Genomic DNA, 71311 nt, shown 5'->3' with positions numbered 1-71311 from the left:
CTTTTTTCCAAAATTCTCATTCTCAACGCTTATCTTATGTTGTTGTCCATTTTTATCCTCGCCTTTCGTTAGTTATCCTCACTTTCAAACCGCCGACCGGTTAGCTCAGTTGGTAGAGCGACGGACTACAGTGCGGGAGGTCTCGGGTTCGAGTCCCAGACCGGACCAACACTCAGGGTCTTAAAATAACTGAGGAGAATATGCTGCCTTTGCAATAACATCTGCAAATGGTTAGATATTCTAGTCTTCTCGGATAAGGACGATAAACCGTAGGCCCCGTCTCCTGCATCTTCAGTGTTATGGTCAGCAGGGGACGTAAAAGAACCCACACGCTTATCGTAAAGAGTAGGGCATGGAGTTCCCGGTGTTGTGGTCTGGTCTTTGCCCGTTGTACTGTGCTTACTGTGAAATGCTCGGAGATATTAGCTGTATAAGCTACTCTTCAAATCCGAGGGTAAAAAACAAAGTGAAGTGATGATGATTACTAGTCGAGTACTTTTCAACAGAACCAAACCATCATTGCTCTTACTATCAACCAAAAAACTAAACAGTATTGAAGTATCATGAGTCGGATATTTAGTAGAATGTTTATTAAATTTCCTTGTATCACGCCGTGTTGTTTAAATTGCAGAATTGAGAGAGATGAGACGGCGTTCCCAGGCTGTACAACGAAGCATGCCACGTCCCTCAGATGCGAATGCCAGTGTTCTAAGGCCAGCCAATGTTGAACCACCGCTCACAGGACTGCAACAGGTAGACAGGCCGACAGACAGACAGACAGACAGGCAGGCAGGCAGACAGACAGACAGACAGACAGACAGACAGACAGACAGACAGACAGAAAAACTGACAAACAGACAGACATTTATAAAGAGAACATTAACACGGCAATGCTGATTAAATGAACTGAAGTTTAGCTGCCCGATATGCCCGATATTTTAAGTCGTAATTTCTAAGTTTGTTATGTCTGGAACTTAACTTGTTTTATCTAAATCGGTTGTCTTCAGAGGTTCTTTAGATGTGTGTCGTACCGCATAGCCTCTCTTTGTCCTTACATGCGTTCGTTGGTTCCTTCGTTCGCTCGTTCGTTGGTTCCTTCGTTCGCTCGTTCGTTCGTTCGTTCGTTCGTGGGGCGGCGGCGTGCGTGCGTGCGTGCGTGCGTGCGTGCGTGCGTGCGTGCGTGGTGCGTGCGTGCGTACGTTCTTTCGTGCGTGTGTGTGCGTTCAATGAAAAAAGTCCGCTATCGGCAAACAAACTTACGAACAAACGAGGACACAATGTTGCAGACACAAATGTTTCCCTGTTAACCCCCCCCCCCTCCCCCCCGCAGCATTTGTTGCGGACACAAGATTTGTGTCCGAGGCAAGGAAATGTTTCTGACTTCTTTCAGAAACATTTTGTGTCCGCAACAAATGTTTCCCTGTTTGCTCGCCCAAAAAAAGCATCATCGGCAACAATGTGTCCGCGACAATGCGGCCTTGTTTGCCACCGGCTTTACATGTAAATTGCACTTTAGGCAAAAATAGAAATGTGTGTTGAATTATTACGAGGTTTAGTTATATTTTAATTGCTGGTTTAGGCGGAAGAACTTATCAAGCGGGAGATGGTTACCATGATCAGACATGACATTGTCAATCATCCGACAGCGCTGCAGATCGAAAACCTAACGCACAAGAAATCTAAAAGTGCCGCTCAGGCTGTGATCGCCGCAAATCAAGCAGCACTCGACAGCAATCCACTGGAATCGTTCACAGAGAAAGAGATCGCTAACGCAAAGGAAGCGCTAGCAGAAGAAATGGAATTCGTCAAGTCTAAAATGGCCCATGGTGATCTACCCATCGAAAGCTACACTAAAGTGTGGGAGGAATGCTATGCTCAGGTACTGTATACGATAAGGTACAGGTTGTGAATTTTGCATCTCACTCTGTGAATGAAACCCCAGAAGTGATTTCATGTTGTACTGTTTATTATGCTACACAAGGTGGTTCTATCTTTTAAGTATGCGGATGAAACCCTAGTGTGTGACCATTCAAATAAAAGCTATTGAAGAACACTTTCATGTGAAGTAGAAATGTGTACTGTTTATTATGCTGTACAAGGTTGTTCTAACTTTTAAGTCTGTGGATGAAACCCTAGTGTGTGACCATTCAAAAGAAAGCTATTGAACAACACTTTCATGTGGTACTGTTTATTATGCTGTACAAGGTTGTTCTAACTTTTAAGTCTGTGGATGAAACCCTAGTGTGTGACCATTCAAATGAAAGCTATTGAACAACACTTTCATGTGGTACTGTTTATTATGCTGTACAAGGTTGTTCTAACTCTTAAGTCTGTGGATGAAACCCTAGTGTTTGATCATTCAAATGGAAGCTACTGAGTATTGCTTTCATGTGGTACTGTTTATTATGCTGTACCAGGTTGTTCTTTAAGTCTGTGGATGAAACCCTAGTGTGTGACCCTAGTGTGAAAGCTACTGAGCAGTACGTATATGGTACTATATGTATATGGTACTATTTTTCTGTAGAAGGTTGTCATGACTTTGTAGTCAGTGGATGAAACCCTAGTGTGCGAACATTTGAATGACAGTTACTAAGAAGTAGTTTGATGTGTTGCTGTTTGTTATGCGTTTGCCCCGAAGAAGGGTTAAAGTACCGGTATTTAAATTAGAACAGCAGTTGATCTACCTCATTCACTCCAAGTCGTAACACGAATTCTTTCGTTTCTTGTAGGTTTTGTTTTTACCAACACAGCAGCGATATACCAGAGCAGCTTTAGCCAGCAAAAAAGACAAACTGGAGTCTTTGGAGAAAAGGCTTGAGGTGTGAACTTTCTTTGTCCTTCATAGTTGTAAATAGACTCCCTTTCAGTAAAGGACTTTGTATACGTTTTTTAGTTGAGAACTGACTGAGCCCGCGTTTTTCAGTCAGCTCAGTTGCTAAGCAACTTGACGTATCCTTATGACGTCATGATGACGACGAACTCACGGGCGCTTGTCTTTTGAAACATGAAGCTAATTGTCAATTTTTTTCTTTTTTCAAGATGAACCGAACGCACATGACCGAAGACGCAAAACGAGCGGCCAAAATCGAAAAGAAGCTGAAAGTACTTCTCGGTGGTTATCAGGTAGCAATGAATTGTTTATGAACTTCTTGTTTTAATTCATTTTATGTATTAGAACACTAACAGTGTTTTATCCCTTTCTTACCCCGAAATGTCTTTTTTCCGTACCAATGCTAATAGTGTCAAGTCCCATAGAGGTCTCCTTTTTGCGGCAGTTTGAATATCTGAATTACCAACCGATATCTTCGCTCCCAGTTACCCTTCCCATTTAAATGCGCAAACGTTTTTACTTTAATGGGGCAAATAGTAGGGCTGCAACGATACACCGGTGCACCGGTGAATCGCGATATTTTTTGTCAAGGAACGAGTATCGGTATTTCAACAAAATATTGCAGTATCGTGAAACAATAAAATATTCTTCATAAGCATTCAGAAATTACTGATTTTTAATGACTTTTTACCTAAGTCAAAGCTTTCAATAGCGATTTATTAAACTGAGGGACAAGGAAGTTCCATTCTACTTCACTTCTGATCACTTATTCTTTCAAGATGTGACAAGTAGTTGTCGACTGGCACAGCCTTGTGTGCCCACAAGCAAAAACATGCAGTTTATGAGAACTTTTCTTTGCAAATAAGTTTTTTACTGCTGATAAAGTGAAAAAAAAACTGAGTTACCCAACAGAATTTAGTAAAATTATGGCACTTGTCAGTTGTATGTAATGTTGTATCGTATCGTGTATCGTATCGTGGCGCTTGTATCGAGGTACATATCGTATTATGAGAAAATGTATCGTTGCAGCCCTAGCAAATAGATTGAAGGCATCCATTCTTTTTTTCCGGATGTCGGTTTTGTCAATCAAAGGTATTAACACTACGTTGCACATTATTGATATCTATCGATATATTCAGATGCCTTGTGTGAACTAAACACGGTTGCTTTTTTTCCCCTTCAGAGTCGAGCTGTTGGTTTGACGAAACAAATTAATGACCTTTACGAGCAAGTTGAACAGGCTCACACGGAGAAAGAAACATTCAGTTCCCTGAGAGAACATGAACTGAATGCCATTCCTAAGAGAGTTGAGGTATTGTGGTCGCATTCACTTTCTCAGTTTCTCGCAAGTGAACGTATTCTATTTATGAGTCCTAAAAATGCATAAAAACAAAACTACACGTAAGAAAACCTTTCGATTTCAGAATGAGAATTCCAAGGCTGTTACAATCATTGAAAACTGAGAAAACTCTGAAGTAGCTTTTAGTAGCTTTTACTTCGGTTAACTTCGGAAATCTTCGCAAGTCATCGAACCAACTTCGGAAATCTTCGGACGTTTTCGTGTACGGAAAACTACTCTTGTCCAATCAGAACCCAGTAATTTTGATAAGTTTACTAGAAGTGTGGATAATGCCCCCGTTTGCGATTAATCTTCTCAGAGCAGTCAATGGAGTTTAATTCGGAATTGCTATAGTTTTGCTTCACTACGCTCTATGATTGGTTTAAAAACTCGTGTCACCTTAAACCAATAGCGGCGTTGTTTATGTTTGCTGTGATCAGCCATCCTGATTGCCAAGGTGTGTGATTACTTTGGTTTTGGGTTTTTAAGGCACTCATTAAAAACTGCATCCTGTTTTGCTCAGACTTAGGGCCCTTTATACAATGCGTATTTTCTCATGGGAGGCAGCTTGGCCGAGCGGTTTAGGGCGCTGGTGTTGTAATCCGGAGGTCCAGGGTTCACAAACTTCACCCTGCCAGTAGCTGGATTTGTTTCTCGGTTGTCCCGAGTGAAAATCCTCGGTCACGCTTTGTATATAGCCCGGCCCTCCTGCCAGTTGGGATATTTAATCATGTTATGTTCATTTTGAATATTTGTTTCCTCTGACTCAGTGGCATTCCTGCAAACTAGCTATCTTGAAGCTAAGTGCATGACCACTATAAACAACATTTACATTTTTACATTTTTTAAATCCTGTTTTCCTGTCAGGCACTGAGAGAAGACGTACGAAGACAAACGGACCGTGAACATCAACTTCAGACGCGGTATTCACATCTCTTGTACGAGAGAGACGCGAATTACAATCAGATGCAGCATGGCCACTGATACTTCACCTCAAGTGTTGGCCTTCCTACATCTCCACTGCTCCAGCGACTTAACGGGCACTCGACATGCTGCTTGAGTGCAAACATTTTCTCGACTCAAAACATAATTATCGCATTGTTATTTTTATCGCATACTTATTTTTGCGGGAACTAAATGTCGCGAAAATGGAACGGGAATATTTCACGGGACTTGATTTTCGCGATTTGGCCAAAAAAAAAGGTTTCAAACCAAAAAAATACAGTAAAAAAAGCGTTAAGAATTAATTAATTAAAATCGCGAAAATTAATTCCCGCAAAAATAAGTAACAATGAGGTAGCGCACTCATCCTCTGTTATAAAATAGCCTATGCAAACGCGTGTTGTCATTGGCTTACAGGTGTGTTTCTGTTGCTCAGTGTTTTTAACCAGTAAAATGAGTTCATTGGACATTGGATCTCCCATAACATGCACGTAAAGTTACGCTTTGTATTTTGTACGTGTTATAAAAACGTGTTTGCAAAACTGCCATTTGCTAACCTTTGAGAATTGAGCTCTTCTGTGTAATTTAAACATTTACTTGCCTGCGGGTTTTTGTTCTTTTTGTTTGCCGAAAATTCGATCGAAAGAAGAAATTCAAGTATAAGGGAGCCAAGGCAACCACGACAGAAACACAGCACATTTCTTTTAAAGGAAAATAGTCTAAGGATTGTTTTAATTTAATGGATTTTCTCTTGTAGGTCAGTACTGTCTACAAGCTCAAATTTTTCACAAAACCCCGAATTTGGACATATGACTTTGTTGTTTTGCAGAGAAAGGTATAGCGCGCGTACAAAGCCATTGTTCTGCTCATAAAAAACGTTTGCTAAGTGACGATTTAGTAGCTGTTGTCGTGGTTGTTGAGGCTACCATTCAAACCATCATTCGGAGATTAACGCCCTTATGACGAGCCTGACGTACATGTGACGTCATGGCCGCGAGGATTGTTTACAATTAATCAGCAAGCTCGTTCCCAGGGTATTCTCGGCGGTCCTTTTCAAGATGGCGGCTTTTTTGGGAGGGGGTGGGGTGGGGGGTGTAGACCCTGTGGACGGGGTTGAATTATCAGTGCTTGCCAGATCAGATTTCACGTTTTATTGAAGGAAATAATTGCTGGTGCTATCGATCATCTCTTCCTATCTTTCTTTTGGTAACTAAATACAAAAATACGAGACCACATTTGTAGGAATAAAAAAAGTTGTTTATAAATCTTATGTGTTGCTGTATTAAAATATATTACAGAATTCCCTGACGTAACAAATACATTCGTATAAAGAACTGTCAAGAGCAAGGTCTCTTGTTTTACGAAGCGTTTTTACAATATCTTCAAAAATTATTACACATACCAGTTAAGCTTTGCAGATGTATAAAATAGCGAGGTTAATTTTTCATTTGTTCGAAGTTGGGTAATCAGGATGTTGGGTTCAGTTTTTTAACAGTGTTTTATAATATTTCATACTTCATAAATAAAAGAACAGTATCTAATAATTCGTACATTGCGAACGAATCTCGTAGGAAGTTTGCCAGTTTTCAGAAAGGGCCATCAATAGTTACACAGGGATTTTAAGACCGCGGACTGTGTAGATGAGGAAACACTAAAACAAACGGAAAAATAGATTTATTTGTGACGGAAGATGCGACAGAGCGTTTTGATTGGTTCCTAAAGCCCGTGAAAATTGCCCCAACCAATAAAAGCGAAGAAGGGCATTCGATCTTGCCACCAGTCAAAGGTTTTATGTTTTTAATTTTGTTAGAGTTCTGATATTTCTATTTCGCTCTGTATGGAAACTTTAATTTATTTACCCAATCCGCGGTCTGAATTCTCTGTGCTGTTTGTCGTAACAATATACATCCAACAGACATCGATGTGCTTCTAGAATATTGATAATATTTGCCTCATTAGCGATAAAGCGCAGGTCCTAGCTTAGTTCGTCTCGAGTTACGGGAATCTTAAAGTGGGCATGCTGTCTCGTTATGAGAAATTCGACTGTGTTTTTGTTACACTGGTCACGCAAGGCTACGCCTCCGAATCCGTCGAGGCCGTGTCGCGTCACGCAATGACACCCAGGGGACGTTCCTCTCCCAAAAGCTCCATTTGAGCTTTGAGGGAGAAGATACACGAAGCAAAATGTAATGGAGTTGACATTTACTCGTCCGACACTTTACATCCTTATATAATACAAAAAATAACAATATTCTTTAGTTTCATATTAAATGCGCATCTTTATAAACGGAGTTACATGTCATAGCTATGAAGACGAACTTATTTTTCCTCACAAATGAAACTTTTTTTCCAATTCTTTATGATCGTTTGCCAACATACAATTTCCCATCTCGGGTCGCCACTCAATACTAGAAGTATAAGCAGATAAGCTAAGAGAGTTTAATCAACAAAATTGCCATTTCATAACGTTTATCATTTTTAAAAGAAATAAGATGCTGAACTGTTGGACTAAAAAAGTTAATAAAAAAACATATTTGTTAAAAAATTCATATTATAAACCATATTTTCCAAAAAATGTTGTAATTTAGTTTTCAATCCACAGCGAGCTTCCGAACGCCTTCACAGTATTTCGTTAGTGTTTCCTTTATTTGTCATTTTAAACTATTACTTTGATAACCCGCATTCAGGATAGCCGCCATGGCTGTCTTCATATTGGTATAGATTGATCAACAGAAAGGCCGCTGGCGAGCAAATAAGAAATATTAGAGGAGAGAGTGGAAGGCAAGTCTACCATGATGTAACTTAACCACTGAAATTCTGAGATCTCTCCAGGCTCCGCGCGCTTACTTTTCACCTCTCCCCATTTCCCAGCCCGTGCGAAACACGAAAGAGAGAGGTAAAAGCGAAAAACAATTTAAAAACCGCCCATTCCACCTAAGTTCTTAGTGTGTATTATAGAAAGAGTAAAGAGGCTTCCTTTTCCAGCAGCATTTTAGAGCCCAAGAGAGACGTCAGGTACAATCAGTCAGCATTTTAGCAGACGGCTTTTATAATTAAAAAGTCAGGAATGATTGAAAGCCAAAGAATGACAACGGTCACATGACACAAACTCCGCCATGCTGGAGGGCAAGCTCTGCTCCGGGACATTCTGAAACAAAGGAAAGTCAAGCTTGACTGGTTGAAGACGTTTTGGATGTTCCAGGGCGTTGCTTGCTCTCCAGCAAGGTGTTATTTTGTACCGTATGATCGTTAGCTGCAAAGGCCCATTGCCTATTCTTTGGCTCACGAATATTATTTGGCACAAGTATTTTATTGCTAAAACAAGCCGACTTTGCGATTGTCCGCTCCCTGGTAGACAACCAGGCTAATTCGCATTATAATATGTAGACCATCATGGCGGCTAATATGTAAATATGACCTACAGCTTACAACAGGGGGACATGAGACCTTCTCTTGCGGGCTCATCTCATTAAGTCGATCTCGATGGGAAAGCCCTGTCAGAGCTTGGTTTGATTGGCACGCCATGGGAACGTGGTGCCTTTCTTGACGGCAAATCTGTTGGCGGACACGTTTTGTCGCATTGTGGGTGATGGCATTCGTTTTCAATGAGCGTCCTACAGTTGGCCGAGCCATCGCTAGAGGACTGGTACCAATCGTCTAGAGCATCGTTTAGGTTCTTGCCACCAACCATGACTTTCAGCCAATCACTGCAAATAAACAAAAGTAGGTAGGTAAAACTTTATTTATACACGGAATCAATTCATGTTACATGCTCTTTTATCGAGCCGTGCTAAATTAATCAACTAACTAATTCATAAAAGTCATTAAGACATAAGAAAATGGATACCAAATTGAGTGAAACATAAAAATAAACAAAAATAAAATAAACACTAAGATAGTTGATGGTACATTTTACGGCGAATAAAAATAAGATACGAACGGGCACTGCGAATTAATTGCGATCGATATCGGTTTTTCAAAATCTGTTAGGCTTAACAGTTTTCAAAGTTAATCATGTTTGTTTGTAACTTGTAACTATAATAATAATAATAATAATAATAATAATAATAATAATAATAATAATAATAATAATAATAATAATAATAATAATAATAACAATAATAATAATAAACTTGTAATTATAATGACCGGAAGACATATTTGTTAGAAGCTATAGTTTTGTCATTAAAATCCATAGAAATAATTTCTTCGCTAACATTTAGCTTCATAGAGACTTTGGCAAAACTTAATATTAAAAACAGACTAAATTCAGCCACGACACAGCCCCTTTAATAATCATTTATCATTTGTCTCGTCTGCAAGAGGCTAAGGAAGCGCGGTGGCTTAACGATTAGCGCGTTGGACTAGGATTTAAGTGGTCCAGGGGTTGAGCCAAGTTGGCCGAACCGAGTTTTTGTATAGTAGAAAAGCCCCGAAAAGCCTCGCAAAAATGAGTCCTGGAAAATCGTTTATACTGTGCAAAAGACATATGGAGATGATTTCGAGCCCTGTTCTTTTGTCTATGGGCCCAAAAACGGATAAGAAAGGGACTTGGTGCCTTATGTCTTGCGTGATCATGAAGTGCGTTTTTAACGCTCCAAAAAATTACTCTTCCTATTCAGCCTATAGTATCTCCCCACCGTGGGTATGAAATGGAAAAAGCAAGATCTTCTTTTACCTCTCAAATGGCCTGAAGTTTTTAAATAGATTTCTTCTGGTTCCCACCATAACACCTATTTCAATAATGACACTAATGTATGAAGGCAGAGAATTTAAGCATACTTACTCTCGCGTGAGGATAGTGTGAGAATAGCACGACGGGGCAAACACGGCACTGCAAAAGAGAATTCGAACAATTTATTGTTTACTCGTGAAACAATTCTTTATCCAAGAGCGAGTATAATCTAGCTTGCTGTTAGCCATTTAATTATATAAAAATAACCGAGAAAAGGCGAAAACACAGTGCCAGTGCCAACAACAAAACAAACAAAGAATTCACGTCACTGAAAAACTATGACGTCATCACTTTAAAAATAATGTGAATTTCAACAAATCCATACTGCCTCTAAATGCACTCTGCTCGTGCGTGGTGTTGATTAAAACGGAGAAAATATAAGCTGTTTTAGTTTTTAGGGGTTTTGTGTTCTGGTCACGTGACTTACCAAATATGGTCATGACTACCGAAAATGAAGGCAACCTCCAATAGAACAAACATGACCAAAAACTAAACCCTTAGAAGTATCATAACAATCATTTTGTAGTTTAGGGTCTCCCCTCTTAATACGCGTGAAAAAAAAAAAAAAAACATTGCGCGAAGTTTAAACGCGCAAAAATTAATACCATATTATATAGCAAAGAATAAAAATTTAAAATATTTTGAAACTGCAACTATCTACCCTTGAAAATATCTTCTCGTCTTGTTTTCGACTAGCACCCTCCCTCTGATTACTGTTTTCATCAACTTATAAATCCACCAAAACCTCTTTAGTACAGTCACCAAAGTTTTCGTTTGCAGGCTCCTTATTTCTACATTGAGCCAGACCTTTCAATATTTCCATTAGTTCCTTAGTCTTTGACGACTGATCCATAAAGCAATGACTAAATCGCAAAATTTAACACACTTCTGCTTTATTTTATCTTGCAATAAAATTTGAACTTGCGAAATTCGGCTCCCGAATTTGTAAGTACGCGCAAAAATTAGAAAGAATAAGGTAAACGAAAACTTACCAAGCTAAACCTTTAGTGCGATTGAATGACTGTTTCAGTTGTTCTCCAAGTGAGAAAGCAATGGAACTAATGTAATTGTTGTCGTTTTGCTTTTCGGGCATTTGAGACACGGCCCAGGCTATTTGAGCTTGGTCATACAACCACTGGAAAACGAACAACGGACCTGTTAAAATTAGAGATAAAAAACATCAAACGGGTTATTCCTTCAAGAACTAAGTGAGTGAGCGCAATTTATACGACTATAATATGCCTAAATCTTCTGTCCTATACTTACAAATAGTCAAGGAATTTAAACCTTTTTCTTCCAGACTCAGTCTTTGACGGAAGCCTAGTGTGTGGTAAGCAACAGTTTTGTAGTGATTCTAAATTTAAGTTCGTGGATGAACCAGAGTGTATGACCATTAAATTAAAAGCGACAGAGCAGTACTTTCACGTGGTTCTGTTAATTTATTATGCCTTTTGTGAATACGGTGTTTCCAACTCGTAAACCTTATTGTGTGACTATTCAAATGGAGGCTATTGACGGAGCAGAGTAGTACTTTCATGTGTACTGTTTTTTTTTTATGCTATACAAGGTGGTTTTAACTTTCAGGTCTGCAGATGAAACACTAGTGTGTGACCACTCAATAAAAAGCTATTGAGCAGTACTTTCCTTGCTTTAAAGGTCTTGGATGAAGAAGAGAAGAGCAGAGCTAAGAAAATCAACTTTCTACTGACTCTACAGAAACGTCGAGCTCAGATTATTTTGAGTATAGATCCAAACTGAGGAAACGCTACAGTCGAACCTAGACAAGCGGACTAATGGTACTGGAAAGACGATACATGTCTTACCTTCCGTTGATACAAAAATGGGGGCATTTACACTCTCTCCCAATTAGACTATATAGGAGTATCTAGAAGAGGTCAGGAAAGGAATTGTCTTCGGTATAATGCACTATAACCGTTGCAACTTACTGTGTTGCGGGGATTTACTGTCTGTGCGATACACGTTCTCTGCAAAGTAACACCTCCACTTTTCTGCAGGATTTCTTCTTGCACAATCATCCGGAACAACACCTCGCCAATATCTAAGATTGAGGAGAAAGCAAACTTGATGCTCTCAAACAAGACGAAATTAAAGGTTAACTAAAATGTCTTATAAAAAGGTTGGCCAGTTAATTCATTTATTGAAATCTTATCATCATCATCATCATCATCATCATCATCATCATCATCATCATCATCATCTTTTTTTTTAAAAATTTTGTACCCAGAAGAACACACTGAATAGCCACGAGGGAAACGGTAGAAGTTAACAAATCTGGATTATGGGAACCGCAGCCGTTAAGCCGGTCACCTGACGGGTCACGTGTCTACTTACGCCATTCCCTGCTTGATCATGTTAGTCTCCTGCGCTGGCTGACAGTTCATTTTGCCTCCGTGACACGCAGGAATGTCTAAGTACCATCCAGAGTCGGCCAGGCCTCGGACCTGAACTTTAAGGCCGGCCATATGAAGTCTTCGTGCCAGTCTGTCCAAGTTGAGGATAACGCCGATACCACCAGCACTGTGAAACGAAACAAATAGAGATTCATTCCTCGCTTCTCGTTAGTTCATTTATTCGTTCGTTCTCTTGCTCGTATGTTCTTTTCATCTTTGTGTTTTTTGTTTGTTTTTTGTTCCTTTTATGCCTTTTGTGCGTTTCATTTTGTGAGTCCGTTCGTCTGTTCGCCCGTTCGTTTGTTCGCAAGTTCGTCTGTTTGTCTGTTAGTCTGTTCTTCCTTTCGTTCGTTCGTTCTGTTCGTCTGTTTTTTCGTTTGTCTGTGTGTCCTTTCGTTCGACCGTTCGACCGTTCGTCCGTTCGTCCATCCGTTCCTCCGTTCCTCCGTTCCTCCGTCTGTCTGTCCGTCCGTCCGTTCGTCCGTCCATTCGTCTGTTTATCCGTTTGTCCGTTCTTTCATTCGTCTGTTCGTCCGTCCGAAGAGTAACTATAGGACTATTATTTATAAGGTCTGACAAACTTTGCAACAAGTTAATAACAACAAGATAAAAAAAGTGTTGATATACCTGCTTCCAGCTAGAAGTAAATGCTTTGCGTGGTAAAGGCCTTTAAACATCAGTTCTTTGATCACTTTTTCCAATATTCTTGTTCCAAGAAATGAGAACCGCTCTGTAAATCAAACACACAAATCCAATGGGTAACTCGAGAATTCGTTTAGGAAAAAAAAATACATGCATAAAAAAGTTAACTTGATTATTAAAAGGATGAAAAAACAATTGTCTTTATTCCGTATAAAGCCAAATGATTCCCGATACAGGAATGCAGTGGTTAAGGCACAACTTCTTTGGCAGCACGATAAAAAACATTGTGTGTTCTGACCAAATAACACTGACAAAAATATGCCAGCAGGACATTAAACACATTCAAACGTGTACGATACTTTTGCTAGAGGCTTTGACAGACAGCGGTAAGAAAGTATCATAAACCTATGTTGCGGCCTCAAGTACTGAAGCAAAACCCTTGTGAGACAGCACATTGGTACTACTTGACTGTTAAATATGTTAACTTTGATTTTACACGACGTCGACCGCTTAGCAAGAAAACAAAGATCTTGACTACATTTTTGATCGTGATTACAAAGACGACTGTGTTTCAGAGGTTCTGTGTTTCGGATGTGTGTGGAGAAGGCCCGGGGGGGGGGGGGGGGTACCTCCATAAATTTCGGATAGGGGTGTGCCGCGAAGGTTCTTAAACCCTGACCCTATTTAAGGATAAAGAAAGCGAAAATTGATACCCTTTTTAAGGCCCAAAACCGAAAAAGGACACCCTATTCCAGAGGAGGAGGAGCGTTCCGTGACGACCCAAATAACGGCTAACCGCGTGCGGCAAAACACAAATTTTTATAAAATCGCTTTAATAATACTTAAACGGATAGTACAGTTTTAAGATACCTTTTTTTTCGTTTAGCTGGGCGTTTACTTTAGCTGATAGTAGTTAGGTACCCTATCTAAGGATCACACCGGGAACACCATGCCAAAAGGAGCAAAAATGACACTATTTAAGGACCGAGAGCCTCAAAACCATACCCTATCCCGCGGCACACCCCTATATAGGCCATATATGGGAGTACCCCCTCCCCGGGGGGGGGAGAAGGCCTAGTGCAGATAGGCCCGTTTCTGCTCGAAAAGGGAGGGGGAGGGGGAGAGGTGGTGCAGTGGTGCAGGTAATTACTTTATTGCTCTAGTAAGAGGGCAGGGAGTTTCATCTAGATCTACCACTGCATCAAGAAAATATCGCGATTAACGATACATGTATAGGCAAATGATGTGACCTCACCTCCTGTTTCCCACCTGGATGCATTACCACTCCAAGCATCACTCGAGCAGTATGGTATGTACCTGATGACAAACAAGATTGATAAGCATATACATGTAATTAAATTCTCTTAAAGATTTGGATGCAAAATCAATTGTGTAGAATACGAATCAAACGACTGATCCGTTAAGTGCGATTTTTTTCATAAAGATATAAAACCAAATGTCCTCGACTAGTCTTCCCTGCTGAAAGATTTGTGTAGAACTAGCGAAAGAGACGTTTTGGGAGCTCGGGTGTCCTCGTTCTCTATCTTACATCAAATGGACTAAAAGTTAAACTTTTACCATCAAAATACGTGTTCTGTACCGTCAAATGTCAAAGCTAATTCTCAGCTCCCATCCATTACGACCATTTTCCTAGTGGAACTCCCGTTTTCCTAATTGCTTGGGTTGTCAGTTTTATAACCAACGGCCTGAAGCCTGAGGCGAGTAGCATATCTACAAAACTAAAGGCCTGGCTAAACTAGAAAACATTGTTGCGGACGCAAATATTTCCCAGTTTAACCACGCGGGAAACATTTGCTGCGGAAAGAAATTTTGCTTCACGGAAACAAAAAAATGTTTCTACCTCAAGCCAAAAACATTTTTGCTTCCCGGACACAAATTTTGCTCCCGAAACATATGTTGCCCAGTTTAGCCACCTCAGAAACAATGTTGATTAGCTTGTTTAACCACTCGGGCAGCAAAACATTTTCCTTGCGTCCCCGCTAATTTAGCCACCTAGGAAACATGACAAGGAACAATGTTTCTGCAACAATGTTTCCTAGTTTAGCCAAGCCTTAACAGTTGTTTGGAATTCTTACACGTGATTTGCATTCCACCAGCTCGGGTTTTCACTGGGATCAGTCGAAAGTATTCCGTTACCTGTTAGAGGATTAAACACAGAATATTAAAAAGCTGTACGTGATGGCAAGAACAGTTTAGTACTAAACAGTGAAAAAGTAATGCATCAGTTAAATGGACTGTGTCACGGCTAAGTTAAGTTTATTTTATTACGTTTTGCCAAATACTCGCTGTGAAACTTAATGTTTGCAAAGAAATTACTTCTATGGATCTAAATGACGATACCATAGCGTCATTGCAAGCAAATGTGTCTCCCGGGCGTTAAGTTACAAGCAAACAAGATTAACTTTAAAAACTGTTCAGCCCGACAATATTTCAAAATTCCATATCGCAGTCCGTTTCAATCTTTGTCGCTTTGGCCATCCGTACCTTCTTTTGTATTTGGTGTGTATTATTGAAATGTTCCTTCACTGTTTTAAGAGGTTCCTTTTATATTTCAACGAATTTGATGGTCATTTCTCATGCCTAAAGTTTGCGAAAATCCGTGATACAGTCCCTTTATTACAAGCAGTGCAATTAGCTTTTTGTGCAAAAAAGTGAGTAAATGCCCAGGACGAGGTGGGGGACAATCAAGCTGTTCAGATTCCCTTTATTACATGGTACATGATACTTATTCACGGAAATGCATGTCTGCTGTGGACTTCAACTGAGAAGGAGCAAAACCAAACAGGCAAAGGAGAACAGTGTGAGAAAACTTGAAAAATGTTGAACATTGTCTGTGCGCACTGTCCACTTTTGTTTCCCTTGAGCGCGAGCAAAAAGCGTTGAACGAGAGTAAAAAAACAGTAGAAAATTAAAAGTGATGCAACTTGCCCTCCACCTACCGTGTATGTTTTTCGCAGACTCCCTTTCGGAAAAGCAGCTAACGACTAGCGATTTTAAATTGGGGAGACATGGACCTAACGGTTGGTGCCGGATCGGGAAGCATGGGTTCGAGCCTTGAAATTAAAGCCTCTCCCCACCCAGGAGCAAGAACATGCGTACCTTAATTGCGGGGGGAGGGGGTGGTGCACAGAGGCGGCGGAGCGTATATAGGGACGTTGTCCCAAAAATACTCAATATCTTATCTGAGTATTTCCGTTCTAGAAAATTTGTGTTTTCTGAGGAGTTTCAAGACCAAAAACTTCCGAAGATTCTCCGGTTGTCCAAGGAAGTTTCGAAGATGTTTGAACTAATTTTTCGCTGCGTTCGCGATATTTTCGGCACCAAAACGGGGGGGGGGGGGGGGAGGGGGAGGGGCTGACCCCCCAAATTTTTGTTTCGGAAGGCTGCAGCCCCCCTCCCCTGTCGCCCCTGCTCCGCCGCCTATGGTGCATGAATGCCATTCCTTACCCAGGAGGACAAGCAACAGCCCTACTCGCTTCATGACTCAGAACCGGAGGTACGAAAGAGCCCTGATTAACTGCTTGGCTTTGTCGATACTCACTGTATTATTAAAAATGTACTAGAATTACGACGGAATCCGCCAGGACTTCGAGTATTAATTGGACAAAAATATGTACCGAAATTATTTACATCTTATTACAAACGTCTGTGTTTCTGTTCCAAATATCTTATCAAAACAAATCATTTCTAACAACGCCAAACGTTGAAAACAAATTTCGAAGTTCCACTGCCGGAATTCCACTGAATCGCTGAAAAGACGATGTTACGAAAAAGCTTCACGTGAGATTTTAGTTAACATGATTCTTGTGAACTTTGAAATTCATTTGTATTCGTTCATTTTCTCATACTCTGATAAGAAATTGTTGTTGGTGTTATCATGTATAATTACTTGCATCTTTAGCTTATAAAAAGGGTAGAAAATAACGCAATAGGATTTAAATTATTTTGATACTCGATTGGTGACGAACCTGTAAAACTAGCTTTTTAGCTAAGTGTTCTGACCACGCTAAATAAATTAAAGTTTTATTTTTTTTGTCCAACTAAAATTAATATTACTCGATTTCCTGATGGCTTCCCTCTTAAACTCTTAAATTATTTAGATCTTTTCTCACCTTCTTTCGTTTTGCTCCAATGACGAGATGACATCAACTCCTTCATATTTTTATACCTTTCATCACAAGATGCGGCGCTATCACAAAACTCACCGCCTGATCAAAAGAGAAGTAAAATAAGTAGCATGGATTAAAAAGCTGATGATTTAAAACTCTGTATTTAACAACCCACGCCTTGAGAGGCGCGGTGGCCTAATGGTTAGTGGACTGGACTCCGGATCGAACGGTCCAGTTTGAAGCCCTGGCCGGGGCACTACGTTGTGTTATTGGGCAAGACACTTTACTCTCATAGTACCTCTCTTCAACCAGGTGTATAAATGGGTACCGGCGAATTTAATACTGGGGGATAACCCTACGATGGACTAGCATCCCATTCAGGGGGGAGTAGAAATATTGCTAGCCGCTTAATGTTACCGAAACCGGGATAAGCTCCGGCAGTATGGGCCGCATGGCTCGAGGCTTTCCCTTATTTAACAAAGGCCATGCCACTTTGGTTGGGGTAGGTAATCACATCGGCTTTGCTTTTACAAATATTTATACAATTAAAAGGGTAAACATTTTAAAATAGCCAGACGAAAACAAAAACAAAGGCGTAGCTCATTCAACGAGTGAAATAAATGTTCCATGTCATGGGCATGTTAAAATGGTAGTCATAAATTTAAAAAAAAAACGTATAACATTCTTTTTGAAGAAAAAAGTAGCGCTACAATTTCTTTCGTGTTTTTCGCTTTTTACTGCTCGAAGTCATAAGTAAGCGAATGTTTTGTGATTTCTCTTCCGTGAAACAAAATTTAAAGGTAATTCAATGAACAATTATTCCCAGGCGAACTTTTCAAGCCAGAATATTCTTCCTAAGTTACTCAGAAAATTAAAGGATATTCTTTGCATACCAGCAAAACAGAAACGTTGACAACGGAAGCCCTAGACGAAATGGAAACATGCCTTAAATGCGATAGCTTTTCACTTAATAGACAGGTATTAATAGACCCTACAATTTCACTTTTTTAAAAGAGCTAACTGTGTATAAAAGCTGGTAAACAGAAATAAAATATTTCTTTCTTTGATATTGAAGAGCATGTTAACTCAGTAGGGAAGACGTGAAACTTTTCACGAGCATTTAAGGGCCGTTACAATAGGTCAAGTAATTTTAATAAACGATTTTCTTACTTGCAAAGTGTGTGTGTGTGTGTTTTTTTAAATTAAATTAAGGGATTACAAACTGACAAACACAATAAGGAAAAACTCCGAGGTAGCCCATAAGATTGCAGAGAATTAAAAATAATTTCTACCTAACCGACAAAAAGGGGGTTTAAGCCTGTCAAATTGTTTGTTTTTCTGCAGTTAATCGGAAAGGATTACAAACTGACAAAAAACAACAAAGAATAATTTTGAGCGAACCCTAGAAATTAACTTTTTAATGATTACAAATGGATTAAAGAAAGCTAAAAATCATATCTACCGAGCCGACAAAAAATGGGATTTGGCTGCTCAGTCAAAATTATTTCATCATGACGAGCTTAGCCCTCAAAAAAAATTCTGTCCAGGAGGTCTTTTAATCTTGTACATAACTTGTCACCGCATGCCAGGAAATGTGAAATGAAACCGGTCCTAGTTATATGTACGTGATCTGTTTCTTGTGTCACGCAGTTTCTGCTTTCGCGGTTTTGAAACGTGCCGGTGGATCTTCTTTAAGAATATTATTTGCTAAATTGTCGATATCGGCATCGTTTGCGACCTTAAATCGATGATAAATGTTTCATAAGTTTTCCGGGCAACACGGTCAACTTTGAGTCGGCGTTTATGTGTTTTTGTATCAGTTATACGACATTGGATATCCGACGGACAGCCGAAAGCATAAGTGGACTGTGGTAAGTTACAAATGTAAAAGCGAGTCAACGAAAATAATATCGGTAAAAGCGAGATCAACAGTAATTTTCCCGCGGAAACAAGTTGAATGTATGAAGATTGGGGCTTTCAAGGAGTCGATTGTTGCAGGCTTCACGACATGAATTGAGTAGCATTGTTACCAATTTTAAAAGTGTTTTTATCGCATTTTTGTGACATGTTCCTCGCTACATTGCAAAACTCGTATGGGTGAATGCGAAACAGGAAAGCCATGCAAGATTGTGCAAGGGTTTCGTCTAATAAACGAAAAGAGATTCGGCATTTTCGTCTAATGGTTACAGTTGCCGGGTTAATTTATTCTGGCGGGAAATACGAGGTAACGCAATTCGCAAGCAGCGCGGCTCGCCGCCGTTCATCCAAGATAGAAGCAAGACAAACACCGCAGCACAATGGTAAGTTGTATTTTTTTATTTGTGGAATATAAACTTGAGCTTGGGTTTTCAGTTTCACTACGGTCGCTTATGTCAAGCGCTGTAATAATAATCAGCTTGCGGTGCTTAAACCTGGCTAATCGCGCGCTGACTTATTTCGCTCTACTAACCTCGCGCTAATTTTTTCTGTCTTACTTGGGTGGTGAGTTCTTTACTGAGCTCTTGTTATCTGTGGGCAGAATATTAACCTCGCGCTAAATTATTCTGCCTTACTTGGGTAGTGAGCTGAGTTCTTTACTGAGCTCTTGTTATCTGTGGGCAGAATATAACCTCGCGCTAAATTATTCTGTCTTACTGGGGTAGTGAGCTGAGTTCTTTACTGAGCTCTTGTTATCTGTGGGCAGAATATAACCTCGCGCTAATTAAATTATTCTGTCTTACTGGGGTAGTGAGCTGAGTTCTTTACTGAGCTCTTGTTATCTGTGGGCAGAATATAACCTCGCGCTAAATTATTCTGTCTTACTGGGGTAGTGAGCTAAGTTCTTTACTGAGCTCTTGTTATCTGTGGGCAGAATATTAACCTCGCGCTAAATTATTCTGTCTTACTGGGGTAGTGAGTTCTTTACTGAGCTCTTGTTATCTGTGGGCAGAATATAACCTCGCGCTAAATTATTCTGTCTTACTGGGGTAGTGAGCTGAGTTCTTTACTGAGCTCTTGTTATCTGTGGGCAGAATATTAACCTCGCGCTAAATTTTTCTTTCTTGCTTCGTTGGTTAGTTCAATATTTATCTTGCGTTTTTTTTTCAATCCGCGATTGAAATTTTATTGAGCTGTTTTAAGACATGAACATCAAAACCCAAATCCGGCTAAAATATTTGCTTTTTCTTTCTCCACAGAGAAGCCGCGGCTGTTATGACTGACACCTCACTGTACATTGCGGCAGTTTAACGTGCGAACTACGATCTTATGTTACCGATCTTAATCCCCTTAATGGAGAAATATTCTCCACTAAGGGGATTAAGATCTAATTTGCATAATTTTTTTTCGAGGACTAAGCTCGTCAGTCAGAGTATTTTCAAGTTTGAAGCTTGGAAATATAGTAACTGCAGGGCATAGGCATGAACAACCAAAATTTGGTAGCGTGACCTGTAAAGATCTGCTTGTAAGATTAAAGCTTTCTATTCAGTATGACTTAACGACATTTCTCCTTATTTTTTTTTCTGATAATTCTTCTGATCCTATAAGGCTCGTATTTGCCGCCTAACTTGCTAATCCGATTAGTTAATGACATCAAAGGCGAGAGGTTTTTCCGATCAACGCGATGATCCCTGCTTTGCAAGCTGCAGGTAGGTTTAAAAAAAATTGCTACTGTAGGAAGGAAGGTGATAAGAAATTACCACAAAAGACGAAATTCCAGCTTAGTTGGGTCCATCGAAATGTCAAGTGCCTCGTCGTGACCGAGAAAACGATATTCAATTTAAATTAACCTTTAAAGGGACCGTGTCACGGATTTAAGCCAAACTTAGGCATAGGACAGACGTCGTCTGGGCATAGGAAATGACCATCAGATTTGTTTAAAAATACAAAATAACCTCTTAAATCAGTGAAGGAACATTTCAATAACATAGCAAATACAAAAGAAGGCAAGGATGGCCAAAAGCGACGAAGATTGGAACGGATTGCGATATGAGTTTTTGAAATATGGTCCGGCGGAACAGTTTTCAAAGTTAATCTTGTCTTGTAACTTTAAATTATAACGCCCGGGAGACACATTTGACTGAAATGAAGCTATGTTTTTTTTCATTTAGAATCATAGAATTAATTTCTTTGCAAACATTTAGTTTCATAGCGATTATTTGACAAAATTTTATAACATAAAATTAAATTAGTCGTGAAATAGTCCCTTTAAATCACTTCAAGAGTCAAAGCGTAATTGGTTCTTAAACGCAGTCCGAGTGTGCGTGGATACACGTGACCATTCAAATTAAAATCTATTGAGTAATACTAAAATTAATGAAATACTTTTTGAGCTTGTGGATGACACCCTCGTGTGTGACCATTCAATTGAAAGCTATTGAGCAGTACTTTCAAGGGGCAGCTTTGCTTCTTTTGGAGTTTTTTAATTTCGGAAAAATAGAATTTTTAACTTGGGAAATCTTGGGGTTTTCTTGGGAAAAAGAACAGTGTGATTACTGTTCAAGTTTTTTGACAACTATGATTTAGGTCTATGGGAGTTTCTCTAATGAGTCTAAAACTCGGGCGACGGACTGATTGCTAAGTTAAGTAAAATAAATTCGTTAATACAAGTTAACTTACCTTCCAGATACACGATCCATCTTTTGCTGCCACGAGCTTTTCTCAGATAGTATCTAAAATAAAGTAGAGATGTTACGAAAAAGGAAATTATAAGCATGTAAGTATACAGTGTAAAAGTAATATATAAAAAACAGAAGGGTGAATGTGAAAATCAGTTTCAGTATTAAAATAACTAGATATTGTTTAGTCTTTTTGGGAACTGAATGCCATATTATGAACTCAACATTTGTTTGTTACTTCTTCACATTGATTCTGAAATCTCGTGTAAACTATTTTAAACGTAATTCTACGGGATAAGTTGACAAGGTTTTTTGTCCAGTTTTCTTTTCCAAGCAAAATTTTGTATATTGGACAATTCGCTAGAAATATCCGACATCCCGAGAAAAAAGTCCGCAGCTACGAGAACATCGCCCGCCAACAGAAAAACTCAATGACCTCGTCGCTATAGTCTCTGCCGAAAGAAAAAATAGCGGGATGATGCGTTTAACCGGCGTTTTATCAGAAAAACAAACGCGACCCACGGCGGCGATTTTTCTTTGTTTCTATTTGGTTGCAGACGTTGACATTACCCCTGACAAACAACGATATCAGCTTCTATTTGACCCACAGACAGTCACAAACAGAACTAGTTAAGTACAGATTTTAGAGACATCCTTTGTGTGGTTGCCGTGGTTGTTTCATTGGCCACGCTTGGATTCCTTTTTCAGTCTTAAAATTACAATATCACTGACGCTTACAAAAAGCAATTAACTACAACCATTCAAAGTAAGAATTAATAAAGCAAGAGCACGTTTGTACTACATGCAATTAACTCTTATATTTCAATCATTTTGTATTCAAAAGGTTTCATTTAAGGTCGGTGGTCTACTGACACTTCTGATCAGAAAAAGATGTTCGTCTTAAATATGTAAGTCTTAAATACGTCTTAAACCTTATTTTAAATATGTACATCTAGTGCAGATAGCAATTAAATGATAAACAAAGAGCAATGTTAAATAGCTTTGAAATTTCTTCCGGAAAACAAGTGCTTTGATCACGAGGAATCCGTAACTGGACTACAGTTCTCGCGACATATTTCGGATAGTGTCTGTCGGTAATTTAACTGAACATCTCTTCTTCTAAAGAACCAACCAGAATTATAATCCAAGAATTTGTCAAAAGACTGATAATGGTTCAGAGATATAGAAACTTGGAAAGTGAGGAACAATAACCTGGCTGAATTGCGCCAGCTGAATCTTATAACACTTCTTCTTATTTTTTGAAAGTTTAATTGAAGAACTGATGGTCGCAAGATCTAGAAATACAGCTTTAAACCTAGTTACCTAAATTTGTTGTATTGGCAACAAGAATGCATGTTGATTTTTGAAGTTGTTCACTCAAAAATTTTGAGTAATAAGTGTAGTGTTAAAGACATTTCACTAAACTCTGTTGGTTGGACTAGGGTGGGGTTACACTTTCTCAAGATTTACCTTGCATTTTCAATTAAACGAACAGGTTTAGCTGGCATAAAACCAAACAAACCACATACATGTGAAACGCTGGCTCCGAACGTCTGCTGAAATAAGTTCGGTTCCTTCAGATGTACACCTTATCGATACAAGCAGCCTTAAAGGAATCTTCCGGAAAATAGTTTGACTCTATTTGTTATCTTATATATGTGAAAACCTGATGCAGTTACAAAGTATTTAGAACTTTCTTCTGAGTTGCGCCCACATCTATCGATAGTCATCTGAATAAATTAACATCCCTAGCATTTGAGAAATACTTTTCCCTGTAAATTTTGCAAACGCTTGCCCTTGGCTTAATTTGGTACTATTGGCCTAGAAGCTGGGACCCGTTTCTTGGAAGCCCAGAACACTTTTCGGGCCCGTAAAGCCATTTTAAATTATCTGTATTTTAAAACCAGAGAAGTGTATAGGCTTGAAACTTTGTATGAAGGAAACCTCTGTTCATATTAAAAATATCATGGAATTAAACAGCTTTGTATTAATAAGGTTATAGATTTTGCTATGGCTTTTCGGGTGCGATTTCTTTTCGGGACCTTGGAGAAACGGGCCACTGTGTATGATTGTGTATGGGGCGTTCTAGTCAGGACTGCACCATGTGAAACAGTCACTTAGATTGCAAAGAACGAACTGCACTTTTTCACGGATAACACAGAGAGCGAAGTAATTAACTGTGCCGTCTTTGGCTTAAGTTCTTATTGTCGCCACTTTTCAATTCAAGGCTCACTTTTTCGGATCCTTTTTCAATGAATAAGTTAAGTGTCTGTCATCGTAAACTAGAAGATTTCCTCGAGCAGTACTTTTAACTTCTCCATATTTTCCTCCTCCGCAAAACTACACACGAACAATACTTATCTTAAGCATCCAAACGTTTGAGATTAACTGCGGTAGCCAGGGAGAACTAAAACTGCGGTTTTGATCTTCAAAGCACCGCATGCGGGAAAGTATATGACAAATCCGAATTAATTTTCCGTGTGAAGCTACCCGCGCGCCGCGCGTGGTCCTCATTAGGTATCTTTAAGCGCTCTACGATTCTCATATTGATAAATATACTGATAAGTATTTCAACAGCACAAGTGTCACCACACACGATAACAACAAGCGGTATTTGATCGCCGTATAGATCGCTTACCCTGCCGAGGTGCCGTCGTTGCATGTGACGTTCCTGTCTTGGAGATAGTGTCTGTTCATGCTGAACGCATCTCTAGAGAAACAACCTTTGGCAAGGTGGAGTAAATGGTTGAACTGAGCGGTAAGCTCCGCTACTGACTCCTTGAGATCGATGGAGCAGTCTACTACTGCAATAGATAAGAACGACAGGCAGAACGCCGCTGTAAAAACACGGAACTGCCGAAGAGAAAAAATAGAGAGAAATATTAGTTATTTGTTTTCTAAACATTGTTAACACCCGGTGTTACTTACAAATAGTTGGAGTGCCATGAGTTTTAAAACAAAGGTGGGTTTTGGCGCGGCCTGGCGAAGGTTTTACAATGATGAATGGCCGGTCAAGAAAAAAATGTTGCATCTATTTTAAAACTGCCCTTTCAATTCCTGGGGTTTTTCATGGAAAATTACTCTTACGTTAGCGCTTTTAATTATTGGTTGCCTGCCGTGTGCATAACGTGGCTTAAACCGCATTTTCGTCAAGTTAAAACTAATTAAAGGTTCGTCATAATTGAATAACTATTCACAATTGCCACAAATTGGTTTCTCGTAAATGCGATTAAACTTTCGAACTCGCGCAAACTGCCAGCTACGTCGCGAGAAAGGTCCAACAAAGATACTGCATTCTCATTAATATTTTGGCATTATTACTCACCATTTCTGACGCAAAAATACAATCCTTGTCCTTTTACACGCTCCGGAGGTATTCTTTCAGTAAAAGATTTTTACTGAGTTCCTGTGTTATAAAGTGCGCTCTGTTAACGCAATGACACAACTCTGTTACTAACGCAGAGTGGTGAGGAATTAGTGAAATTTCCGAGGGCAACGGGACACTGTATACGGCGACCCAGAAATAAACGAAAGTGTGTCGCACGAGTGGACTATATAGCGTTGAGCCTCCATACTGAAATGTGATTGGTCGCGGCGACTAAAAAGGGTACAGGGCTAATTGCTCAATTATTACACTCTATAGCCGTGAAAAACCGCCGAGTTAATTCGGGCCTCTTCAATTACATACCCGTGCACGTCATTGGATCAACCGCTAATTCTTTATGCAATGACAGCGATCTGATACAAATATTTACATAGAAATGCCCCATGGTCTTTTTGGTTTACTTTAATTGCCTGAATTAAATCGTAAATTGTAGCGCGTGCGTGAATGCTAAAGACGGAGGCACGCGTTTCCACCGCACGAGAAATTTTAATCACCGCACGACTGGAAGATAGTTTTTTTTTCCCTTTGAGAGGTAAAGCTCGCTGAAACCAATTAAGGGAGTGATACCGTTTCATGCGTTCCTTCCCACTTGGGACCCCTTTGGCGGTTGATCAAAAGGATGTTTTAATTGTAACCCGTAGGATCAAAGATAAAAAGTCAAAAACCGCAGCGGAAAGAATTGTTTACTTCTAGTGTAACCGTTTATAGAACGAGCGAACGAGTCCCTAAGAAATTCTCGAAACAGTTAATGGGCAAGCTCTTGTGCCACTTAAAGCAGTTTATTTAAACCCCCCTTGTGTAAATTCCGTTCGAATCCGCTTATTCTGCCGTCACGAAATGTACCGCGTTTAACACAAGACGTGTTTATTTGCACAGTGAGTAATGCGAGGATACAAGCGTGTTTATCGTTAGTTTATCACAAATGACAATAGCAGACAACGTGTTTTTAATTGTTTTGGAGCCAAGCGCTTTTAAATTAAATACATCGCGAGCTATATATCACAAGAGAGCACTCGACGAAGAGCACGATAAATAGACAAAGCTTTAAATACTCCAGAGGAGTCTCTCGTGTTCAATTTAGCTAAATAGCTAAGGTCTTAAAACGGATAAACCATTGTAAACGGCTAAAACAAGCAAAATGGGAACTCAAGTTGACTTCTGTCTAATGCTTCAGGAGAAAGCCGTCTGCTTAATAACTCTCCAGTCGATGTGTTCAAATATTATTCTTCCTTTTAGTTAAATATTAGAGGGGGAATATTTTGCTGCCCTGTGAGCTTTACGAAAAGGATAAATACACGAATACCGAGGAACGTGGCGTGACTGAGAAAGAAAAACATGTTCTCGCATAAGGGTCATTTTTTTACCAAAAAAATAGTTGGTATAAAAAACTCTAACCTTTAACCGAAGAAGGATGTCCGCTACTTTATAATGAGATATATACAAAAAAACATTTTGTCTAAATGTTGTGGAATTTGCAGAGCGGGAAAGAATTTCTCTCACAACATGCATCGGAGAATTGTTAAAATTCTTGAACGGGGCGAAGCTGAGAAAATTGTCCTTGAATGTGGGGTAACAAAAATAGATGGAGGTTTCTCGACTTTTCTTCACCAATCACACACTGTTAACGAATACAAATGATCCATAAATTGACGCAAATCCGGCAAATACTGCCTGCCAATCTAGAAAAATATTTTTCTATAAAAGGTACACTTTTACTGATGTTAAAATATATAATTCTATTTTTTCCTAAAATAAAATGCATTTGAGTACATGTTTGCCCATTGTGACAGAGGGATATACGCTTAGGTATATGCCTCAAATAGTTGTGGAAGTAGTACTTACTCAGCTAAGAATTTTTCTGATCCCAGCTGACATTATCTCGGATAACAATGTTTTCATCACGGTCTCTTTCAAAGCAAATGAATGAATAAAGTAAAGGTAATTTTTGTTGTTTGAACGGATTATCTCTTTTGGGGTGACCCAAGTGCTGATTGATCGACTACATGGAGCGCAGTGAACTTTGATGTTGTAGTTGGGCCATCCCAATAAAATGTTTCATTTCCCATCGCCCCGTCTCTTGTGATGGTGGGTCGGTCGGTCGGGCAAAAAAAAGAATAAGAACTTTGAGGGGCTTGGGTTCCTTTGAAGCCGGATTTGCAACGATTTTGTTTCGCGATTTCGTTGAGAATGTTGGAACATCGTTATGTCCTGCGCCCTCTTTCCATGTTAATAAGACAAGGACATCAATCCAATGTTGTTTAAGATCTGTCTGTAATGTCTTGCTCTTGGTCTGGATTTTTTTCACAAAATGGGTCAGTCGGGCGATGGGAAAGAAACATTTTATTGGGATGGCCTTAACAAAAAAATGAGATCAAATCGTGCGCAAGAGCAATAAATGGTTTTAATAATTGATTTCTTGATCTATATCCGTATTGAATGCATTGTATACTGTTCTCTTAATATACCAGTATTTTTTACCCGTGTTATCATGTACGACTCTGATATTTGACAGCCAGTTTTTTTTACAGATTGGCACCTTGAAGTTTCCGGCCTTTGTTCCTCAATTGTGATTCTGACAAACTCCAAGAAAATAGGGTTGCTGAGCTGAAGTTTGTTCCAGCGTCCATCTCGAGTCGTTTCGTAAAATTCCAGAGTGTTCAATTTTGAAGGACCCAGTTGTCGGAAAAACAGCTTCACATGAAACGCCCTTCTGATGACTAATAAACGATGAACTTGTAAGAAAAAAACGTTTACTTGAAAATAAACTCACACGATTCAAGAGAAAGATTTCTTCTCGAAAAATCTTGCATAAAATTCTCATAAAATTACCATATGAAACATCTCTGGTATTTTGTTCCGAGAATAGCGATGTCGCAGGCCAAACAAACCTATTTATGTGTTAATTGACGTCTATTTTTCCTAGTTTATAAACATAATAAAATATGACTGTAATAACAGCGAAGTTCACTTAAATAGCGATGATCAAAAAAGTGGGCTTATCTCTGTGTTGTTAAATATTGTTCTTTCCCCTGATGACCTCCTAATTTCCTATCTACTTAAAATTCAACATATTCTACTCTAAGGAACTTTGGAATTAACAGAATCGATTTACGTAGATACACTAACGGATGGGACTTAGTTTTTTTCTTTTCAGGAAATTACCTGTTAATAAAAAGAAGGAGAAAAAAATTTCAACTACAGCAGCTTCTAGCTGCTTCAATCTTTACAAACCACAGGAAGCCCACGCACAACTGTCAGCAATAATTTACGTATACGGTACCTCAAAATCCAACAGTTTTTATGAGTATTCACCCTGCGAGCGAAGCTTCTTTTAACTTTCCTACAGAAAGGTTTTGCTAGCAAATTGAACGTGTTTTGAGTCAGAGAGCAGGCAGACCAACAAGCAAAATTACGAGCCCTGTTTTATAATATACAGCTACGTTATGTTTTAATTTATTTGCATTCCTCTCGTTGCGTCTACTTTCTACAATCTAACCGCAGGCATTAATCCCTTATTTCCTGCCCTCGGCGTAGTAAAGTCATCCTGCACCGCAATTAGAACCCGGAAAATACTTTGTGGCCGTCAAAATACACATAAAATTTCAGGCTGCCAATGTCATGTATTTGCCGTGTACAAGCTTTTGACATATGTTATGTTACGGAGGGATTACTTCTTTCCGCTGGTCGCAAAAAGAAAAACAGCAAAGTGTTATTTTTAGCAGCCACGGTCTTCCGCAAATAAAACCGCCCTCTGCCGGTGGAAATATCGATCACGAACATACAAACGCTGCAAATTGACCAAATTGGCCACAAAACTCGTTAATAAAAGTATTTTTAAAATTTCTAAATTGTCTAAATTGTACCAATTTGTTGACGCTAAAACTACCGTACAACTATAGCTATGAAGCACCCGGTGTTTTCGGGAAAACCACCCCACTTACATGTCTGTTAAGGGTAAAGCCTAATTTAACATTTTTACTGGGATAAGCCTTCCCGAAAATATAGCCTCCCACAAATAACCGCAACACAGGTTTGCTCCTAAAGAAAGATATGCCTTCTTCCGATTATATGGGCCCCCTTTTTTACAACTTTTTGCAATTTTTATTTTTTTGATCCTCATTAAAGGACTCTAGGGTTTGTTCAGTGCCTCAAATCGTTTAATTGTTTAGAGATTTTGCTGTAATGTTCATAATAGTTAGTCCCCTATGGCCTCTACCAAGAGTGCATCTACTAACTAAGTATGTGCTCATTAAGACTGTAGAACTTGTTTTGTTTTGTAGTGTTATGCTTAGAGGGTTTTACCATGCTGTATTCCTGAAAGCACCTAAAATGTTTCACAGGCATCGTCCCTTTTCAACAGTAACGTTAAACGGAAACATTTTTTGAATCGCAAAATTCCTTCCAATAATCCCCCCCTCCCCCTTCCGCGATAGTAAGCCCACGCTACTACAAAGTTAAGATCTGACAGTTTCATCTACTCTAGCCTGCGTTGCAGACAAACAGAACCCCGGTATCTAGCTATTTTTAGAAAAAAATTCGGAAAATTGAATCTATCGGACTATTTTACTAATAAAAGTAATTGCTTTGAGCTCTGTAGCGAATAGATTATATCGTAAACATTAGTTAAGGTTCTTTTTAAAAGTATTTTCAAAGTATTGTGGGCTTATCCTTTTTAAAGTATTTTTGGCTTTTAGTTCTTTAACGTATTGTAGGTTTATTTCCAGTGAGCCCAAATAAAATTTAACGAGGTTTCTTGTGACGTGTTCACTGATTTAACCACACAAGAAAAGTTTGTCACCCTTGTCCCTTAAGTAAAGGAGGTCTGTCTGTTCACATATGCAGCCGGACGGACACAGCTAACGTATCAACTGCCGGAAAAAATAAGTTTTTGAAATGAGATTTGGGATAGTCCAAAGTTGTGGTTGACCACAAAAGGATCTTGATCGTTGTGTGTTGCGATAAAGGTCTTGCAATTGCATGGGTAGATTTCGCGGCCTTTTGGCAAAGTATTTCCAAACCCTTTTGTCCAATATTTGTCTAATGATTAAAATCTGTAACAACGGTTGTCTCCCGTTCTGACTTACATAGGTCAATACAGGTTTTAAAGGACTACAGTAAAAACCCGCGTGTAAGAACCTAGGGATTTAAGAACCTTCTGGCAGATATTTGCTTTTTTAATACCCCAAAATATAAGAACCTGTTTAGCCAAACAAATTTTAACATGTTCTTATATTTGGAGTTTAACTATTTAATTTATATATTATTTTTTTTTACCAAAAACCAAAAAGATACTGCAGTACTGTATCATTGATTAATTAAGGTTGTTGGACTTTTGGCAACATGGGTACATTAATAAATATTTATAATGAAGAACAGACCGGATTTTATCCTTTTTTGTGATAATCAACAACAATGTCTACTCTGTAGAAATTAAGAACCTAATTAAGAACCTACTTAGCCTCAACTGCCAATAAGTACCCCATAATACAAGAACTTGTTTTGCCAAACTCTGAAAAAAGTAGGTTCTTACACGCGGGTTTTTACTGTATGTCATGCTCGTCTTGATTCGACGCACAGAATTTTCTTCCAATAGAAGGAAACGTCAAAAAGACAGTTTTCTAAGGCAGGACTGAAAAACAACAAAGAGATCGTAAGAAATCAAAAAGTATCAACAGTAGGAACTCAATGCTAGGTTTATTAAGAGGATTTTTAAGCCGTGGCGCGTTTAAAATCAATAAAAACCCTAAACGTTTTAAATAACTTGAACATTTAACTCGACCATTTGATTAACTTGAACACAAGCTGTTGCAGGATAATCTGTTTATGCTCGTCCACTTTTTTTAGAGCTTCACAGATTTGGCATGCTAACCCTTCCACTTTGTTCGTTATTTACAGCAAGTCAAATCAGTGTCGCTAACGAAGCTAAGTTCTAGCGCGAACTATGGAACTCTCGATGCAATATTTTTAAACAATTTCGTAGCCGTTTTACCAGAAGAGATCAAATCATCAAGTGATAATAAAACGTGACCGTGGTTACTCTAACGTTTCATAGCAAACGAAGCCAAATGACAAATCTTTGTTAAATTGCATAACTGTGGATTATCAGTTTCTAGGTATCTACGACCAGAACTTCGTAACAACAAAGAACGAATAAAACTTCCTACTTTCTAGGTTAGCCAATGTGTGTGAAATTGGATTAACTATGAAGTTAAAGTAAGGCCGTCCGCACGAGTGAATAAGCGCACGTTTTTTAGTTAGTGTTTTGTTCTCTTTTCTATTTTATCAATAAAGCGAACAATTTGCGAGCCTCAGAGTACGACGGAGTTTACACTCACAATCAACATTTTTAGCATGGTATTATAGCGGGCAGTGAAGGTTAGAATAAAAGCTGAAGAGATGGGCCATCTTTTCGTGACCGAAATGTGTCACTCTTCCTACTCTTTTCCTTCAGGTAAAATTGGTTTTCCGTTAATTACGAGTTTGTAAGCCATTGCTGGGGTGTATGAAGGCTCGGGGTGTAGCATTGTGGAACGACAAGAGCTGTCATAAACAGACAACCAACATCAAAGCGTCGATAGCATCTTTAATATTTCCCGCCTAATGATAACTCTACCACTGGTAGACTATCAGTCTAATTAAACTAAACGATTCTAAAGGACTCCGTGGGTGGCTCCACTTATATTAAGACCGCAATTTACTTTGCCTGGCTAAAAAAAATAAATAAAAAGCCTTTACCATGCCAAGTAAGGGTCAAGGGTAAGGAAAAAGGCCTTAAACCTAGTAGCCATCAATGCTTAATGACGGATTATGCGGCGCTGCTAGGAAAGATTACTTACAACGGTCATTTTTACGTAGGCTTAGATCAAGATCCCTACGAGTAGAAGCACTTAAAAGCATACGATGTTAGAATTCATGACACGGAACGGGATTAGGGTGTGACCTGTCTGGCTCTTTGGATAGTCTTTTTTTCTTTGTAGAATGCTTATACCTGTAAAACTAAACAAGATTTTGCCAAGGTTGCAGAAATAGATACATTTTAGGGGTAATCTAAAATGTGAAGCCGTTCCTGTCTTCTCTCCAAGTGATCAAAGCGGAAAAGCGCCAAACAATCGCTACCTTTTTTGCTTCAACCGCACGCAAATCTCGATCAACGAATTTACGCAAATAAATTGAAGGTCATTAACAGCCTTTTTAAGTTATGAAAAGTGCTTAAAATCCCTTCTAGTTGTATCTCAATAAATACTAGCTAGCAAGCAGTTCACAGGATGGCAACGAGCGTTGTCAGCTTTTTTTATTATTATAATTCGAACTTCACAGCCCTCAGGAAGTAATAACGAGATTGCCTTCACACAGTATATTGAAAAATTCTAATACAGCTGTAGAGATAACAAGCATACACATGTCACGTCCTAGACTTGCCACAGGTCGACCTCACGAGTTTATTTGAAAGACTAGTCACGTCTCAGTAAAAATGAAAAAAAAAAAAAATGAAAATACCCAAGTACAAGGTACGATAAAAATTATTCGCAGGGAAGCCAGGATTGTCAAACTTGAAGTTATTTGGGAGGATGATGGCATGGCTTTCATTCGTAATCCCCAAAATTAAACACGACTGCGCGCTGTTGCATGGGTAACGCCAAACCAAAACTAAAACTTTACTAAAACAGCTTGATAAAGGGATCCACGAAGAGAGGGAAGAAAGAGCGTTTCCATATAAGAGAAAGGAAGAAGAAGAAGATGATATAGTCATATTGTTCTTTGTCTACCTTAAAGTTTCTGTTATAAGCTACTTGGTCTATAAAAAAAGGGCCAAAATAATTGATTTAAAAAATAAATTTCTATAAAAAGATCTGACATTGTATGGAATTGTCATAAATGATTGAAATAAAGCTTAACTGATTATTTAGTAAAGCTATTCTGCTTAAGAAGCGTTAATCTTCGTGCGAAATTTCATGTCTACAGGATTCCTGTAGGTCCTCACTTTAGTAATACCTGACAGTTGACGTTACATCCCCGTCCACCTATAAACTCGGTATTGCGCAAGCTGTGTAAAATTCTTTCTCGTCTTAGCCAACAAGTCGATGAGAATAATAATAAAAGCACTATTGGGGATTATAGAGATATGTTTATTACGATATTTTAAGTTCCAATCTTTGGACTTGAAACTTTACATACGCGCTTAAAGGGACTGTGTCACGGCTGAGTTAAGTTTATTTTATTAAGTTTTGCCAAATACTAGCTATGAAACTTAAATGTTTGCAAGGAAATTACTTCTATGTATCTAAATGACAAAACCATAGCTTCATTGCAACCAAATTTGTCTCCCAGGCGTTATAATTTAAAGTTACAGGCAAACAAGATTAACTTTGAAAACTGTTCAGCCCAACAATATTTCAAAAATCCATATTGCAATCGGTTTTAATCATCGTCGCTATTGGCCATCTGTACCTTCTTTTGCATTTGGTGTGTTATTAAAATGTTCCTTCGCTGTTTTAAGAGGTTATTTTTATATTTCAACGAAATTGATGGCCATCTCCTGTGCCTAAATTAAGCTAAAATCCGTGAAACAGTCCCTTTAACTCATGATCAATGAATGAGCGGTATCTCTTCAGGTTTTGCCGCAACAAAGTGTTCTACATTCTAGGACGTGTTCACAAATTTACCGCACAAGAAAAGTCTGGTACTCTAGTCGGCACTTTAGTAAAGGAGTTTTGTCTGTACACGCACATAGCCGGACAGCTAGCGTATCATCTATCGGAAAAAAGAAGTTTGGGAAACGAGAGATTTGGGATAGTCCAAAGTTGTGGTTGACCGCAAAAGGATCTTGATCGTTGTGTATTGCGATAAACGTCCTGCAATTGCGTGGGCAGATTGAGTGGCATTGTGGCAAAGTTCTTCTAACCTCTTTTGTTCAATATTTGTCTAATTCTGATTAAAATCTGTGACAGCGGTTTTCTCCCGTTCTGACCTACATACACCAGGATAATCAATACAAATGTATATGCTCGTCTACTTATTTTTAGAGGTTACAGATTCGGCATGCTAACTCAAAACCCTTCCAACTTTGTTCCTAATTTACAGCGATTCAAATCAGTGCCCCTGGTGACCCTAGGATAAGCAAATACGAACTATGGAATTCACGATGAGATATTTTCAAACAAAACTACAATAACTGATCATAGCCTTTCACCAGAAGAGATCAAATAATCGAGCAACTAGCAACAACTAAACGCGAGCGTGGTTACACAAACGCTTCATTTTTTTTTTTGTATTTTAATTAGTTTATTAGTTTCCAAAAATACATACAATGTTTAAGTTACAACACTATTACAAACGCTACAAAATAATATAATAAAATAAAATACAATATTTTAATTACCACACTATAAACTACTTTAAATCACTAAATTATAACAGACACTACAAATACTACAAAATTAATCGGAGTTGACACAGAGTCCTCAGCTCATTTATCAGTTTTAAATGTTATTCTACAATGCTATTATTAATTTGCGGCTAACGGTGCAGGATTGCATACTAATTTATTTATTATCCATTTCTTATTGTGAGCTGACAACTTATTGTTTGATTTGGATATCATTGCCTCTATTTGGTAAATCAATGTTATCTTTGAGTTTATAAGGTTTATACTCTTTTGAAGGTAGAGATTTACTTTGTCTACAAGAATATAGATATTGTTTGGCGACTAATAAAATGTGGTTAACAAATAACTCATCCTCGCACTTTAGAATGCCAAACATTATATCTTTGTTAGAGAGCTGTTTAATCTCTACGTCAAGATTTTCAAGCCATTTGATAACCTCAGCCCAGAAATTCTTTGAGTAATGGCAAGACACAAAAAAATGCTCTAGAGACTCGTCGATTTCACCGCAAAGGGAGCAGGCTTGATATTGTACGACGTTAATTTTGTAACGCTTCATGGCAAAGCCAAATAACAAATCTCGTCCTTCTTGGATTGGATTCGTAATTGGATTACTATGAATCATTATTTATCAATTATCTATGTACTACGACCAGAACTTCATAACAACAAAGAACATAAAACAATTTCTCGGTTAGCCGATGTGATGCAAAATTGGATTAACTATGAAGCCCGTGGGGGGGGGGGGGTACTCAGAAAAGTTTTATACGGGGAGGCTCCGCCCCAAGTTCTAACCCCTTACCCTTTTATATACCATTTTTGACAGAAATTGTACCCCTTTCGTATACCTTTAACTGAAAAAAGGTACCCCTTTCATATACCTAAGAGACATGGCGTGGACTTAAGATAGGACGTTTCTTGTCATTTTTATGTAGCGCTTAATAAATTAAAATAATACAGCCATAAATTGCGTCTGTTCGAAATATTTTAATTAAAGGCCCTTTTTTAAAATAGCCAAATGACAGATTTCCATACCCTTTCATATACTTAAGCTCGTGAAATCCCTACCCTTTTATATACCTGAAGCCTGAAAAAGGTACCCCTTTCGGGCGGAGCCTCCCCGTATAGGCCATTATAGGGAGTACCCCCCGGGCTATGAAGTTAAAGTAAGGCCATCCGCGCTATTGAATTGGCGCATGTTTCCTAGTTTTTAGTCCTCTTTTACTACTTATCAACACAGCGAAAGAAAGCTCCAGTGTGTGAGTTAACACAGGCGATCAACATTTCTGCAGGGTATTACAGCGGGCTGCTCAGGTCAGCATCAAAGCTGAAGAGTTTTCCACCTTTACGTGACAGAATTATACCGGTCTTTTCCTTCAGGTAAAATTGGCTTTCCGTAATTTTTGTGCAGTGGGGTGAAGGATTGTGGTGGCGAGAACTGCGTTAAGACACCGGACAAAGAGGTGTCTCAAACAGACCACTTAAAAGACATCAAAGCCATCTCGTCAGCGTAATATTGCGCAATGATAACACACGTACTAGAAGACAGTTAGTCTACACTGAACGATTCGATCTAAACATGTTCCAACTCTCGGTGGGTGGTCTCACAAAAGACCGCAAGTTACTTTGCGTGAAGATTAAGAAAAAAAAAAGAAAACACAACAAAGAGAACAAAAACTTTCAGGAAACCTTTTCCAGGGTTAAGAGTCAAGAGTACGGAAAAAGGCGCTAAAAATGCTTAATGGCGGATTATTCTGCTTTGCTAGGAAATATTATTTAGTGTGGTTAATTACTTAAATACAGACTGAGATCAAGAGGTCTACAAGACGGTACACTTGTGAGCGTACGGACGATGTTAGTTAGAATTCACGACATGACACGGAATGGGATTAGGGCGTGTCCTGTCTGGCTCTTTGGATAATCTGTTTTTCTTTGTAGAACGCTTATACCTGTATAACAAGACACGATCTTGCCAAGGTTGCAGAAATAGATACATTTTAGGGGATTATCTAGAATGCAAAACGCGGTCCCTGCCTTCTCTCAAATTCAAGGGACAAAGCCGAGAAGCGCTAAAGAATCCCTACCTTTTTCGCTTTTCTACAACCACGCAAATTGTGATTGACGAATTCTACGCATCTAAATCGACAATTATAGATACAGGCTTTGAAAAACGCTAGAAAACTCCACTGTTTGTTTTTTCATAATTACTTCACGACAAACAATGCATAAGGTGTCACCAAGTGGTGTCTTTTACTTTTATTTTTTCGTTCTTCACAGACCTCAGGAAGTTATAACGAGATTGCCTTCAAGGCCCGGTATATTGTAAAGGAACTTCTAGTGCAGCTTAAGATAAGGAGCATACACAAGTCACGTCCCAGAAAAAAAATACATTTAAATATCCGAATAAGCGTACAGGATACGATATAAATCCTTGGTTAAGAAGCCAAGATTCCGACAAGGTTAATCTTCGTGCGACGATTCACGTCTGCAGAAAATTGCTCTTACTTCTTGTTTTAGCTAGTTGTGTTTCTTTTGTAACAAGTGCTCAATCCCCCTTAAAGTCGGTATAATATTTGCATAATTCATGTGAAATTCTCCCTCGTCTCAGCTCGGTCTCAGCAAAAATGTCGCAAGAATAATACTGAACTAGATAATAAAAAAACACAATTGAAGATTATAGACACATGTTTGTTACGATATTTTAGGCTCCAACCTTTGGACTAAGCTAGTAACAACTGAATGAGCCTTAAGCTCTCACGGCATGTCTGCAGGTTTTGTTATGTTGCAATCCTCGTACTTATTATAGATACAGTACTCCCACTTCCACCTCAATGTTGAAAAAAATCAAAATGGCATCAGTAGTTGGTTGCTACCGCGATACAAAAATATTTCTTTGGCAACATTGAGACAGGTAGAGGGCATGCATGATTGAACAGCTGAAATTGAACTTCCGCTCAAGCGTTCTAACAAACTATGATATGGATTGTAGCAATTTAGCGTTGCTCGCGCGGGCAGATTCGACGCGAGCGAGCGGAGCCCTATACCTAGGAAATATTGGTAAACACCAATCAAACTGAAAAATTTTGGTTCTGACGTAAGCGCACGCCCTCCCTGCCTCCCTTCCCCGGCCGCATAGGCTCTAGGGGAAGGGGAGAGGAGTCCCAAGACAAAATTTGTTGCGTGGTGAAAACGCGAGGAAAAGCCAGCGAGACAGAATTTTCTTCCGAAATATTCTTTGCATAATCTCCCGTAAAGTGTTCTGTATTCCGTAGAATTTTGACAAGCGAAAAAGGTTTATGGGAAGATCCGAAATAATGGCGTTTTGAAAGCCCGCGGTCTCATCAATTTTTTAACTTACAGAATTTTCGAGCTCATATTCTAATTGTTAAATAGTACTAACTTTCATTATATCCTCAATTGCGAGTTCTAACCAACATTAGCCGATGCCCCCTCTACACACTTGGGCTTCTACATGGCCCAAATCGGTGAACGGACTGATTCCACGATTTTAATTTCGACAAACGTTGCTAAGTAACACTGAAGTCGGTCACAGGTGTTCGTATAATCTCGGTAAGAGTCGTGAGGTCTTCGGGTGCTGCTTACATGTACTCTTATATATCCCGAAGATCTTTGACATCAGCACAGATGGTGTCTCTTGTAGACACGTTGTAAGGAATACCTGTATGGCGGAATAATTTGCGAAAACGCTAAACCCACACTACACAAATCAGCAATTCTCCCTGATTTCTTGTAGACATGTTGTAAGAAATACCTGTATGGTGAAATAATTTGCGAAACGGCTAAGCTCACACTAAACGAATAAGCAATTCTCCATGATCTCACGTATTACCATTTATATGCCATAGAAAATACAGCCAATCATAATACAGAAAAGCCGTTGTATATTCGACGGTATTCAACCCAACCTTCCCATCGTGCGCTGCGATCTTACTCTCGATGAAATTTAGTAAGGGAATTTTCTATGGCATGGTATAAAATAGTTACACAACACTTTCTCGTGGTATACTATGGAATATCCCACTTGTCACTTGTATTTTCTTGTATACACACTCGCCTAAAGGCTCGTGTGTATACCGAGAAAATACAAGTGACTCGTGGGATATTCCATAGTATACCACTCGAAAGCGTTGCATAACTAGTATATACACTACGAATAGAAAGGGTACAAGAGGGGGCTCTCTGCGCGCATTTTACAATAAGGAGAAAGTTAAGTATAAAAAAAATGATTAAGATAAGATAACTTTATTCAAACACTGTTTAAAATCGTTCCGCAAACAGTATAAAAATAAACAGCATGAAGATCTATCCTCCTGAGTAAACTAACTAATAATTACAGAATTACATTTAATTAAGCTGCTTTTCAAGAATGCCGTGTACAGAACGTATTCGAAGTTGTCGTGACGCAGTCTACGTTTAAAATCTTGTAAAGTCCCCACAGATCGTAGATCATGGAATAGGCTGTTCTACAACTCAGCTCCTCTTTTTAAGAGAAGCTTTTCTTTAAATAACTGGCACGAGGCTGTGCAATAGCATGGCACGACAGGACTACCGAGGTTAGCGAAAAGACGTTTACAAGACATACACAGACATACTTCATCTTCATTATTTATTGCCGAGCTTAAAATTTACCATCTTTATTATTACTTATTAGAAACTTGATGATTTACTATTATTTACAACAAACTTGATGATTTCGACATTGCTGATCCTAGCAGTATACAGGACGCGTGTCACTTATCACCCTAGTAAATGGCCCAGCTCACCATGAGTCTCTCGTAGCTCAGTTGGTTAGAGCGCCCAACCGGAATCTGGGAGGCCATGGGTTTGATTCCCGCCGGGGACTCAGATTTTTTCTTTGTCCCATGCTCGTGTCAAGTTGAACAATTCATCTTCACTACATATTTATGTTAATGTTTAAGGTTAGTAACTCATTTGCACCTAACCATATATGCAACCTAAGAATTACCACTTATACGCAGTGACGATTTTCCCATTCCTAGTTTAAATTATGTTACATACGATAAACACAGTGTATGATACTTTGGTCCCTAAACAATGAACTACGCCGAAAACCTGAACATACAGCCCTTTAAAAAGGCTACACGTAAGGTAAGTGTTATGGACATGATAAACGAAACATGCAAATGCAACGCACGCTTGTCGAAATTTTTAATTTTATCTTCACATATAGCCCATTTTGTTATCATGTATCTCATGCTTGAATCAATTCTTTTTCTATTTTACAACTTTTTTTATCTTACTGTTTATACATTTTTGGCACATCAAAAAAGTTCATGCAGAGGCGGATCCAGGATTTTCAAGGGGAGGGGGGGGGGGGGGCTGTTTACAAATAGTTTGTTTACTATTTTATTTTAGCCCCAGGCTTTTTATGGGGGAGTGGATGGTATCAAATAGTTTAACTTTGTCTGAGCTAACAATATCAACAATGTTTACACCGTGTTTATTTAAATTTTTCTTGTGGATCAAGTGGGTTGGCTAGGCATCCAGTCCCCCCCCCCCCCACCCCTGGATCCGCCCTGTCATGTTTGTATATGTGTGCTCCTCGCCTTACAAACAGAAGGCTGATTCTCTCACAGAGAGACAGGAAAATCTTATAATCCACCTATTGCAAATCCTCTCCGATCGTACACGTCACTATCCAAAACCTTTAGCATGAACTCTGCAACATCCGCGCGTTTCATCATAAACTTGGTACCAGTGTTACATTGTCCTTCCTCGACTTTATAGTTTCCTGTCCGTTCACCTACAAAGAAGAGTCGGTCCCCTGGTGAATATAAGTCCCAGTTATTTGACCCGACACTCGATAAGCAATGTTCGGCCTTGTTTGGCAATTGCAACAAGTTAACTATTCCACGCGTTGTTTCAAATTTTGGAACATGTCGTACGAGGGGATTCGACTTAGAAGCAAACTTTTGCTCAACATCTTTTAACACCAGTCCAAAAGCCCCCCCAAACTCAGCGCCGGGCGCGTGCGCTCAACGACACACCGCGCGAGCAAGCTTTTAAACTGCGAGAAAGGTCAAACGGTTTCTCTTGCTCACAGTGTCCCTTTGTATTATAAGTGGTAATTAGAAATTTCTGTCAACTAAGGATCTAATAGACCCCATCCCGGAAAAATTTTTTTAATTTACCTCTAAAAATTTAAACGCGGGCGCACAAAAGAAAAAAACAGAGCTCCCTTTTAGGCTTGGCTAAATTTATTTAATATATAATTTGTCTCTTTCGTTTATACATTGTAGTGTTCCATTCTAACTGCACGGAAGTATTTTGCTTTTGTCACAAAACAATCTTTTACGCAGCGATTTCTTGTTAAGTTAAACTTGATTTTCTGTTCGATCGGGCCAAACAGACAAAACGAACCGATCGTTTGATGGCATCCCCAAAAGTGAAGTCACGCCATCGCTTAATTTATTAAAAATAAAAAAAAAAAAAAATAAATAAAAAAAAAAAAGGGAAAAAAAAAAAAAAGAAATGCTACTGACATTTTATTTTTCTGGACATCAAGTTTTTCCAAAACAGAGCCAAGGAAACAGCTAAATGAGGAAACACAAATCTTGATCAAGATTTCTATTGTGGCCAGTCATTACAAGCACTAACTAAAAAAATGCTTGCTAATAAGTGCTCTATAGCCTTTAGCAATTTTCTTATTATTCTTAGTCATGTATTAGAAATGCAAGGCCAAACCTCTTTTATCCAGATCAAAAACTCACAAAACCGTTTAGATTATCAAGTGTGGGCCTGAATATCAGAACTCATTCACATTAATTATTCATGTGAATGAGTTCTGCAATTCAGGCCCACAGAACAAAAATGTAGATATAATTGTATTCTTAAAATTACCTTTTCATTCCTTCCAGTATAGCAAACATAGACTCAGAGTAGAAAGTTGTAGGATTAAAAATACTTGCAACAACTCCTAAACAAGAAATTACGGCATCCTTTTCCCTTTAAAGCAGCAATGAAACTCTCCACATCACAAGCATCACCTTTAACCAATTCTAAATTGGGATGCCTAAAAGAAAATAAAAAAAGTGTGATAGAATTTACTTGAAGTTCCACTGTTATCAAATTCTTTTATTTTTAGAGCACAGGTATCCGAAGCTCGCGCAATGAGCAGTGTTTAGAGCAATTTTCAATTTTCAATGGATGGTCTGTGGAAATCAACCACTTGTAACACACTTTAACAAGTTAGATTAAGCATACCAGTTCTGATCTTGTTATTGTTGTGTTTATCAAACCTATAAATACCCATCATGACTTAACATAAACTGGCTACATGTGCAGAATGTTGACTCACTGGTTCACTAGCGTAAGTTTTCCTTAAGTGGAAGCAATTTACTGGTAACCCCAGAAAGTGCAACTTGTCTAAATATAGCTTCTGCAGGAACACACAGATGCCAAAATAATGCAAGACGGGCATAAGGTACATGTAAGTCAGCCCTAATAAGACTTTCTTGGAGATACATAAAATTCCACTTATAAGCCCTGGGTTTATACTACTTCGTAAGGGGTTTTGGATGGGCCAATAAACAGGAGGTCTTATATCTGGGGGGTGAGGGTTTAAAACCAGCTTAAAAAAAAACACGTCACAATGAACTATAGCAGCATTGATCGAAATTATTTTTCATTAACTGGTTTTGAATTTAGCTTTAAAATCTCATCATTAATCAATTTCATTTCAAATATATTATCAATGATGTACTAGGAGAGGGGGGCTTATCTCGGGGGGGGGGGTGTGGGGGGGGTGCATATCATGGGATTTACAATCCATCAAAGATTTTTAAGCGTACGATTGGCCTAAACACTTCATGTGATGTAGCCAAAACTGGGGAATATCAGTTGATATAAGACGTAAACTAAAATTCATATGCAGAGTCTGGGCTACATACAATCAATCAATCAATCAACTTTATTTGCCACTCAAATCCTTTTTACATCAGTTAAAAGAGGAATATATTAAATTTTAAGTAGCAGGAAGACCTCAGCAAGCTTGCTATCGCTTTTCTAAGTCCTGAGATCTCCCCTCCATTTCTAAATTAACATATGGACTTATATTACCGGAAAAACAATGTTACCCTTCTAAGCCTCTTTTTTTGGAGGGGGTGGAGGGGGGGTGGGGGTGGTACAGCAATCAGTTCAATATTTGCAGTCTGAACGATCAGTGAATTTCGCTGTAAAACTTGTACTTAAATAAACGTACCGTTTTTCCACTTTCCCCGGTGTTCTCACCACGGCTGTTACAAGGTAGCCTTGCTCTAGTGCTTGTGTTACTACCTCTTTTCCCGTTCCCCCGGTGCCCCCAAATACAACCAGTTTTAACGCTCTCGAATCTGCACTTTCGGCCGCCATTTTGCTTTTGTAATGATGCGAAAGGCCTGGGTTTGAATTATATAAACCCCTACCCAGGCCCACTCCTTAGCAAAAAGTTTGCTTGTTTGATTGTTCAGTTGTTTGCTGTTTACTACTTACCATGTTGCTCTGTGTTCGTCCATACGACGAACCAGGTGTAAAAATATGGATCCACCCCATGGTGGACCATCTCCGTACGTGGACCCGGACCATAGACCACCTCGTGGAAAAATTACCTTTTAACTTTTCTTAATTTCACTGTAGTGCTAAACAAAATCTGACATTGTGGGAGAAACTGTTCAACGTTAAATTACTCAAGCAGCATATTCCGAGAGTGAATGACAAATTTTCACAAAATTGTAAACGTACATCGGCAATTGCTCGCTCAATTACTCTCTCTTACACTTTTTTTGGTCTTTGTTCGATTATCAATCAATCAATCAATCAATCAATCAATCAATCAATCAATCAATCAATCAATCAATCAATCAATCAATCAATCAATCAATCAATCAATCAATCAATCAAAACCTTTATTTAGACACGATGGGGTAAAAAAGCTACATAGCTTGTGGGGTCGCGTGTTAATAAAACATTAATACTAGTAGATAAAGACATTAAACTATATTAAGGTAAAAACGCTAAACTTATCGCTAAAAATAATTTAAATTACTAAATTGTTACAACGATAAAAAGCGCTTAGAACTCTTACAATAGAGGTTGTTAAAATTTTTAATTATGTTCGACGTGTTGATCATTTTCATAAAACTCCTAAGGGATATTGCTTCGTGACACTCTCGCGGTAAAAGACTCCAGACTGCCCTTCTGTAAGATGTTGAAAGTTTCATGGAATTGGCATTAAATTATGAAGGAATTAGTAGATTTTTTTTTCAGAATCGCGGAAAGTTTGTACGTATTTCTTAAAGTGACCCATTTAGAGCGGTCAAGGACTTCGGTAGATCGCATGTCTTTTGGTAGGTTAAAAATGATCCTTGCCGCTCTGCAGTGCAACCTTTCAAGTGCGTCAAAGTCGTCTTGATGACTCATGCCCCCCCCCCCCCCCCCCAGACGGTTATACCATGCGTGACTGACGGGATAATGACTTTGTAGTATTTTTTTTTTTTTTTTTTTTTTTTTTAATTTTATTGAAGATAATTTAGTAGACTTTACAATATTAATTATTAAAGAAGAAGGCGAAAAGAAAAAAAAATACAATATTGATATTGTAGTATAACTTTAAAGAATTTGCTTAGGTAAAAACCTACACTTCTTAATGAAGTTTAGTTTATCTGTCAAGTTCCTCTTAGGGTTATTGACCTGTGGAGACCAACTCAAGTTTGTCATCTATGTCAACGCCCAGGAGTCGGCTATGTTTAACACAATTAAAGCAGTTTTCTTCTAGCAGTATCGGAGGAAGGGGGACAGTGATAGATCCTTTGTGGATAAGCATACATTCCGACTTTTTTCGGGTGGGGAGTGAGCTTGTTGGTAGTGCACCAGGCGTATAATTCTTTAAGTGATTGATTAAGGGCAGCTGAGACTTCCTCTATACTGTTTCCTATACAGTAAAGAGTAGTGTCGTCTGCGTACATATACACGGCAGCTGACTGTACAGACTCCACGAGATCGCTTGTATACAGGACGAACAACGTGGGCCCCAGAACACTGCCTTGTGGAACGCCGGATGCCACAAGGCTGTAGCTAGATCTCTGCCCGTTCAGGACCGTATAGGTATACTGTGACCTGGACGTTTGATACCGTAAAATTCCGGTTATAAGCCCCCCCCCCCCCACCGCTTATTAGCCTCTCCCCCCGGTTATAGGCCCATCTACCTGGAAACAAAAACTACATCCGATTATAAGCCCCTCCGGATATAATCAATATAAGCCCCCCCGTGCCGGAAGATAGTACTAAACAGGGCTAAATGTTGCTTTATTATGAGTTTTTAACTTGAAAACGTATTTCGATTAACACTCCAATGGCTCGTTTTGAAACGTTTTTTATTCCGCTTATAAGCCCTCCCGGGTATAAGCCCTTCCGCTTATAAGCCCACACAAAAACCCTTATGTATAAGCCCAGAGCTTATAACCGGAATTTTACGGTAACTCGTTAACCCGCGTATACCATATTTGCACTGGAGAACTAAACGAATCCAATCATTCGATTAACTTCAATTAAGCCGATTAGATTATCGCGTGAAAACGCTAACGTGACTTTCCTTTTAGAATTCTATAGAAACTGCCTCGTCCCCAGGCGTCCTCCTCCTTGGTCGTGCACGGGGGCAACCATCGACCCCCGCGCTTCCTGTTTTCCCGCGTTACCGCGTTAACCGACCGGCCGACCGGCACCTGGGGACTAGGCTTTTGTACATTATGCTAGCATTTTTTCGAGCATTTTAGTGAAGCAAAAGCATTGAGCATTATTCGTGCATTTTAGTGGTATTTTCCCGGAAAATTATTATTTTTAGAGAAAATGAAGACTAAAACTCAAAATTCAACAACAAATGACTTTCTATAGATAGTCAACTACTTTCTGTACTTAGCTCCGCAGTCGATTTCGAGGATTATGTTTTTTTGCCTGTATTTATGAACTTGTATACGCATTTGTTGTTACTTGCAACACTTGAACGTTTTTGTAAGACTTTGTTTTAACAGCTAACACCATGTTAAAAACTTTGAAACTAACTTAAAATACTCCGTTTGTGTAATGAGCATTATCTGAGCATTTTAGTGACTTTTTTTTTGGAAGACCGAGCATTTTTGTGGGGAAAATGGAGCATTCAGATGGAGCATTTTAGTGGCAAAACAAAAGCATAATGTACTAAAGCCTACTGGGGACGAGGCAGCTATAGAAAACTTTGACAAATCTGTGGTGCTTATATAGACAGTAGTTCGGCAGCGAAATAATTAACTGATAAGGATAAAAAAAGCCAGAAAAAAAGTGAGTTATCGTGTGTTGCCCGTGTTGTTTCGACCGTCTTCCATCATCCCGTTTCCCGCCCCCCCCCCCAAAAAAAAACAACAACAACAAAGAAAACAATGATTCCTGCATCCCGTCATGAATAACCAACTTCCTGCTTCTCGCCGACCCCTTACAATCCCGCATCCCGCCTCAAAAGTTCCTTTCATCCAGTATCACAGCAGCGAAAAAAGGCTCATCCCGCATCCCACCAACCCTATGTTAGACCCTCGATAACTGGTGTGCGACAAATTCAGCCCAGCAGACTTGTAGAAATTTTTAAGTACATATCGTGTTATCATTACCATTATTGAGAGCTAACTATCAACAGGCTAGCCGGAGCGTTATTTAGGCTAACCGGGACCTTTTCTTAGGTTAGGCGGGGCGCTATTCAGGCTAACCGGAATGCCAGTCAGCCAGACTGCAGTCTGTATTTTGTTGCACATCGGTAGATACCTGGTGTCAGAGAGCACAATGAAACAGATCTTTTAAAGTGAAATTTATATCATACATGCACCTGTTTTTATAATTTTCCCCTTTCAGTGAATACATTAAAATATATTTTTCTGCAAATGTTTTAAAAAAATATTCCAAATTCACTTTTATTAAAAAACTCATTAATAATTCATAAAGAAAATACAAAAGAAATTAATGTTTAATGAGTGTCTTTATATCTGATAAAGACACGCCTAAACTTAACGTCCAAATTTTTTAGGCCAAAATAACCCCAAATCTAAATATTAGTGCAAGAATGAGTTAATCTACATCAGAAGATTTTTAAGCCGTTCAATAAATTCGCAGTTCGTGTGGTATCTAAGATAAGATAAGATAAGATAAGATAAGATAAAAATCTAAGTCTAAAACACTCGGCTGCGCCTCGACAAACTTGATAAAACACTGCTGCTCATTTATTAAACATTACGTAATAAAAGTTTTATTAACTCAGCCTAATAGCTAAGCAGTCAGAAAGTTTCGTCCTGCCATCTTGTGAAATATGCTGTAACTAACTACGATCTTGAAATGTCCATATTGAATTATTATCATATTCATTCAAATGACAATAAGTTTAGTATCACGTTTCAAGCATTTTGGGGGTGAAAATTAAAGGAGAATTGGAGCTCAAAATTTTAGCTGCACATGAAGAGTTTTTCAACATCTTTTCTGCTTCTCAGTGTAAGTTAAGTTTTGCCGGCTCCACTGTTAATTGCTTACAGATGTCAAAGAAATACCAAAATGTAACTAATCAAATAACAATAGAACAGGAAACTGGACTTTTTGCAAGATCTTAAGACAATCACTAAAATCTGACCCTTTTTTGTCGCTTGACATATGACACTGCCTTTATTTTAAGTGGTTTGTATTTAATATATATTATCTAGATAGTGTTTTATATTAACCGGTTGGACTATGTTTCAATGTTTTGTATTAAAATAAAAGTAATGACTAGTATCAAAGGCATGCTGAAATTATGCATGCAAAGGGCTGTGCAAAGCTGTTACTTTTTTTTCTTGCGGATTGCACGCCTTTCATGCTAGCCAATAATATTTTCGTTATTGTCTGATGCAATCTGCAAAAGATATCAAATCTTAAGCCAGAAAAAACCTAAATGGATCAGTAATCAAATACTCTAAATCCTATTTTGATATTTTGTTTACAAACATAAAGTTCTGTAGTGTTTTTCTTGAACATTTTCACAATCCAGCAATTGCAATTCCTTTTCTGTCGTACTCATTACTTTCTAGAGTCTTCAGCATAAATTCTGCCACGTCTGCACATGTGATCTTGTTTGTTGTTCCAGTGTTACATTGCCCTTCCTCAACCTTATAGTTCCCGGTCTGTTCACCTGAAAAAGTTGCAAGTCATGTCAGTCTCTTTTAAAGAAGCCCACTTTCTCTACACAGAAGCCTTCTATTTATTGTGGTTTTCAGTTAATATATGTGACTTCTAATTTTCAAAATTCAACTAATGATTGCCTTGTTTGCTGTCGTGACAGCCAACGAACCATCAAAAACAAAAACAAACAAAATTGATCACAATCTACCAATCACAACTGGTGGACGTGACCTTTTGACCAGGTTAAAGTGAACTTTCGTTTCCCGATAGGCTCACTAAGATGATTGACGGCAGCAAAAAGCATAAACTGTTGGCTGAGGATTGAATTTCAGAGTTTGCATATTACTGAAAACAGCAAGTAACTTGCGATAAATAAGGCTAATTGCAGTTTAAAAGTTTATTTGAAATAGTAACAAGGCTCTGATACAGGAATTTATTCCTGCGTGAAAAAAATAATAGTATGGAATAGTATAACAGAAGTGTGAGGTTTGAAGTGTGTGGTGTGAAGTGTGTTGTGTGTGGTGTGAAATATAAAGTGCAAAGTGGGTAGTGGGTGTGTATGGTGTGCAATGCAAGTAGTGAGGCTAAAAACTGTTGTCAGTGATGACTGAAAATGTACCTCTGTAGCAATAAATTTGATTAAAGATTAGATATCTTGATATCTGTTAGCAAATGCTCACCAAACAATGTGTCACAACCCTCCAAGTTAAGACCATTTTTGTCGCCATGGCGACTAAAATTTTGGAGCTGGCGACTAAATTGGAACTGAAGTCGCCAGATTGGCGACCTAAATTGAGAAGAAGGATTTAAAGCGTGAGCTTAATATTGTTCACTGGCGACGAAACTTGAGCAGTTGGTGGCCAAATGACCACTAAGGAAAAAAATAAACTTGGAGGGTTGTGTCATTTTACAAACAGCAGGACTTTCAATAAGATTTAAAGAAGGTGGCTGACCTTGTGCAGCACCTGTTGGAGGGCAATAATATAAGCGGGAAACATCTTATTGCAGGTGCTGGCCGGATCTCATTGAAAGTACTGACAGCAGCATTTTTGTCCCCAGAGCCACTTGTCCCTCTTAGCCGGCTGAGGCTGGGGCACAAGGAACAAGTGGCTCTTGGGACACATGATTTGATTTGCTGGAATTGAACAAAGGGAATAGGCCATTTCCGAGTTACCCTATGCCCCTGTTTCAAAACGAGTCTACGTGCGAAACTATTCATATGAAAATGAAGGTCCATTTTCATGCAAATCAAACTCATTTTCATTTAAATGGTTTCGCACGTAGACTCGTTTTGAAACAGAGGCAAAGGGTAACTCGGAAATGGCCTATTTCAAGCCTAGCCTATCAAATCAACCATTTTAATTTCTCGTATAACAAAGGAATTTTTAAATGTTTCATTTGATTGGCTGTTCCTTTTGTTCAAATCCTCAGGTGGGTACTCGATATACATGGCGGGGAGGGGGGGGGGGGGAGTCGACATATTTTTGGGGGGGTTGAAAATTTACATGCTCAGTATTTTTTTGGGTCAAGGAATCTGTCATGTATTTTTTTAGGTCTTAAAAAATACGCATATTTTTTGGGTCTTATCTTATCTTATCTTATCGAGTGAACTTTTCATTTCGGGTTTTCCTTGCGATCAGTGGATCGGAAAAATTACTCATTCGAACCTTTTTTTCAGCGAGGTGTGTTCCCCCCTCTGACATGTATACTTCGAGTACCCCCCCTGGGTATAAATCCTGCCAATCAAAATCATGTGCCCCAGAGCCAATTTTTTTTCGTGCCCCAGGCTCAGTCAGCTAAGATGAACAAGTGACTCTAGGGACGAGAATGTGACAGCGGGTCTACATACCCACTAGTAGCCGACAAGGCCTAACAATAGTGTAATTCAATGCCTGTGGGTCACTGCTTTCCAGCATTTTTTCCATGGTTGCCATATCCTTGATCACTCCATTAAGAAACAGTGGCTTTATAACCCATTCCAGAAACCAGTAATTGTTTGGCCCTGGCTGAGTACACCATGATGTTACAGTCACCAGCCGAGTGATTTTGTGCCTAAGTAAGGAAGTTATAATAAAAATAATAAAAAAAAATTATGAGTGAAGTATTTTTTTTTTACTTTCAGAACATAGAGTTACAGCACAAATAAGAAAACTGTGAACAATTTGATTTAACTTGGACATGAAACTTTTTTGTACAAAACCATCAAATGACCTGACAGCTCAATCTGCGGGGAACAGTTATAAAGAAATTGACTGTGATGGAGCCAAAATATCTTCCAATGAAAGTATAACAAAAGTGTTTATTGTTTTCAGATTTGCACAGCGAGGTGCTGCACCCGAATAAGCACCATACAGTACTTAATAATAACTCTCAAGCTATGTAATTCAACAATCAAGATGTGAAGTACATGTAGTACTTGTATAATAATGTTCTTCAAAAATTAGGCATCTACACAGGATACTCAATGAGCTATCTGGCTAAAAACCAGGTTTAACACATTGCTCACCTACTCATTGCCTCTGTGATGGCATTCATGGACTCCGAGTAGAAAGTGGTTGGGTTAAAAATGTTTGCATAAACTCCTAAACTGGACAACACAGCATCTTTTCCATCAAGAGCAGCAGCAAAACTCTCCACGTCACAAGCATCTCCCTTCACTAACACTAAATTCTCATGTCTGTTGAAATGAGAATGTTGGAATATGAACAAGAGTGAATGTCTGCCATTCACTCTTGTTCATATTCTTGTAACACAGAATGAAATCAAATAGGTATCCAAGAAATGTCGAAGAGAACTTTATGAACATTAACATAAGTTCTACAAACGGTAACAGCAAAATATCCAGCTCTTTACAAGTGAGGTAACCTAAATTTAAACTGAGCGAGGAATTATTTTTTTGTTTATTTAAGCTTACGAAAAAAAAATATATTTTAAAAAATAAAAGCAATATATTTATTTTATAGGAGGGTCTATTTGATACAAAGACAGGGTAAATTTGTTTTTGTCCTAATTAAAATGGCGAACACCTTTTTGGAATTGGCTACAGTGCTTTAAAATATTTAGGAGCAAGTGGCTACTTGAAAAAAAAGTTATTTTACACCCTTGATAGGACATTCTTGGCTGGTTACAGTCGCTTTCTTTCGGAGGCATTGAACCGAACTCATTAATTTGACTAATTTTGAACACACTTAAGTTTAGCTGTACGCTAGCATGCAAAGGCATTTCCAGGTTTCAGGAGACGAAAAAAAAACCAAATGCTCTTGCAGGCCGCTAGCTCACTGCGCGATGTTTATTGAAATCAAATGATCACTCACTGAGTGAAATCCTCAAAGCCTGGCTCTAGATCGACCTCGAAGGATTAATTATAAGAAGATTAAGAAGATGTGGGTGCCCTTTTTTGTGGGATACATTTACTGTTTGTTTGTTTGTTTCTTTGCCCAGTTCTACGTAATCAGAAGTCCAGAGATCATATAAGTCGTAAACGACATTGTGGCCTCAGTTGTGTGTGAAATAAAGAAAAAATATAATAGGTTCCAGATACCGCTGTGTGCAGGTCTAGAAAGTGATAATTTGTTATTTTAATTAAGTTCATAGCAATAAATTAATAAAGCAATTAAAAAAAAGAAAAAAAAAAACAGAAAAAATCTTGTTACGCCGATTCTTGTTACGCCATTCCACGTTCATCCGATAACTAACAACCATTTATTTGTTTATTTATTTGTTTATATCTATTTATTTATTTTATTGTATTTTTTATTTTATTTTTATTATTTTTATTATTTTTTTATTTTTCATGATCCGGTCCGTGATCCGATCTGTGATCCGATCCGTGATCCCATCCGCGATCCGATCCGATTCAGGTTTTGTCAACGCCGTTTAAAATATTTAGGAGCAAGTGGCTACTTGATAAAAAGTTATTTTACACCCTTGATAAGACAAGCTTGACTGGTTACAGTCGCTTTCTTTTGGAGGCATTGAACCGAACTTATTACTTTGACTGATTTTGAACACACTCAAGTTTAGCTGTACGCTAGCATGCAAAGGCATTTCCAGGTTTCAGGAGACGAAAAACCCAAATGCTCTTGCAGGCCGCTAGCTCACTGCGTGAGATTTAGTGAAACTAAATGATCACTCACTGAGTTGTCAGTTTCTCAGGCGTTCTCACTACAGCCGTCACATGATGTCCTTTTTCCAGTGCTTGTTTTACCACCTCGTTTCCTGTCCGACCTGTAGCTCCAAACACAACAAGTTTGAGCTTTTTGGAAGGACTGCTGTCTCCCGGTGCCGCCGCCATGTTGGATATGAAATAGTTGAGGTGGGACTGGGTCAGAGAACTGTCACATTTCGGGAAAGGCTGGACACCAAAGAGAAACTGCCCCACGCCGTTTTGATTCAGACAGGTTTTGTTAGTCTCTCATGCTCAGCAGATTGTTTACTCTGCTAATTCCGATGCTCTGTTCCGTTATTTTAATTGGTTACGTTTTTCTGCAACTAGAGTACATTCTTTGAGAACCCGGTCGGGGACGGGGCTCTTCTTAAATCGGACTCTACTCGGAGGCTCCGGGGAGCTACCTTTTCGCTGGAATTTTATAAAAGGGGAGACAAAGCTGTAAGCGAAACTGTAGGCGAAAGTGAAAAATTAAGAAAGGAAATGCAGTATCCTCTCTTTAGGTATCTGAAAGGGGTACCATTTTCTATCGAAGGTATACGGAAGGCTTACCTTTTCTGTCAAAAATGGTATATGAAAAAGTTAGGGGTTTCGACCTCGGAACTGAGCCTTCCCGTATTAAAACAAAACATGTTTGAGTATCCCCCTCCCCGAGGATCTTGAAACTCGTGGTAAACTACACTGATTGAAAACGTCATTGGTTGAAACGTACTATAGCGACTGACTAAATAATAAATAAACGTAGCAATCGCTAATTTTTATCGCGTCTTTATGAAAATCACAATCTCAAAGAAAAGTACTTGGGACACCATTTAAAACGCGACAATTCGTCACGAATGCTAGGAAATAGAGATCCCCTCCCACCCATCCCCTTTTACAATGGTACAACATTGGAAGTGGGGAAAGGGGGAATTACTAGATATTTTGTGTTTCAGACGGCAAAAACAACAACAACAACAACAGCAAGTGTCCTTCTCCCATCGCCAATCTGAATTACTTTTTGCTCCGTCTGGCGTCCCAAGCTTTCGTGCGTTTCTCATCTTCTCGAAAAAACAAAAACGAGTGCAACCCAGGTGATAGTGAAACCGCCTACGTAATACTACTTTTTGGGGGTTCGCCGCAAGATTTTTGTGTGAAAGGCCCCATGTCAAATACAAAATGACGTGCTATTAACTTATCACGCACAGTACAAAGTAATGGAAATGGAGAATTTGGTCCCGAAAAAGAATGGAAATAACGCTCGATACATACTCCGAGACAGAAATGAATGTGACCAATCTGTCAGTGGGGGTTATAATGAGAGAAGCAGAGACACCAGTAAAGGTCAAAAGGAAGGCTTTATTAAAGGCTTATGTTTCCTTCTCCAGCAAAACATGACCCACTTTACAGTGTTTTCTAAACAACAAGTAATTTTCTACCCTATTACATAAAACCGTGCTCATAATTAAAAGCCTTTCCGACGACAAACATGCTTGGTTAATCAGAAGTGCTGTGATATTAATAGTCAGACGGCTCTCCGCTGTTCAAGAAAATTTATTATCCAACACCATTCCATGGCGTACAAATCACGCGCGATGCAAATACGTATTTTGCACGTTATACTCAGCCAAGATTACCTTTTTGGTTGGCTGGATACCCAGTGGTTACCAGCTCGTATTTCAAAAGCTCTCTTCGTATTCTGTCTTTCGAGGAATTTTCAATTAGAACCAGGAAGATCACACATTGCCTTTGCTAAAAGCAGTGTATTCCGATTGGTTTGTGTAATCGAAGGAGTTTTTACGGGAGACGCCTTTTTAAACTTTGAGAAAGTCGGTTTTAGTCGGTATTGGTAATTATCAAATTCAAACCGGGCTTTTTAGGCAGAATGGAAGTACTCTTCCGTTGTTTTGATCAGATGCACGGTCGTACTTTCTTAGTCGTGAACTAGAGATTCTTATAGACGATGCCCCAAATCGTAAAGCCTCCGTAAAACAATGCTTGCATAACGCTCAATTTACTTTTAAACAAATCATTTAATGAAAGTTTCCTGCAAATGTTCCACAAAACTGAAATGAACCTGCACTGAAAAACAAACATGTACTGCAAAAATTTTCTGAAGAATCTAAACCGACACAGGCGATTTTACTGAGAAAGTTGAAAAAATTCTACAGCAAAAAAGCGGTTGGATAATAAATCGGTTCAGTGCGAAGCTCGCGTTTGTAAATCTTTCCCAATATTTGCATTTTGACTCGCTAAAGAAAATTGTAATAATTTGCCAATAAAATTTGATTAAGCTTCACAGCAAGGCAAGCATGTCTGTCGAGAAAATTGAATGAACGTCACTTATCCTACAATAAAACTATCTGAGGACACAAAATACAACAATGCGCCACTGTCAAAAACACTACGAAATTCCTAATCACAAGTGACTTCATAAGACCTTGTATTTTCTTGTTTAGGACTAAAAACACTACCATATTATTGATTATAAATAACGTAATAAACTTTAGTATTTCTTGTTTAAAGACTGAAAACACTACCAAATTCTTGTATATCTTGTTTAGAGACTAAACACTACCAAATTCCTGATTATACATGAAATAAAAAACCTCACAAACTTCTTGTTTAGAGGGCAAGGGTAAGCATGTCTGTCGAGAAAATTGAATGAACGTCACTTGTCCTACAATAAAACTATCTGAGGACGCAAAATACAACAATGTGCCACAGTCAAAAACACTACCAAATTCCTAATCACAAGTGACTTCATAAGACCTTTGTATTTTCTTGTTTAGAGACTAAGACACTACCAAATTCTTGATTATAAATGGAATAAGAAAACCTTAGTATACCTTGTTTAGAGACTAAAAACGCTACCAAATTCTTGATTATAAATGAAATAAAAAACCTCACAATCTTCTTGTTTAGAGACTAAAACATTACTTAATTCTTGATCATAAATAAAATCACGACCTTAGTATTTTTTGTTTGGTGGCTATAACCACTACAAAAAACCTTATCATAACTGGCTGTTGTTATGAAGTGAAATATTATTTTTAGTGCTCCGTAATTTTAGTTCATGATTTATTGTTTATAACTTTGTAAAACATGAGAATCTTGTGATTTAAGACCTTAGACCTTGGCATTTTCTTGATAGGAGACTAAAAAACGTTACCAAATTCCTAATTATAAATTTCATTATTATACCTTAGTATTTTCTTGCCAAGAGACTTAAAACACTACCAAATTGCTACTTATAAATGTCAGTACCAAATTTCTTCCTAATAATAACTTTATTAATCCTGAGTACGTATTTTTTGTTAGTGTCTGAAAACGCTACCAAATTCTTAATTACAAATTCCATCAGCTAACATCATTCGACTAGTATCTTCTTTTTAAGTGAAGAATAACATAATATAACAATAGAGTTGATGTTCTTGGGCGTAAATATGTTTTTGGCCCGACTCAGGCTCATTTTTATTACTATTATAATCATTTCAGAGGGCATTAAGTAAAGAAACCCAAACAAATTAAGCGATATCTTAAAAACTGCCGACTTGCGAGTCGGCGTTAATTTCAGATTGAAAACTAGGTTTAAAAGTTTACAAAACGTGGCAGACAACCGCAAAATTACTCAAAACAATCTTTGCTTGAAAAGGAAATTACAGAATTCTATCGGCAGCAAAGAAATAGTCGTCATTTAGAAGTGTTAAAATTAATTGTACTGTTAACTGAACTGGCAGTTTCGAATATGCCTGAAATTCAACTGAGCGAGTTTCGCTCGACGAAGACAAACTTACATTATTTTCGCCACCTGGATTCTTCTTTGAGTTTCTGTAATTCCTCTTCATCTAGCTGAGAAGACTGAAAATTTGCTTTCCCGTTCAGTCCTTCAAAAATTTTGTCGTTATAAAGCTCAAAAACAGTTTTGAAGCTTCTCGACTCAAATTAAACGAAGCTGCCCGCCAGCAAGAAAACGGCGCGAACAGAATGGTTTTCAGTTCTGATCGTTAATAACTTTTTTCAGTCTAATTGGTCCACCGCAGCGGGCTAAAATATATTTTAGCCCGCTGAATTCTCCATTTTAGCCCGCAAAATACGCCGCAATGCCCGATGAAATGATTATAATAAAGGTTTAGGCCCCCCTCTTACAAACAGAATTATGGCGTCTTTAAAAGCAATGGTATCCATGTGATACCTTGCAACATTTTAACACTGCTCAAAAGGAAGTCTCGTATGTTTCGTTTGGTGGCTCATGAATGTCCGCAATGACTACGTCACTTTCAGGGCAAATCGTGATAGGTTTGGGTTTTGTTATTTTAGTCACCTCACTTCTGGTATCGGCTTTCTTGTCACCATTCTGAGTTTCCTTCACGTTAGTTTCGTCGATTTCCTCAAGGCTAAATTCCATAGCTCCGGTGTCTTTTAAAGTGCTTGAAATCGACGGCATGTTTATTTTTCCTGTTTGGAGTTGTTGTTTAAGAGCATTCCTGCCAACCAATCCACGTAATTCGCCCTGTAACTCATTCAGAGGCAGCAGCATGGCCAAACAACACGAAAAGGACCATTGTGGATTTTTGCGCCACTCTTTTATGTGACTGTAAACTAGTAGAAGGTACTGGACTGCAAAGAAAAAGAAGCTCCGGATTAGTAATCAATTAATAATGAGGACATAATAATAATAATAATAATAATAATAATAATAATAATAATAATAATAATAATAATAATAATAATAATAATAATTGAAACATATTTATACAGGATGACCATTTTATTTATAAAAACTGCTATCCATATGGGTCCTGTGTAAACGATAAATTGTATTCGTAAACTGTCTGAATTGCTTTAGAGTGCTCCAGTATAGATAATTGGACCGCTTTCTGGGACTGGCTTGTTCATATAGCGAATCTTCCGTGGGCCGATGACCGTCATTGAAAATGACCGATGATTGATGCATTTTCAAACTTTTACCCACAAAGTATATTTGGCTACAAACCATCAGCAGTACATCGGCATAGAGTAAATAACCCCCCTCCACAAAAGAGGTATTTGCCTTTGCAGGTTAAAATTTTAAACATGTCAAAACCGCGATACTTACCCACCAAAAGTCCAATCACCAAAGAGTTAGCTCCGATGACTAATACTGTAAACACGGTGCTGTCCACGTATGAGTCTATTGAGGCGGGTATGTTTTCTTTGGGAATCTTGCTAACAGTTCCAATGCCGAGGTTGACGAAGGTAACCGCGAGGGATGTCAGCATTAACCTGTTCTCGAATTTATCCAATATGGGGTGGACATATGCAAAGAGCATTCCATAGAGACCTGACATGACACACGCAAGTCCAACATAGGCCCTGCTTTCTCCTCCCACAAGTATCAAACCGGATGTCAATACAACCTTCCGAACCATCTCGACAAACTCCCAATACCACGAATGAGAATTATAATTCTCGAATAGGAATCGCAATCCCCTGAAAACTTCGGTGCTTTGTTCCTGTGTGTGAGATGTTTCGTTGTCAGCTTCGCTTTCACCAATCATCTTTCGTTGTTTCCAAAGAACTGTCATCGATACGGCTGGCAGAAGGAGTATGTAGAAAACCGCACAGTATGCAACGATGACCAAACGATTGTACTCTGGACCATGGCATATTATGTTGTAATCTGCTTTGAGGAACTTTGGACATTCCTTTTCGTTTTCGTCGCCACAAAGTTCCCGACAAGCCAAGGGGAGCACGTTTGCTGCTTTAGAGCATGTACTCAGGTACGTCACGTAAAGAACAAAAAACAAGTTTCTGTAGATTAGTTCTTTCGCTTGTGAAGTTTTCACCACGAGATCCCTTTCATCTAAACTGCTCCGCATCAGAAAGAGCTTTCTCAGTCCGTAGATAACGAGAGACATCGTGATGGCGGTAGCATTTAAAGCGAGAATGGCAAACAAGCTTCCAAATGCATCGACTTTCAAACCTGGTAGTATGCAGTGAATAGGTGCCATCTGGAGTACGTTCAGCTGTAACAGTTCTGAATATTTCCCAATAAGGGCGAGTGATTCTGGCCACTTTATGTAGGCAAATGCTTCCAGGACACCAAACGTTACTTGGTAAAAGCCTATTACGATCTTCAGTCTTCCAAGAATCATATCCACTGTAGAGCGTCCAGTACTCTTCTTGCATTTCTTTTTGCTTGTCCACACCACGAGTGCAACAATAATCGCAATCACAGCTGCTGCAATTGACAGCTGGCCAGCCATCCAGGTCTTTGTTGGACATGTTTTGCATGTTTGCATTTGCTTATAGTACCCAGCACTGCACACCTCACACAATGGACCTTCATAGCCATCATCACATTTAGAATCTAGATCTCCCCTGCACGATTCCTTTCTTGGGCATCTATGTGTCTTAGGCAGGACGTAAGGGTACTCTATGAGGGAACCGTTACGCGAAGAATTGCGTGAAGAATTTCCTACAACAGGAATGATGTTCACGAGATTCATGGTGTACTTTTCATACAATAGTTTGTGTGTATTGTTCCCCCATTTCCACCAGTAGCCAGACTCAAGAGTAGCATAGTCATCCACACATTTTAGCCCAGCTTGATCACACTGTTTACAACCTTCAAAAAGATGTATTCGGAAAAATCCATCCAAGCATTTGCAGGCTCTGAATCCTGCAAAAATGCTTGTATTTGTTCCTGAAATAAAAGTGAAAACTACAAATTAATAATTATATAATTTATTATATACTATAAAACACCAGTCGGACGCTTAACCAATGAGCTACAGTAGACTCGTGAGCGCTAGCTCACTGTCTATTTAACTTGGTTTAAATGGGGCAAACATCCTGCATACCGCTAGGATTGATTAGATTTGTCAACACGTGGGATAAGTGTTGAAAGAAATGATGGTAAATATCAAGCTTTGCACAACACATTTAAAGAGATATCGTTATTCAGTGCCACTCGCTACTCGAAAACGATTCTCGATCTTAATTTTCTAATGACTTTTTAGAATTGTTAAAACAATTCTAAACTGCAATTACGATTCTTTAGCTAGATCTATGATCGCAAATTTGTAATTAAAATTGGCGAGAGAATAAGAAAGACATCAATACTCTCAAGACAGTCAGCAGGTAAACGAAATCAATATTTTTAAATTAAGGTACACTACTTGAAGAAACATGTGGGGACAAGACTATAAGAACTTCCAAGCGTCATTATACATTCCTGTAAAACACAATCTATGATCCAAGGTACAATATTTATCCCCACTTTAATTGAGAGTGCAATTTCCAGGATCGCTATTTCATTTCATCCTCAAGGCTAATTTATACATCAATATAAATTCAAGGCAATGTCATAACCACAGACTTGCTTACCGTAATGATTCGATTTAGCGCCCTCCTTCCAATAAGCGCCCCCTTCCGAATAAGCGCCCCCCTTCGAATGTGTTTTTGTTAATAAGCGCCCCTATTCCAATAAGCGCCCCCATTCTAATAAGCGCTCCCATTCTTATACGCGCCCCTATTCTAAAAAGCGCTCCTATTGTGGCTAACTGCCCCTACTGAACTCGTCAACGTCGAAAAGATAAACTCATGAACATTTACCGTATCATACATGTATATATTTACTGCTAAAATGAACAATTCTTGTTAGTTACATTTGGTTGTTTCGCAAGAAAAAAATAAGCGCCCTGTCCCGAATAAGCGCCCTGTCTCCAATAAGCGCCCGCCCTTAAGGTGGTAAAAGTAAATAAGCGCCCCGGGCGCTAAATCGAATCATTACGGTAAGTACTCCTTCTAGCGAGAGAATCTACCAGTTCACTTCCTGTCATGGATCACTTGCTGCACGTGATCCTCTAACGTCGAATGATCTCACTCTGACAGTCATGTGCTTGCTGTCATGTACAGTGCCGACCGATCTAGCTGAATTGCGTTGAAATGTTCCCAGAAAGCTGTTCCACAAAAAGATTTCTCCGATTATTGAATTTCAGCCTGGTTAAAAGGCTGTGGCTTTAAAATGGTATAAAAAGAAACATAGCGATCTTTGAGAAATCGGAGAGACGCTTTCAAAATGTTATGTGTTAACTCTTACTAACCGAGCGCGAGGGCCGTACTGGGGAATATTGGCCCGAGGTCGTTTTTGTACGGACCTCGCTGCGCTCGGTCCGTACAAAAACGACCGAGGGCCATTATTCCCCAGTACGGCTCGAGCAAGCTAGGTTAGTAAGTAGTTTATTATATGGCACTCGAGTCATGCTTGTTTATTTTTCTGTTAAAAAGCACTTCCGGTCACTTGCATTCAAAGGGCTTCCTCCGTAACGTGTTTATGATGACGCGAGCAACTCAGAAAGAGCAAGCTACCACGAGTTTGAACACAACTTTATTGATCGTGACGAAGAAGACGAATATTCACCAAGCGGATTTTATTATTCTAAAGAGCGGGACAGTTCTGATGTAGAAACTGGACTAAGCACCACGGAAAGCCAGGAGGCCGCTGAGCTAACCAAACTGAGGTTTCTTGGCCATCATTCTGCTGTTGAAGTTGGACTTCTCCGCAGCGTAACTTTCGGCATTCGTCTCTGCACAGGTAACCAAAGCGTACTATGAGAGTTTGTATGGATGTACTAAGAAGGCTTGTATGGATTTGAAATAAAGTTGAGAAAAATATCCCTGTAACGGCGGGTAAACCCAAACGTCAGCAACCCATTCAATCAACATTCAAATCTGTGCACCGTTCCGAACGTTACAAAAATTAACTTATAGTGGCTGTAGTGAGTATGAGATGGTGCTTACAAGAGATCTCCTCTGTCTCCCCCGGATGGGGTGGATTTTGTACTCGCCCTAGGCTCGACCGTTAGCTAGGTGCTCGCATTTGAATTTCACGGCCGTAATGGCGCCCGATATGTACCGAAGTTGTGAATTCAAATGAAGTTCTTGGCTCCAAACTTCAACTTGAATGCAATTCAATTACATAGAAAGATGGAATAATTATCGCTCTTGGATCGTGAAGGGAAAAGATCGAGTTAGGTCTGGTTTTGAGGTACTTTTAGCGAGTTTTTCGAAGAGGCCTGCGTTCGCCTTTCGAATTTGCTTTCCTACCTTGTCTTTCTTTTAGTACGCAACAGAGGGTTGCTGACGAAAATCGCGCGTATGACTTTCTAAAGCACTAGAAATACAAAAAAGTGACACCAGGTAAGGTTTAAAGTTTCATTATAACTTTTCGCCGGTAAAAAGGGATATTTTTCTCAACTTTATTTCAAATCCATACAAGCCTTCTTAGTACATCCATACAAACTCTCATAGTACGCTTTGGTTACCTGTGGTCTCTGGTTCGTCAACAGAAGTGTAAGGATAAATTAAAAAAAAAAAAAAAAAAAAAAAAAAAACACCAGACAGTTCTATGAATTACCTATTGGATTGGAATCGCTTAATTTTCCCGCTTCATAAAGATCATCTTTGACTTCGTCGTCTTCATCAATCGCCCGGAGCGGCTTTTTACCTTCGCTGTATAAGCCTTACTTGTGAACAATATGACTGGCACTATAGTACTCTTCTCGATTTTTCAAACTCAGTGTCGTTGATGATGTTGAATGGATATTTCTTCTCAGACCTGTATCGCTGTATGCTTCGCTAAAAACGGGAAATTGCTGCTGGCTCGTACTCTTGTCCTCTTTTAGCTAGCTCCGTGTGTTTATAAAAAATTCGCTGCGCGTGTGAAAAATTTGGACTCATTTGGACGGAAAATTGCTCAAGCTCAGAAGCAGGTAGGCTATCAATTCTTACTAATTCACTCAGTTTGTCATACTATTAGCTTCACGTACCTTCAATTGAGCGGAGAAGAGCTTTCATTTCAGTAGCTGTCTTCTATTTGTGTTTATACTTTTCCGTTCGTTTATAAAATCGTCTAAGGCCTCCTGGCTTTCGGCGATGCCTGTTTCAGTTTCCACATCAGAAGTTTCCCGATCTTAAGATAATTCGGTTGAAATTCGCTTGGTGAATATTCGTTTTCTTCGTTCACGTTTTAAACTCTGTAAAATATCAATCTGTTTGGTAGTTTCTTTGCGAAAAATGAGAGTATGTACACGTTTTCTTCTCGCAGGTTTAGTTGAAAATTTGAATTTGCCAGCTTTCGAAAAAAATACTCGGCTTAGACCGTTTTCATGGAAACGGTCCGTATGGCAAAATCCCGACCAAGAAAGAACCAATCAGAACGCTCGGATTTGCCTAAGACTGGCTTTGCCATATAATAAAACAAATTATTTTCAATGTTAAACAGGTTACGGCGGTGTAAAGGCATTTCAACAAACTCGATAAAGCAAAATGGTAAATATCCTAATAATTAGCTTAGGCTGGCAGAGCAACATTTCATTCGGTTTTCAATGGCATAACAAAAAGCCTCCCTTCCTCCTCTCCGTTGGTTTTAATAAGGTATATATAGTGACCTAGTGCCCTTCGTTCCCTTACCCCTTCTTGCTTCTATAGTAAGGGTTACAGATTGGAAACATTAAGCCTACTAATATATCTTGTGTTTACGATCAAGAATCTGCTCTTTATTTATGTGCTCACCTTGTGGACAAGCAATGCAATCTTGTGCCCTTTTTCCAGGCGCTTTATTGTAGGGCACAAAAGTTCCATCGGGACATTTCAGGCAGCTGTCGTTAACATACGCTTTAGTGTCCGAGTAAAAACCACCTAGAAAGACGTTTGAAAAAGAAAACAAACATTGCTCTTAACAGTGATGGACAACTTATTGTTACGATTTACATTAGAGCATCCATGTTTCCTAATGCGATGATCATGAATGGCTTTTGTGTGTGATGCCCACAAGGCATTTCTTTACTGAAACCCTTTTTATTCAAAATGTGATCTAATAACAACAACAACTACTACATTGTCGTCCCTATTATCGCCATCATTATCATCAACAGTAAAATAAGCAACAACATAAACTACAAGGAACAAGTATTCGCAAACAAATAAAACAGCTCAGCTGTTTTATTATAACAAATAAAAAAAAAAACAGAAATTACGAAAATAAAGTTAAATTCAAAATGTACTAGGATAGAGAAGATTGCCGGACATACTGATTGAACCACATCTATAACGGTTTTATAAGTTACGAATTATTTTTACTAGTAAAAGGTAATTTATAGGTTTTTTCTCAAGTCGGATGAAATGTTATTCTAGATTACTCGTCCAGTAACGGTAAAAACAGTTTTCATTTTTCTAAAATTATTACTTATTTCCACAAACTGCAGACGTATTGTTGTAAACATGGACCTCCTTTAATAAGTTGATTTTTATAAGTTGTGAATTATCTCATCACCCCCAATCTTCGGCTTTTGCTTGGAAAACAAATTTAGACCGTTATGATCACAGCTATTACGTTCCAACTCATTTGATAATGGAGGTTAATATTTTAATGAGTGTTATATTTAGTAAATAAACCCCTTCAGGCGGCTGGTATATTAGAGGATAATGCCCGGGGCTGTAGATTGTCGAAAAATGAACAGTTGGCCGAGAAGCGAAGCTTCGAGGGCAACTGTGAAATTTTGAGGACAATCTTTCAGCCAAGGGCATTATCCTCCAATATACCAGCGAGCCAGAAAGGGGTTTATATATTTTATAACCCTCCGATTAATTTCTACAACGCGCTTAATCACCAGTAAATTTAGAGGAAAAAACCTACGTAATAAACCCGGCGTAACTGGGGTTGAAACAAATGTAAGTTGATGGTTTACGTGATTCTTTAACTCCGTGTTTTCATCAAAAGTTAGAATTGAATAAGATGACTTCATTCGTTTGTTTTGTGCTTACCTACAAAATCGGGCGAAGAATATCAAATCGGACGGGGTATATTCGCTGATACCCGTCGTCCGATTTTGTACCACGTGATGCGTTTTGTCCAATGAGCGCGCGCAAAAAATAATGAGTAGGTTATAAGAGCTCATATACTATTGCCCAAAAACCAATCAAAACTCAGGAATCGCAAGATACCATTGCTATTTTTTAATAAAAGCACATATACAGTCACTAGACATACCCGCAGGACATTCCAAGCACTGCAGTTCATCAGGATCGCTGACAGAGGCATTGACAAACGTTCCCGTGGGACATGGAGCAACTTCGAATTTACTATTGCTGCTACTTGCAAATCCAGCTCGGTGAAATGCCTCTAGTAAATGGCCATCAATGGTAATGTACTCCGAGGTACCTAGACCACTAAAATTTGAATTGTAAAAACAAAGCTTTAGTAAAGTGATATAAATAAAATGTGACAGGCCAAGCACGACTCCCGCTGGTTGCTAAATGTTAGCCTTAAGTCTGTTAACCCTATTCAGACCGGGCTTTTTTTGGTCTTTTCAGACCGAGGGGGGGGGGGGATTCCGCCCCCCTTCGTAACTTCCAGAATATTTAAGCAATCACAATGAAACTTACAGGATAAATAGTATGTCCCAAAATCTATCTTTTGGTATATGTCACGTGGGATTATGACGTCACATCACATGACAATTACATCATAATATCAAAACAGCCGCCATCTTGGATCCACCATCTTGGATTTCGAAATTTTTCCAAAACGTCAGAAAACCGCCCAAAATTACTTGAAAATACTCAAAACTTATAAAAATGTGCTTAAAACCTGTAAACAGGTGAAAATAATTGCTTTAAAGTTATTTTTCATTACTAGAAACACGAAAATTACAAATTTGGGAAAACATGCCTGTCAAAATGCCGTTGCCATGGTGACGTCAGGTTTCTGACACAACAACCTACCCTTCCAAATTATTCCCAGATAAATTTTAGATAAAGTCGCAAAGTTTGACACCGTTTGGTTGAATATTAAAAAAGTTATAAGCGTTCAAAGTCGGCGCGGGCACTTTACGCCCCCCCCCGGTCTGGATAGGGTTAACGTAGGATTTGATTAAAGCTCACTAGAGCCGTTTCAGTGATGATCTTTATGTCATTGTGTTTGCTAGCTCTGTGGCATATTTCGTTAGGTTTATCGGCTCATGTTTGTTGAAAGATTCTTAATAGCCTTTAAAGGACTGTTGTAGTCTATATTGTGTATCGGATCAGTGGATTTCTAAGTGTCAACTCGTATATCTGAAGTGGCGGTTAGTTCGTAGGATAACGTTAGTAGTAATGTACTACACTCTGAGGCAAATTTGCCTTAGAGATGTAGTACATCACTACTTCCAGTGCTGGATACAAAATATGGGCCAAAAATGGATTCAAATATTGGAATCAAATATTAGAATCAAAAACTGAAATTCAAACCCTAGAAAACCAAGCCTGTAAAACCAAGCCTGAAAAACCAACCCTAGGTCAACCCTAGGATCAAAATAAAAAAATCTCTTATACCTTTTTCAAAATTTTGGATACAGTGCTTTTAAACAAGCCGAGTTTTTATGCTGTTGTTATTATCATGGTAAATCTCTTGTACTGAATATCTGTTGTGAATTATCTTCTAAAACGATTATGATTTTTGTTATTTTTGAATTCATTTTTTCTTTTTCAAGGTTGGATAATACACTGTTTAAATCATTGTAAATGTTACATATGTATTTACTTGTTTCATTTTCTTCATTTAATAATTTTGTTAATGGCTTGCAATGTCCATCTTGTTTTAGTTTTTTTTCTAAATATACTAAAGTGTCTAGATTTTCATATACCCAATCTCCGAGTTTTGATAATTCTTTTAATGTTACGATATACTTCAGTGTGTTTATTGCGTCATCAGACATATTTTTGAATGTATCTGCTTTGAAACATATTTTCTTTAAATTTTCCATGTTTATTTTCATGTTGGTCATTTATCTATATATATAGTGTATGTTTTTATTTTTATGCGTTTTTTCATGAATCTCTTATACTCTTTTTCAAACTTTTTTTATAGTGCTTTCGAATGGGATTGTCTTATATGGGTCCACTTGCTACCCAGACTGTACTCTTTTTTACATTGCTCACAAAACCATCGTGTATTTCGCATGTAACGGGCTTTTGTGCGCATTATAGCTTTCATTTTGTCTTCTTTGGTAAACCATCTCTGGTATCGGCCATTAACAATATTATCATTCCAAAACATCAATTGTTATATATTAATGACACAATATATTAATTTCTTATATCATTAATAGTGCGTTTAAGGGAAAAACACATATAAAAATAAAATCTCTTTGTAATATATATATGAATAATAAAAGATTTATAATCGGTTTAACCTCGGATAAAAATAATAGATCGAATGATATTAAAATAATTGCTAAAATCTTAGAAGATGAATTTAATTTCAAGCACATGGTATTTAATCAGCCAAACAGTGTAATTGTTATGGATGGCGGGGCTAACCCATGGGCCGATTATATTGAAGCATATTTTGATAATTATAAAGATACTAATTACGTAATATCAAATTTGTTTAATTTAGATATTGTCGAAATGCTTTTTGATAACGGCTGTAGTATTATAAATATTGATACCTTTTTTTATAATGAAAATCAATTAGATGAAAAATTAGTTGTTGATAAATTCAATGTTTTTTTAAAATGAATGTATGTCCTAAAATATTTTTTGTAATCAAATACTGATTTATAAAAATATTATACTTAATATTTTTATTTGCATGTGTAATACTTGATAATTGATTTTAAGGCACTCTTAACATATACTCCATAAATAAAATTAAAAATTGTTTATATATCTTTCAAATCCTTGATTGGAATCCAACTGTTGAAGTCATCACTGTATCCTTTCCACTTAACTAAAGCTTGTTTCTTCTTATAATCTCTACGGACCACTTTATCAATTCTGAATACATCCTGTTTTGCTTTTAACAGTTCAGGTTCATAAAAGCTTCCTTGTATGTCTTCATTATTGAGATCTTTCAATTTGAAAGTAATAGGATTAGTGTATTGTATCTTATCGATTGTAAAAATTTCTTCGGTCCAGTTTGGGGTGTACCCTTTATCGAAAATATTTCTTTTATATTTCGATATTCGAACCTTATCACCTATTTTGAATTTCGGTTTCGGTTTTGATGTTTCCATGTCACCGTATAAATTGAAATATACTAAGCCTTCATTCTTTTTCCTCGAGGCTTCTACAGGTGTCATTTTAATGCTTGAGTGTTTGGTATTATTATACTGTTTTAACAGCTTGGGTAGCATATCGAGGTACGTCGTATTACCTTGAGTAGTGAATTGTTTCCACATTCGGGTTTTAATTGTCCTATTCCATCGTTCACAAACACTACTCTTCTCTTCGTTCTCGGTGGAGTATAGTGTTATACCATTCTTTTCCAAAAGCTCCTTCATATTTTTATTGTAATACTCTTTCCCTTTATCAGTCCAAAGATATTGTGGTTTACGCCCCTCTTTGAATATTGTTTTGAATGCTTGAGTTACAGTTTCACCTTTTTTGTCTTTTAGTGGCACTATCCAACCATATTTACTGAAAACATCCAGTACCATGAGAAGATATCTATATCCCTTGTTCCATTTACTAAACTGTTGCATTTCGACCAAATCCGAACACCATATTTTATCAATATGGTTAACTATAACACGCCGTCGAGTAAAGTTACGCTTTATTGGTTTGTGTAACTCATCAGCTAATTCTTTTTGCCAGCTTTCTTCACTCGACGGCCTTTTCCGTTTTTTGACTTCTTTTTTTTTATACCCATACCTACTTTCGATTTACCAGCTATTATATTTCGAGCCAAAGCATGTCCCCATTGCCTGTCTTTCCATGGTATTGCGTCTAAGGATTTAACCATTTTCCTGTCTGCTTCATTTTTGCACTTTACTTGATCTTTTGAGGATTTATTTGCACATACGCTGTAATCTACATCATGTTGCATGCTGACGGCATCTGTTTTTCCTGTTGGTTTTTCATATATCTCCAGTATTTTACCTGTTTTTTGATCCCACTTTACCTGTTTCTCTAAAGGATTACCAGGACCTGTATAACGATGACCAGGCATTACAAAACCCTTTTTTGGTGCTACTTTTAAAATAGCTTTATGGATATCGATACCTTTTCCCTTTCTGTAGTAATCAACATTGTCTTTCACTCCTTTGAAAGCTTGCCCAGCTAAAAGTCTAGCCATAGCACCAAAACTTGGTGCTGGGGTAACAAAATTTGAAGCCATGTATGCTATTTTATCAGTTGTAGATGGTCCTTCATAACGAGCAAGAGCTCCACCACTTTGACTTTTGACAAATTTAGTTTTAGTGATTCCACATTCAACACATTTACATTTAAGCATTAAACGTCCATTTTTAGCCATTACAAATTGTTCAGACTCTGGTATACACTCAGTCTGTTTCTTCTGTTTTACACAATATGATTTAACCATTATATATATATTGATTAGATATTAATCACAGTATTTATTCCTCCATTTTCCTGCTTTTTTATCCCAAACGGTTCCAGAGCATGACGGATCTTGATGCTCACTTGGAGATGTCCAGAATTTCTTTGAGAATAATCCGTTTTTCGTGTTGAAGGCACCTTTTGCGATATCTCCCGACCAATACTTTTTAAATAAATCCTTATCACCACCAGTAATACCCATTATGAAGCTTGCAACGTCTTGAGCTTGTTGAAATCCTGGAATCTTTTCGCCGACCTTTTTGTTAATCGTTTCACCAACTCCTCGCCCCTTTTTCTCACTCACAAAACGAGTTTTAGTAATACCACAAGAAACGCATTTCGATTTGAGCATTAAACGATTGTTTTTTGTTCTCACATATTTTTCAGAACCAGGAACTGAATTAGTTTGTATTTTTTCACGTACACAATACGATTTAGTCATTGTATATATATGAGTTATATATTTCTGAAATAATGTTGAATGAATTTTTCATTCTTCATTGTGTAATATATGTCAAACACTTTCAATAAATTATAATACGAATTCCCCTTATTCATTTCGTTGAGAAAGTATAGACAAAAGTATCCGCATGTGGTTGTATTTATGCTCTGGATCTGATTGTTTTGATGTAGCAATGTTAAATTCTTCTTTTTTGCGTGATCGACTATACCTTGAAATGGAGGCATGCCAAAACTATCAAAATAATTGATTACCTTATCTTTTACATAAGTAGCAACCCAATGGCTTCCCCTCATATATGAGGGTTGAAGATTGTATATAAATAATGCTTGTTTATGGTTATGTGGTACAGTCTCGTCTCTCATTAGTACGTTTTTTATTGGTATATTCAAATATGAACACCATTTTATTAGATCAAAATTACTCATGGGAATATTCTTATGGAATTTTGGCTTGTTTACTTTTTGGGTATTAAAATCTTTTTTTTTGGAACAATCAGACCTCCCGATTTGAGGAACCTATTATACTCATTCCATGATCCAATTATTGGAGGACTCCTATAAGATAATATCTCTTTCTTACTTGGTATTCTGATATTTCCCCCATCCTTCTTTGAAGTGTTATCAGTTGTTGATTTGTTAGTTGTTGACCTTCCTGATCTTGTTTTCGTTTTCGGAGCACTAATTCCAATCATTGGAAAACCAATTCGCGGTGCCCCATGACCGACCCTAATGACCTTTCGAATTTGTGTCTTTGAGATGTTTAAATCAGATCCAACACCTAACTTCTTAGCCTTATTCAATTTATTGATTTGTCGTTGAGTTAGCATTAAACTGTCATTGCCAGTCATATCTGAATTGCTTAAGCGAATAGTGATCTCACTTTTATTTTTATAAGCAGTCAAAAGCTTCCTTCGCTGTCCTTCTGACAGATTTACTTTATGAGAGTGATAAGTTGTCATTACTTGTATATATATTATATGTTATATAATTTCTTGTTTATAAAACGTATACAAAATAGAATGGTTTATACATAATATTCAATTGATTGATTTATACAATAACCAGCTCATTCCCCACCTTGTCAATGACGATTGTCTCATCATAAAGAACGATGGCATGGACGTTGAAAGGACTATCTCCCGCACTATTAGCGTTTAGTTTATATCTGAAGATCAACTGCTTTGGGTCTCTAGTTACTCGCTCTGCTTGATATGATAAATCAAAAAAGATAATAGAATAGAGAGAGTTGTAATTTGCCAAGTTGAGTTGTGTACCGCTGTTGTAATCATTCTTTCTCATACCATAAGACATCAAATCATTGAAGATCCTAACTTTGGACTCACTATCATATTCGGTCTCAGGATAAAACACTCCGTTGCCGTATTCCAATCGGCATGTTGTCAAATAACTACCATTCCCACGGTCAAGATTGATATTGTAGGTATCAAATTCATAGGGATTTTCATCTGCATTGTTTGATTTAGCTCGTTGTAGATATACAAAGATAGCCTTAACATTATCAATACTGGATGAGATCTGGAAGAATCCACTGCTATTCGTTGGTGCGGAAACCTCATACATTTCGCGCATATACGTCCAAGTGTTCTTTACCAAGAAGGAACTAACAAACTTATCATATAGGCTGTCCTTTGGAGTCAATTTTGGGACCCATAGAAGGAATCTATTAAGGACCACTCGACCATCAGCTACATCATCGGCCTTTTGAAGTAATTCGGCGTCATTCTGTAACTGTATATTGAACTGGAGTTGCATTGGGATTAACATTCGACTTTCCAGCTCTTCAAAGAAACTGTAACGATTTAGAGGTATAACAACATTGACATCATTGAGACCTGTCGTCAAAAGTCGCCTAGCCTCAAACCCTGCATTCTGATTAGCATTTGCTATCCTATGGTCGGTATCTAGATACCAAAGACTATTTTTTGCTACTGAGCGACTAAAATCGTCACTATATTCGATGAGGTTCTTAACGAAAGTAACTTTATGGAGATTATCGGTATCATAAACGATTTTTCCTGCTGATTTAATCATCATGTGGGCAATCAATGAATGTGCTCCATTAATAACTGTGATACGATTTGCCCCCGTTGTTGCTCCATCAGCTAACATTTGCACCTGGAATTGCACCTCGAAATACGCATTATACCAATCGTAGAATGAACTTCTATCGTTAATCGTGAACTTATAGCCGTTTTTAAGTTGGTGCTGATCGTTAGCTGGGACTCGAATAACATCATCGAGTTGAAATCGAACCAACTCGGACCTCTGTAAGTATTCGCTTGTTCTAAAAGACATATATTATTATGTTACATAATTTTGCAATTATGTACCAATTTTTTTAATCATTTTATTCATTTTACTCAACGCCTTCTTTTTACACCTGATCCTGATATTAATCTATTAATGATCATATCAGTACTTTCATTTTTCTGTTGGTGTCTGACAGGTAAGGCATTTACTTTCTGTAAGATTGGGGATAGTGCCTTTTGCCCATCATTTCCCTTCCTCATATTCCTAAGCCTTTCCATTATAAGGTCTCCGGCTTTTTCTGATGCCCTTTTACCCAGTTTATCACCTGCATGAGAAATACCTGATTTTATCGCCTTCTTACCTAAGGGCTTGACAATTTTTTTAACAACAGACGACATAACACTCTTCATCGGTTTGAAAATGTTATCAACGATAATCCCAGAACCTTTGTGCTTATATACAAATTTACCAAATTTTGGATGGTAAA

At 38.3% G+C, this 71311-nt stretch overlaps 5 protein-coding genes across 6 annotated transcripts in view; 1 reads left to right on the top strand and 4 right to left on the bottom strand.

Annotated features, from left to right (window-relative positions):
• LOC144640143 (cell division cycle 5-related protein-like) overlaps positions 1-6376 on the top strand; it is a 27394-nt gene extending 21018 nt beyond the window's left edge. Inside the window, exons 17-22 of the mRNA XM_078499354.1 lie at positions 632-753; positions 1580-1879; positions 2730-2819; positions 3040-3123; positions 4014-4142; positions 5037-6376. Of these exons, the coding sequence (XP_078355480.1) occupies positions 632-753; positions 1580-1879; positions 2730-2819; positions 3040-3123; positions 4014-4142; positions 5037-5153 (842 nt within the window). The 3' untranslated portion in view covers positions 5154-6376. The remainder of the gene's footprint in view (positions 1-631; positions 754-1579; positions 1880-2729; positions 2820-3039; positions 3124-4013; positions 4143-5036) is intronic.
• A 1298-nt stretch (positions 6377-7674) lies between these two features.
• LOC144640146 (palmitoleoyl-protein carboxylesterase notum1a-like) lies at positions 7675-25357 on the bottom strand. 2 transcript variants are annotated; one of them, XM_078499360.1, is made up of 12 exons: positions 24950-25357; positions 24263-24477; positions 21626-21678; positions 17033-17128; positions 14996-15056; positions 14155-14216; positions 12885-12987; positions 12199-12384; positions 11793-11905; positions 10839-11001; positions 9898-9945; positions 7675-8818 (listed from the first exon to the last, which is right to left on the bottom strand). In XM_078499360.1, the coding sequence occupies exons 1-12, from the start codon at positions 24950-24952 to the stop codon at positions 8581-8583; spliced, it is 1341 nt and encodes a 446-aa protein (XP_078355486.1). In that variant the 5' UTR covers positions 24953-25357; the 3' UTR covers positions 7675-8580. The 2 variants fall into 2 exon arrangements, with proteins under 2 accessions (XP_078355486.1, XP_078355485.1); XM_078499359.1 differs by lacking the exon at positions 24950-25357 and adding an exon at positions 24712-24875.
• A 15920-nt stretch (positions 25358-41277) lies between these two features.
• On the bottom strand, positions 41278-42782 carry LOC144640174 (flavin reductase (NADPH)-like). Its single transcript, XM_078499387.1, has 2 exons — positions 42634-42782; positions 41278-41445 (listed from the first exon to the last, which is right to left on the bottom strand). The coding sequence occupies exons 1-2, from the start codon at positions 42780-42782 to the stop codon at positions 41328-41330; spliced, it is 267 nt and encodes an 88-aa protein (XP_078355513.1). The 3' UTR covers positions 41278-41327.
• A 3460-nt stretch (positions 42783-46242) lies between these two features.
• Positions 46243-51881, bottom strand: LOC144640163 (flavin reductase (NADPH)-like). The gene is made up of 4 exons (XM_078499381.1): positions 51710-51881; positions 50080-50250; positions 49423-49625; positions 46243-47583 (listed from the first exon to the last, which is right to left on the bottom strand). Exons 1-4 carry the CDS (start codon positions 51865-51867, stop codon positions 47432-47434), a joined length of 684 nt encoding a protein of 227 aa, XP_078355507.1. The 5' UTR covers positions 51868-51881; the 3' UTR covers positions 46243-47431.
• Positions 51882-53065: 1184 nt separating this feature from the next.
• On the bottom strand, positions 53066-67699 carry LOC144640224 (uncharacterized). The gene is made up of 5 exons (XM_078499425.1): positions 67455-67699; positions 63758-63936; positions 62281-62406; positions 56819-58408; positions 53066-56340 (listed from the first exon to the last, which is right to left on the bottom strand). Exons 1-5 carry the CDS (start codon positions 67697-67699, stop codon positions 55937-55939), a joined length of 2544 nt encoding a protein of 847 aa, XP_078355551.1. The 3' UTR covers positions 53066-55936.
• Positions 67700-71311: the final 3612 nt, after the last annotated feature.

This window comes from Oculina patagonica, unplaced genomic scaffold, assembly GCF_052425735.1.
Source record: "Oculina patagonica isolate OP01 unplaced genomic scaffold, crgOcupat unplaced2, whole genome shotgun sequence".
Lineage (NCBI taxonomy): Eukaryota > Metazoa > Cnidaria > Anthozoa > Scleractinia > Oculinidae > Oculina > Oculina patagonica.
Note: the sequence above shows the minus strand (reverse complement) of the source record. Positions and strands in the feature narration are given on the sequence as shown.

What these genes read in the sequence shown, in the direction of transcription:
- LOC144640146 (XM_078499359.1), bottom strand. Translation starts at nt 24,768, where the DNA reads ATGCGGTTTAAGCCACGTTATGCACACGGCAGGCAACCAATAATTAAA. An exon ending in ATGGATCGTGTATCTGGAAG is followed by an intron (nt 17,129 to 21,625) that starts GTAAGTTAACTT and finishes TCTTTTGATCAG; the next exon opens with GCGGTGAGTTTTGTGATAGC. An exon ending in TTGGAGCAAAACGAAAGAAG is followed by an intron (nt 15,057 to 17,032) that starts GTGAGAAAAGAT and finishes ATCCTCTAACAG; the next exon opens with GTAACGGAATACTTTCGACT.
- LOC144640174 (XM_078499387.1), bottom strand. Translation starts at nt 42,782, where the DNA reads ATGGCGGCCGAAAGTGCAGATTCGAGAGCGTTAAAACTGGTTGTATTT. An exon ending in CCGGGGAAAGTGGAAAAACG is followed by an intron (nt 41,446 to 42,633) that starts GTACGTTTATTT and finishes ATTTTCTTTTAG; the next exon opens with GCATCCCAATTTAGAATTGG.
- LOC144640163 (XM_078499381.1), bottom strand. Translation starts at nt 51,867, where the DNA reads ATGGCGGCGGCACCGGGAGACAGCAGTCCTTCCAAAAAGCTCAAACTT. An exon ending in CCTGAGAAACTGACAACTCA is followed by an intron (nt 50,251 to 51,709) that starts GTGAGTGATCAT and finishes TCATTTCAACAG; the next exon opens with ACATGAGAATTTAGTGTTAG. An exon ending in GCCTTGTCGGCTACTAGTGG is followed by an intron (nt 47,584 to 49,422) that starts GTATGTAGACCC and finishes CAACTTTTTCAG; the next exon opens with GTGAACAGACCGGGAACTAT.
- LOC144640224 (XM_078499425.1), bottom strand. Translation starts at nt 67,699, where the DNA reads ATGCCTGGTCATCGTTATACAGGTCCTGGTAATCCTTTAGAGAAACAG. An exon ending in GCAATACCATGGAAAGACAG is followed by an intron (nt 63,937 to 67,454) that starts GCAATGGGGACA and finishes TTCAAATTTTAG; the next exon opens with TGGTCTAGGTACCTCGGAGT. An exon ending in GGTGATTGGACTTTTGGTGG is followed by an intron (nt 56,341 to 56,818) that starts GTAAGTATCGCG and finishes TTTTCTTTGCAG; the next exon opens with TCCAGTACCTTCTACTAGTT.